Source organism: Eschscholzia californica, unplaced genomic scaffold, assembly GCF_041429995.1.
Source record: "Eschscholzia californica isolate CP2 unplaced genomic scaffold, dmEscCali1.0.p SCAF_5, whole genome shotgun sequence".
NCBI lineage: Eukaryota > Viridiplantae > Streptophyta > Magnoliopsida > Ranunculales > Papaveraceae > Eschscholzia > Eschscholzia californica.
Genome location: NW_028238472.1, coordinates 47,857,121 through 47,928,514, shown reverse-complemented (window position 1 = coordinate 47,928,514; position 71,394 = coordinate 47,857,121). Strand labels below are relative to the sequence as shown.

The following is a 71,394-nucleotide window of genomic DNA, read 5'->3' as shown; positions in this document are numbered from 1 at the left end:
CTCCATCATGCTCTCTTTCTTTTTTAATGTATGATATTGGTTATTGATGGTGTTGAGATGGTGGTGACAATGATGTTGATGATTATGTATTCATTTATAAAGTGATTCTAATGATGTTGGCAGTTGTTGAAAAATTGAACTTCATTAGTTGAGATTCATTTTGCTTGAAAAACGAGAGACCAAAACATAAAATAAGAATTAAAACAAGGAAAATAAAGAAACAAATAAGTATAAAACTAAAAATCATATAAACATATGATGGTTTATTTATTTTATTTTCGTAATATTATCTTTGTTTTATTTTCTTCCTTAATACGGGAGAATTCATATGTTAATATGTGTATCATTTGCTATCGTGAAGCAAATATGTAGCTCATATCTTAATGAAGTCCGCTTATGTTAATGTTTTAAACCAAAGTACGAAGATCTATCAGGTTCCAAGTTCTATTATAAGTCAGTTGGAGACAGATTGTTCCAACATGAAATTCAAATTCAAGTAGTTAATAAATTGAGGTATTAACTTCCTTCATTGGAACAATCTACTTACTACCAACTACTTCATATTTGGGGTCTAGAAATATTTCTCTTTTCTAAATTCGTAGCCAAGAGGAAAAAGTTTGTACTCCAGTACTCAAGTGCTTCAAAATGTCAATTAAAACTAGTACTGGATAGACCGACCGCAACAAAACTCCTCATCGGAAATTGTCATAAACGCACGTGCATACACACACATATGCATTAGTTTTTTTTTTTTTTTGTTAAGTTACATATGCATTAGTTGCTGATTTGCTTTGTTAGCTAAAATTCACAAGTATTATTCGTACGAAACCAAAATTAAAAAGATAAAGCAAACCCTAGAAACTAGTGTAAATAAAAGTAAGGGACAGAATCGTGTAGAGCACTTTGTCAATGTAATATTATTAAATCTTTGTTTACCTTAATATATTTATTTAATATTTTGTTGTTCAGAGGAAGAAAAGAAAAAAAAGACATGGAAGGAGGAGGTTCCGGATGAGCTTCCTTTATGTTATTTTAGTCATTAAAATATGTTAGAAGTTTGCACCACCAATTCATAACTAATTCTTTTTTATTGCTTTTATGAAACCCTAGATTATTATATAAGTTATTTATTGGAACCCATGTGAGGATTATCATGTTATTTGGTAATAAAGAGTGGAAAGTAAAACTGTCTCACTTAAGGGTTAGGGTTAGTATAGTTTTGATGGTTAAGTAGAAATTTTGAAATAATGGGGCTTCTTGAGTAAGGAACATTTTTTTCCCAAGGAAGAGGCGTAGGGAAATGTGGATGAAAACTCCTAACTCGTACCAAAGAAGCTTATCATGTCTGCTTGGGTTAGCTCGTCTTACTGGTAATTGTTATACGAAACTTTTGAGACAAAATTACGACTGAACTTGTTTGTGTCTTGGTTGATTCGACTAGCCTATGCTCTTATATTTTGAATGTGTATTAATTGATCTAGCCAAGTCAATCCATCTCCGTGATAACCTAGCTTTATAAAATATATCCTTCGAAATTCCTAGTTAGACAAATAAAGGAAAAAATGTTTTGTGGAGACAACGAACTTGTAGTTAACATATGTGACTTTAATTCATACAAACTTCACTTTTTGGGCCAAAACCCCTTAGTTGGAGTGGGCAAACACTTTGCCACTAACCTTCAGGTCCTAAGTTCAAATCACTAGATTCTATATTTCTTTAAAAACTCTAATGACTTCTACAAAAACACTTAAAAAATGTATAAAGAAACTACACAAAAAGAAAGAAGATATAATACCTCATTTTCCTTCAAATATTCTTTGTAGATTGATTTTGTAGTCATTACCCTAAGAGAGGATAAATCTAAGGCCCAAAAAAGGAGCCCAAATACCAAATCCAACCCAATAGGGAATATTATCTAAAAAAAAACCCAAAAAGTGATTTTACCTCTCTATCCCTACAAAAGAAATGGTTACCTCTCCTCTCCCTCACTCATTTCCCGCCCAAAAAAAGCTTGATTAGACACAACCCTCTCATCACTCATGTCAGCCTTACTCTCTTCTCTCTCGGACTCCGCGCGCTCTCTCTCCTCATTCAAACCGGTGAGACACAAAACTCTCCATCTCTCTCTCTCTTCATTCAACCGATTGCTCACTATCTCTCCTCTCTATCTCTCCTCTCTATCTCGATCAAAACCAGAAAACCGGTCCATCTCTATCTCTCTCTATCTCTTTTTCAAGCGAAAAAGCACCGCCATTAACGCCTCTTGCATTCCAAACGTTACAGCCGAATCTCTCTTTGCCCAAACCTATTTAAGCAACCGGATCTACTCTTTTTTCTCTCTATTTCGCTCTGTTTCAACGAATCTCAAGCTTCTCTCTCGATTTCTCTCTCTTTCAAAAACAGGTACATCTCTGTTCTTCCTCTAACTCTTGATCCTCTCTCTGTTGTTGGTAAATTAGTAGGATTGTTGGCACATTTTTGGGGTTTCTGGTTTCACATCTGTGGGTTTTGGTACACTTTTATGGGTGTTTGAAAATTTGGGGGAGTTTTCAAACAATTAGGGTTTATGATTTCAAAGTTTTGTAGTCTGATCTATAGTCTGTGATAAATCATTTTGGGTTGTTTTTCGAAAAAGTTTTAGGGTTAACTGCTGTAAAGTTTGTGATAAAACATTTTGGTTGTTGTTTTGTGATTTCGGAACCATTTGGTGTTTATGGTTCTTCATCCAGCTTCTATGTTACTTTTGTTTTAACATTTAGGGTTGTGATCCGAAAGTTAGGTTTCTGTGGAGACATTTAGTACTTTGTCTTTGTTTTTTGGGGGTCTGTCTTTGTTTTATGAAGGGCATGATTTGGTTTATCATTGTGGGTTGTGTTGAAGAAATGTTGGATTATGTTTAGACATTTTGATAGTTGTTAGTGATTTCGAAAGCATGCATCTACACATAAAGGTCATTTGGGTGTTTATGATACTACATCAAGTTTCTAGGTTAGGGTTGTTTTAACATTTATGATCATGTGGAGAAATTTTGTCATTTGATCAATATTTATGGGTTGTTGATTAACAGAATGTGTTTTTTTTAACATTCATGGTTGTGAAAAATAAAATTAGTATATGTTTATACATTTTGGTTGTGTGGATACATTCTGCAGTTGTTTGTCTTTGTGTTTGTTTGAAACATATGAACTTTTGCAGACAATCCCAAGATGGTTAAAACTAACGCAAAGAAAGGAGATGGTGCTGATAAGAAACAACAAACTCCTGTGAGGGCTAGCCCCAGGAAGAGACCTGCTGAAGAGCCATCAAATGCTGGGCCAAGCAAAAAAGGCAAGAAAGTTGCCAGCCCCCAACAAGCAAAGGTGTGTTATTGTATAAACATTTTTTACAATGTTCTGACAATAATGTTTGTGTTCTCACATTTCTTATAATTGTTATGCATATTTGTTAGTGTGTTAACATTCTGTAAAATGTTGCTTCAGTTATTGATCTGTCATTATTGTGTAGAGGCCTATGCTTATTGTGTAGACACATTAAACAATGATCTGCCATTACTTATTGTGATGAAGCATTAAGTTTACTGTTGAACATTTTGTTGAATGCCCTGACATTTCTGTTATTGTTTCTGTGAAGCACCGTGGGTTTACTTCAAAGGCGAGAGTGGCCAAGGTGGAGCCTCAACCAAAACCAACAGAGGCTAAAGAGCAGAAGAAGAAAGCTGCTTTCAATTACAAATGTAACTTCAAAGCAGTTTTCAAGGTGGCGCGGGAATTGCAGTTATATATTACTGAAGAGCAAAGGAAGATGTTGCTTTCTTCACCATTCGGGGCCTTATTTAAGGCAGTGACCAGTTTTAGTTTCCGAACAGAGAATGTGATGGAGAAGCCTAACAAAGCCATCTATGATCTTCTGTACTGCTACGACAAACAGAGCCAAGCCTTCAACATCGGAGGGAAGATGATTCAGTTCACTCCCGGAGATGTTGCTTTGCTGTTGGGAGTCCCAATGGAAGGACAAATATATGAAGCATTCCCAACAAATTTCACCCTCGATGCCACAAAAGACGAGTTTCTGAGCAAATACTTCAGAGACTGTATGGTAGAGGGAAAGGCTTTATCTTTTGGCGGCCCCAGCATCGAAAAGGCTTTGCATGTGGCTGCAAGAACAAAGGCTCCGGCCATTGAGTTCTTGAAACTATGGATTATGTACATGGCAGCCACATTCCTGTTTGCTTCAGCTGCCGGCTCCTCGGTTGTCGGGAGTTTTTATCACAATCTCCAAACGGAGAGAATGATGAAAAGAGTTTCATGGGCGAGAGCTATTCACTCCTACATGATGGAGAGAATAAACAAGCACTCGGAAGACCCGGCAAAAGCTTCAGGATGCCTGACTCTTCTCCCCGTAAGTATTCATAACCATGCACTTAAATGTTTCATAATTTCTTATAGTGATAAAAGTCAAATTAGTTTGCTCTGACATTCTTTTAAATGTTTCATCATTCTTTTGGGGCTTCTGTAATGCTGAAACATTTTGGAGAATGTTTGGGCATGTTATAAAATGTGTTTCCATTTCTTATGGTGATAAAGAAAAACAGTACTGACCTAAGAGTGTTTAATTTCTTTGCAGTACTGGTATTGCATGCACACCAGGATCCATGAGGACCTGGTTGGAGAAGTAGGGGTCAGTCCTAGAATAGCTCGATCGATGATCGAGCCATTCTTCCTTAAAGGACTGGAAGAAGAGCTGGAAAGCATTACAGAGGAGCAGGTAATTTGATTTTACATTTCTTATAATGTCTCTGTGATTTGAATTAATGTTCTAACATAACTGATGTCTGAGTGACATTTTATGAAATGTTGGAACATTTGCATGAATGTTTACACATTTAATGAAATGAATGTATTTTTTTAAGAGGTGTTGAGATAATAACCATATGTATCCCTCCTTGTAGGTGAAGGTGGAGTTGGTGGCGGAGTCTGTGGAAGAGGAAGAGTTGTTAAAGTTCACGGAGAGGGTGGTGGAGGAGATGAATGAGGAGGAAGTAGAAAAGTTGAAGGAGGAAGTGGAGAGGTTGAGAGAAGAGTGTGAGATGGTTAAGAGAGAGAGAGAAGTATTAAAAGAGGAGTTGGAGAGGATGAAGAGAGAGAGAGAGGAGAGAAAAATGATGTATTGGAATTTGATTTTGGTGTCGGAGGGGAGGTGGATGTTAGAGACGAGGTTGGTAGAGATTTGGTGACTGTTGGAGAGAAGGTGGAGGGTGGGGAGGTTAGACAAGAGGTGGAGAGAAGATAGTGGAGCAGGAAGTAGCCCCAAAAAATGCGGAACAAGTAAACGTAGAAGCCCGCAACGAAAAAGAAAGTGATGCCGAAGCACAAACTGAAGGAGCACAAATAAACAATAAGGGTAGGAAGGCAATTTCTGATGAGTTGGAAAAGGGTCAAACTTCAGGGGAGGGGCAAAACCAGGAGCAGAAAGAGAGCCAAGTTGCTGGGTCAAGTGAGTAAATGCTCACGCAATTCTTTACTTCTGTTGACATTCCTGTTTTTGCTTGATAAGAAGTTGGAAATGTTGGAGCAAATACCAGAATGCTTTAACATTTGAGATACTGTTATAAAAGTAATGAATATTGTCTTTTTTTAGATTTAAGTTGGTTTTATTTCTGGTTTATTTCTTTTAAGCAACGTATTAACTTGTGTGCAATCAATCTATCTTCTCTGAAATTCTTACTTACTTGTCAGATGATTGGTATGAACATAAATTGTTCGGCCATCGTTACAAGTTTTTTGATAAACGGTAAGTAAAAGAGTTCTATCGTACTCCCACGATGTCTTTTACCACGACAATTGAAGACTGTCTTTTACCACGAACGACAGTAGAGTGGTCGGCTAAGTAATAAATAAGAAACAAACAAGTAAGTGTTCTTCTCCGCATAAATACGTAAAATGTTGGAACATCCGTGATAACGTTTATATATATTGATCAAGAATTGGAGAATGCTTTTTGTTAAGATTTGGTTTTCTATCGAATGTTGACTAGTTAAACGTGTGGTGGTGGGGGACAGGTGAAAAGATATTTGTAAGTGTTTTGAATGTAGGTGAAAAAGAGACGGAAGAACTAGACTTTCAGCTGACTTGGCCTTCAGCTTTCTTTTCAGAGGTTTGTGAAGTGGCCAAAGAATATGAAAACTACGAGATCGTGGAGAATGAAAGTTCTTCGGAAGACGATTTTGTAAATAAGCCACAGGTTGAAATGGCTGAAGTTGTTCAAACGAAAGAGAAAAACAAACAAAACTCTCTGGTAAAGAGGGTAAAAACTCAGCCAAGAACCCGAACTTTGACCGAGAAAGGCAAGCAACTCGAGAAAAAGAAAACAATCAATGTAGAGGACATTATAGAGTTGGGAGCCGGAAAGTCAGAAGAGGAGAAAGTTAAGAAGCTTGGAAACTGGAAAAGAAGCCCAGTCTGGAAGAATGTCAAGGAAGATGAAAAGGGTCTGATGGAAGAATTCCTAAGGAAAAGTGACAAAAGGTACGAGTAGGTTTCTGTAATGTTCATGCACTGACAATAATGTTTGGACATTCTTGTCTGTGTTTTAACATTAATTTTAGCTTACTGTAATGTTCTAGCATTGGCTGATATGTTCTATCATTACAAAAGGTGACACTGTTTTTTCCACATTTTCCAGTACTAAAGTGTGGTTTAGTGACGGGATAAACGACATATGTGGAAAGCAGCTCGACATGTTGATGATGAATCTAGAATGCGATTCACAGATAATCAACTGGGCCAGTTCCTTCGTCACTAATCACAAGGAATTGAAAGAAAAGTGTGTGCTTTGCCTCCCATCAGAGATCTACGTAAGTGAAGAGATTAGAATGTTTTCCTATCGTCATCTTTTATATGAGTGAACATTTTGATAACTTTGTGTTTGTTCGACAGACAATGATAAAGTCGGAGGTCAACCAAGCTTCAATCGAACATATGCTCAATCGCACGTTGAGTAATAACGCTGGGAAACCGGAGATATTGTTTGTGTGTGCACCAATCTGCCAACCAACAACGGGGGACGCAGCAAGGGGGGGCACTGGACACTATTGATATACAATGTATTTCTCCATAGGTGGACCCATTATGACTCAATGTCATTTGACAAGAAGAAGGCCAAGGACTGTTACGAAAATGCCAGGGAGTACGCGGCATATGTCGAGGATGTAATGGAAGAAGTTGGGTTCACAATGTTTGGAACCCAACAAAAATATGCAGATGTCGTTGGGGAGCCAGAATTCCCTACTCAGGGAGAAAAGTAAGTGTTCTGACTCATTATCTGTTCCAAGATTATGATGCATGTTTTAATTAGTTTGAAATTGTTCCAACATTCCTGGAAATGTTGGAACAAAAACTTATATGTTTTTAGAAATTTGATAAAAAACACGTAGTTATTAATAATTTAGTCTCATTTAACATTATGTTTCAGAATTGTCTGTGACTGTAGAAACATTATTGATTATGCTTTAACATTTCGTTTGTGTCTTGAACAGCCCGGATTGCGGTCTGTTTGTCATTTTGAAAATTGAAGAGCTCGTGGCAGACTGCACGACAACAGGACCCAAACAGCGTACAGAAAACCCAGATTGGGTATCCCTGGCACAAAGGAAGAGGGCCAAGATAACCCACAACATTTTGAGAGAGAATACGATATCTTGGAGGATGGCCCGAGCTTGAAGTAGTTTCCCCTGTGTATGTTATTTTTGTAAAGGATCTTTTTTAATCAAAAATTAAGTAGTTGTTCAGGTAACGGGTTATGTTCATATCACTAAACCCGAAACGACTTCATTCTTGATTAGATTACAAACAAATATGGTTTGTAAATTATTTGGGGATGTTAACAACATACAATGATTTTGGATGGGATGTTTATGTTAAAACAATATGAAGTAAATTTGAATATATTATTATTTTTCTTCAACAACATGTGTGACATGCATTGTCCCCTTAGAGTTTGTTTCATGGAAGAACATACACAGATATGTTAGAACATTTCTTTCAATGCTGGGACAAATTGATAACTGTTTGAGAAATATGTAATAATGTTCCTTCATTAATACGAATGTATTCAAAAAAATCCATAATGTTGACACATTGTAAATAATAGTAAGACATGTAAGGATTCATTCACTGAACATTTTGTAGAATGTTATAACATTTTCACAAGAGAACAAAATATGTACTAAATACCAAAAGATTTTTCTAAAACATTCAACACAATGTACAGACAGTCTGTAACATGTTGAGACATATCATTGATGGTGAAGCATTTAGAAAAATGAGAACTACAGTTGGGCCCGACATGTTGCACTGTTGTGATAAGAGGGTTGGTTGCACCTGCGACATATTCTTTTCCTCCTGGTAACATCTCCGGAACTCTGCAACCGTGTTGTACGTGGTCTCCCTGGTGCCCTTTTAACTAGTGGAGGAAGAGTCTTGGTTAATGGATCAAAAGTATAGGGTTCGTCAAAATTTGGAACGGGGTAAACACAATGTTGGTATGTGTTTCTGTAAGCCTCCACCGTCCAGACCGGATCGTAAAAACATGTACTATCACCCCGAGTCTTGTTGATGCATAACATTGCATGTTGACACGGAAGCGAATCTACTTGCCAACGCCGACAAGAGCATGTGAGAGTACCAAGATTTACGGAATGGCGTGGAGTCGAATATACTTCATAAATAAGTGGGGCTGCCTCGACGTATCTCCAAGTCTCCGCAACTTTGTATTTCGCTTGTTGCTCCAAGTTAATGGATGGGCAAAGAAATGTATTCCATCCAATAGCGGCGTCTCTATGCTTTCTCATCTTGTTCATAATCTTCTGTCTTATGGCATCCAACAATGCTGTAATAGGGAGAACGCGGGCTTTCTTTACCATGTTGTTGAAGCTCTCAGACAGTTGGGAAGTGATGGCGCCATACCTGTAAGACAACATTATAACGTCTGTCACAACATTTTACGGGATGCTTATATTACATCATGTTGTGTTCCAACCGTACACTAAATGTATAAACATTAATTGGAATGACAAAACACTAGGAAGAATGTCCTTTCATAACAGAAGCTATGATTAAATGTGAAAAAATTACTGGGTAAACTTAAAGTGTGCCGGTAAAAGGTTCGTGGTGTTTCAACATTTCAACTGAAAATGAGTAAACAAAATACCTATCTCCGGGGAAAAAAGAATCTGCCCATGATTCCGGATTAAGGGATTGGAAAAACCTCTCCACATTGGTTCCACCCATCTCAACCATTTGTTCAATGGTTGCGTGATACTCGCTCTCGGGTAATGCACGTGCCGCCGTAAACATAAGACTCTGAAAATAACGTGACTGGCGCGCCCCGTTACGTATTCTCAAGTTTAGATTACATCGTAAGTGCCAAGCACAGAATGAGTGGTGAGCGGTGGGAAAAACATTCTTCACGCCTTTTAGAATTCCAGCATGTCTATCCGAAATAAATGTGTAACGTTTGATCGGATCCACCACTAATTTCAAATTTTGCAGAAACCAATCCCAATTATGATCATTCTCAATGTCCACAACTGCGTAAGCAATGGGGAAAAGACCTAACAAAAAAATAATAATACAAAATTAGTGTTGTTGATTCATAAACCAACAGTGCATTAACAAATGATCAAATGTCTAAACATACGTGGTAATGTTGAGTGACACCAATAAATGACGCATCATCTCGCTGGATGCAGCGACATTGTAGATCGTGTTCTTAAAATTTTGTCAAGTGTTGGCAGGAACATTAGAATGTTAACGTACGATGTGAAAATGAAAACATACCGTCGTTTCCGTCCTTGGTAACCGCAGCTAAAATGCAGCCATTAAAACGTGTTTTGGCGAATGTTCCATCAATATAGATCACGGGACGACAGTGTTGAAACCCAAGGATAGATGCGTGAAGCGCAATAAAAACTCGGACAAATCTATTGGTAGTGGGTTCGATTTGCAAATCAATTATGCTATTGGGATTAGTAGTCGCCAAAGAATCTACGTACCACTTCAACTTTGCATAGGAATCACCCTCTTGCCCAAATACTTTGTCCATGGCTACCTTCTTACCACCGTAAGAAAAGTAATAGCTCAACTCAACACCGTAATCGTCTTGAAACTTTTCTTTAACTTCAGCAGTACTCCAATTTGGGTGTTTTCTGATGTCGTCATCCATTAGGCTGCCAACAAGTTTACTAGAGAGTTTGGGATCCGCAGGTTTGAGAACAACATCGAGACAATCGTGTATCGGTTCGTATTCTTTCAAAAGAAACACGGATTTACATCCCAATGGTGCAACCCCGTGGACTCTCCAATTACATCCGGGTTTGGAACAAACGGCAGTCACACGACATGGTTCATTCTTGATATATTTGTAGTTGTTCTTGGTTGCAATGGTATAACGACCAAGAGCGTGTCGAAAAGCTTTGACACCACCAGGGAATATTTGCCCAATCTCCGTAAATACGTCGCCCCATGAGTCACATACTAACTTCTTGTCATTATTTTGAGATGTAGAAAGTGACCTTTTAGTTTCCATACTGCAAAATTGAATAAAATGTTATGAAAGTATCATTGATTGTCTTAACAGGTTAACAAATGTATGAACATTTAGTGTAATGTCGCGGCACCAGAGAGAATGTTCAGTTATCAATGAGAATGTCGTAAAATTTAATGAAATGTGTGAAATTATGTGAAAATGATGGATAACATTCTACTGAATGCTTCGAATATGTGGTATAATCAGGTGGTCCAAGAAGCAATGTCTGATCATTCTATCAAATGTTGGTCAAACTGCTAATTCAATAGCTATGAAACAAATGTGTTAACACATGATAAAGTACCTGTAACATGTAACCAGATGTGCCGACATTTGTTTAAATGTTAACACAAACGTTAAAGTTATACCAGAAACAAAAAAGATGTACGGACAGCGAAAGAACTGTACGGACACTTCAGAAACTAAGCTTTACACGAGAAGGATGAACAAAAGCATACAATCTCATAAAAAAGAGTTAATACCAACATAACTTACCTGGATTTATAGGAGAAGAAGATGGTGATTCGAAGAAGTTGATGGCTGGAGAAGATGAATAGATATGATGAATGAAGAAGAGGGTTTGTATCTCGGTTTGTGTCTGTAGGTGATGACTGAACGAAGATGATGAAAATATTAGAGAGAGAAAGGTGAAAACGAAGATGATGATTGAAGAGATGATGACTGTAGAGAGAAGAAGGTGGAAAATAGGGTTTGGAGTTCGGTTTAGGTAGAGAGATAAGAAGGTGGAAACAGATTTTGGAGAGAGAAAGTAAATCAGATTTTTGAGAGAGAAAGATATGATTTGTTAGAGTTGTTGGATATATATAGGAGGGCAAAAGAGGGTTTAGAAGAAAATAGGAAATCTTAGAGATACGAGTTGGGCCCGGATTGCACATTGGGATGTGTATTTGGGTTTGATATGAGTTATTATTGGATTATTGGGTTTTGGGTTAGATATTAAACCTTGTTGGGTTTTTTTTTGTATTTGGGCCCAAAATTTGGGCCTTTCATCAAAAAATTCTTACCCTAATCAACCTGGATCAATTTATTCATTATGGCTAAGCTATATAACTTAGCACCCTACATATATAAATTCATGATTTTGCCCCTAATCAATCTTTTAGTTTTGAAATCAACTCCCATATTTTGTGATAAATCTTTGTTAGAGTAAAGTTAACAGTTTTTCTCCTAAAATACTTCTATCTAATTATGTTTACAATGTTCTAGGTTATCAATTTTCTTGATCCAGTGAGGAGAGAGAAAAGTGATTCTCCAAGTAAAAATAAAAGAGATATAGAACATCTATTGTTTAGTTCATCTAACAACTAATTCAAAATCATTTTCTGCCATACTAAATTTCTGCTTAAAAACTAGTCAATGATAAAATTTTATGTATGGGAATCGTCATATATATGATCGTTTCCCTTTTAATTTTAGTATATGGTCCACTAAATTCAAAAAGACAAAAATAAAATAAAAATAAAAAACAGAAAAGGTGGTCAGTATGTCACATGGCATTTTCTATAATCCCTTTTCTATTTGAATAGGGTTTTAATGGCTTAAATGGTATATTAGTAGGTATAAAGTATGAATTTTTGTTCTCAAAAACAATAGAGGGAATCTTATGGTGGTTAGTCTGATGTATGTTGTCTTGTTTATTTCTATAAATCATTAACCCTTTATGTCTTATTTTTTTGAGAAATTGATTACGATTTACATTAGTCCTTACAAGACACTTACGATGTGATAAGCACGAATGTACAATAATCGTCTAAGTTAAATCGTAAATGAAGCTGACTTAAAGTCTAACAATATGAAAGAGGTCTAAAGTCTTGTTTATATCGGTAATAACCCGAGTTCAATAAACCATTGATTCCACCTCATCTGGAAATCGAATCTGAAATCTTCAGAATTTTGGAATTTATGTCAACACTTTCAACCACTTAGACAAACCTAACATGAGCAGGATTTTTTTACAAACAACCAAACTACAACTCCACCATCTATCACGCTAGAAAACATGCAAAAGGATTTCATAACAGAAACGATTTTCAGATCCAAAACCCAGATTCTTCGATATGGATACCACCTCAGGACCAATATTTAAAAGCCAACTTTGATGGTGCCTTCTCGGACAGAGGAGCATCCATGGCGGTGGTGGTTAGAGACAATAATGGACAAATCATTAAGCAGACAACAACAAGAATCGAATCAGACTCAAGCCTAGAAAGTGAAACTAGGGCTTTGCTATTAGCTCTGGATATTGGGGAAGAATTAGGCCGACCAAGTCTGATAATAGAAGGAGATTGCAAGGTTATTATAGATGAAATAACAAAAGGCCAGGATTCATTCCCTTGGAGATTGAAACCTTACATTCTAGAAGCCATGAAGAAATTCAATGACTATGGACACTCTCGTACTGCCCAAGAGAAGCAAACCAGGCTCCACACTTGCTGGCCCAATATGTACTGAATGTTACTTAGAGCACCTTTCTATCTTCTTTGTTTTCTACTTTTAACTTCTATGTAATTGACACTTGCCTATGGCTATATATGAATTCAAAAAAAAAAAACCCCAAACCCTAGACGTTCTTTCAAATGCTGCAAAACTATCATAGCAAATGGCAAGACAACTTATAACATAAGAAATTGATTTAAATCATTGATAGAAGATCAATTGAAAAGGTCAACCCTTAGCTTAATAGGCCATTTGGTTTCAAAATTTTGGAATTGGAAAAATTCAGAAGAATCTATCTCCTCCACTTGTGGGTTTGTACTTCAACTTGTAGAAGAATATCTATATTAATTCTAATTTAAATGACTATGTAGCACAGTTATCGTAATTAAACGAGTCAAATTCAATAAGAAAAATAAACGATTTGTAAGTATATAGAATTGCACCTGTCTTGGCAAAATGTCTCATTCTGTGTCCACCTGAATCGACAACCGTGAAATTTGATTTACTGTTTGACAATCCTAAATCTGATTTCAGGCTTAGAAATACTACACACTTTAGTGATTTCAAAACTAAATGAGAAATAATCGATGTCTGAATAAGTCAAGGTGACTGTCGTACCGTGAGTGAAACAAGTAAGATTCAAACAATAACGAAAGAAACAAACACCCCTAATCCCCTTAGAAAAAAACACCTAAAAATTGTTTTAAGACAGACTCATCCTGCAAATAGCATGATAACATAAAGCATTTGAATTTAACAGTTTCCTTTTTGTTTTCCTTCATTTAAGTGAAAAGTTATTTTTTACAAACACATACAATATTTTACAAATAAGCAATAATTCATCAGTATAGGGAAATAATCACAACTGAGATTGCGTACCACATTTGAATAATATGTGCTCCTCTTCTAGTCTGGTCTCATCTCCGATAACCGCTACCCAAGTCTCGGCAATCTTTTCAAACTTCCCATTGATAATCTCGACTAAAGTGAAAGCTCGAACTGTGCCATTGGATTCAGACGCGAGAGAAGAGGTTTTAGCTTCGTTAGAGCTTCCGCTACCGGATTCATGTTCATCGGTCAAGTTTTTCACCCTTGGGACAATTGCTCCATTCAGATAAATAGTATTATCTGCTCCAACTACGATCATCTTCCTTAAACCATTTCGATATGCAAGTTCTTTATGCATATGGCCGAAAACTACTAATGGTATTGGGAATTTGGTAGTTTCTTTCAAATGAGATATAGCTTGGGCAAGATCTGTAGTTGTTAAAGTAAGAAAGTAGAATTAACATCGAGTCGATATCCTTTTTAGCAGATTACCAATAGCAGAAATACAGTATTGCAAGGGTTTCTGAGTATTAATTAAGTTCGGAAATTGAACGAAAAAACATTACAACAGTAGCTGCCATAAGGGGGTTGCAGATTCAATAAAGAGGATGTTATAGAGAGAGAAACCTGGATCGCCATGGTCGCCGCCTCCATATATCCAATCTCTTCCACAAATGTCATTCATTTTAGATCCAAGACCTGCACATAAAAATCAAAGTTTTTGAGTTTTTTTTTTGCTTACTTTCCATCAAGCGAAAAAGATAAGAGTCGATGCTAGTTACACCTGTGGGTCCATTGTGGGCTAGAAGTACTATAGAATTCCCCTTCGGTGTCCCTAGAGCAGCTTCACAGATTTTCTTTGCACTTCCATTCATGTCATCAACTCCATATCTGAAAGGATTTGACAGTTTTTCAATGAAAACATTGATTTTAGCTTTTCACTTGATTACTCTCTTGTTCAATGGTATGGAGTCTATGGACATTCTAAGTACTAATCCAAATTAATAAGTTATCAAAGAAATGTTGGATTTCTTCCTGTCTTAGTTTATTTTGGGATTCCATTAAATTTAATTTGGCATAGAGTAATGTGAAGACTGCATATGAATATCACGATGCCAAAAGAACTAAAAAGAGCAAAGTGTGAGAAGAATACTTCACTGCCTCTGGAGGCTCTCTATTACTTTATAATTTATATGAAGTCCTATGAACGCAACCGTCGATGCCGTTTCTAACTGATGGAATGAATATGAAAGTCTGAAGTGATTAAGAACATGATGTGTATGTAAAGAGAGTGTGGTGACGCCGTGGTTGAGTCACCTGGTCTAGTTAAGCACTTAAGCAAACCCCTCTCTTGTTTCTCTGTTTGTCTGTGTATAAATTTAACTACATTATATGGGTGACTAGAAAGAAAGGAACTAATTCTAAATAGATTTCAGAGGTTCACTAATTACTTGACTTTTGGCGGGTCTCTTTGTATGTTTTGTACAGAAAGAGGAGGATTCAATGATTATTTGTTCGTTGGAACCAGAAGTGAAAATTTTGGTGGATAGGGATTCCATAAAAATTTCTCTTCAGAATTGAGAAATAAAAACGGAAACTTATCATTTAAGAATTACTGACGCTAGCTGCATGGGTAGGTGTCGAGATGGCGAAATAGATATGAGTTCAGATTTTGGACATTGATGATGACACAATATATCAGATATACTCAGGAGTCAGGATAAACGAAGATTAATGGCAGAAAGAGAACTCCGCCACTTCAAGGAAAGACCGATCTATCACCAATTGTTACTTATTTTCTGACCACGAAGGGAACAATACATTAGGCAATGTTTTCATGGTTATCAAAGTACCCCTAGATATTGTAAACATTTGAAGTAGCGGCTGCATGTCAGTTATTTTAAGTTGCAGTTGTGCCTATGAAAGAAAAAAAAGGAAAGGAAAATGAGATTATATACGGTATCTACATATAGATTTGCTGTAGTACAACATACGGACCTTGTAGATAGTAGATTTTTTCGAAACATTCTATCACCACCACAAGAAAATGGGCGTCCCCCAACCAAGCTCAGCTTTAACATAGAAAAATCTAAACGACGATAGCCCACATGCTCCTCGGCAAGACTGATCATGAAAGAAAACCATCATCAATTAGTCCTAAAGTCCGAATGAAAGAGGCACAAAAGCGCTAACAGAAAGCATACAATGGGAAATATAGTCTCCAAAAGTAATAAACCAAATATAGCATAGTCCGGAGATTTATTAGTGAACTCACCATTCCAATTGAAGTTGGACGCGATCTTTCTTCCTAACATTCAAATCAAGAGAAAGAAAAAGAATTAATCAATAGTAAGAATAATAGACATGCATCTGAAATCACTTAAAGATATGTTATACAGTAAGATCCCAGTTTCAGGAACACTTGTGGAGCCTACTTTTGTGAAAATTGCTGAGTTTTCCAAGTGTCATGGTTCCCCAAAATAACTGCTTTAGGAAGTTTAAGGCTCGCCACGCTCCTAACTAGTTCAAGATTCTCATTACCAAAATCACCTGAGCAGGCAGAGAAATAGTTTGATGAGAAAGCAAGCCAGTAAAATGGCTATGGAAAAAAGTAACGTAGGAAGCAAGCAACTGAAAAAGAAAACATGAGATGAGAAGAGATAACTGAAGCAAATCTGAATCTGTCCCGGCTACATTAGATGCATATATGGCAAAGTGAGAAGAAAAACCTGCCTGTAAACAGCACCAAATCTGGCTGCATTTTACACGAAATCATGTCAGATTTTTGTGGAATGTTATGTAAACTTCCAGTTGGCAGTGATAATAAATGAAACAGAAAGTGGCTAATAGATGGATTTACTCTAAGCTCATATAGCTTATATTCTAAACGGGTATATCATACAACTGGAGTATTATCGCTGGCATGGGAGCTTGAGAGTTTAGCTGTCTAATTTCCATTTTACTTAGTATTCTAGAGTCTAGAAGTGAAGTATTTATGCATCTTAGTTGGATTAATTCTAATTTAAGGAAATCACCAATAATTTATTTTAGGGGATTAAAAGCAAAGCTCATCAAGACGAGGAGTGAAAGAAATATGAAGGTACTTAAAGAGGTGCACTTAGCCTCTCTAGGGGTATTAAACACTCTAGTTTAGATGGAGTACTAAGACTTAATTAAGACGCTATTGCTTCGTTAAAATAAGTCCTCGGAAGGGGAGGACATAGATTTGGAATAAACTAAAATAGCTTATCCTTCTCTTCTTTGCTTCGGGTGTCAGAGAAAACATTGGAATCTTTCGATGTCAGATAGGGACTTCAGTCGTCATTGCACGTCTTGTAGAGAGTAGGGACTTCACCCTTAATTAGAATGCGTTAGGATTTTCACTCTTACTTGGGACTTATTACTTTCTACCTTGGGAGACTAGAATTAGAATTTTGCCTTCTTTTTGTTTTCTTTCAAATCGTGCTCGTCAAATTGTCATTAATTTTTTTTTTTCATTACTTGGTATAATTAACTAATCCCTTTTTGTTGAAAGAAAAACTCCAAAGAGATAGGAGAACAATGAAAATAGAACAACCATTTTCTGTTTCCTCAATAATACAACAAAAATTTCTAAATTCATCTATTCTAATGTCATTTTTTTTTAACCAAAAGAAGCATCAGTTTAATATTTCATTTTTATCATTTCTAAATTCAAACAAACAGATACCCTAGTATTAAAATTGATAAGAACCAAAATTTAAATGTTGAATAAGAAATGATTAAACAGAGTTAGGGGGAATTGAAATTGGAGAGAGTTTACCTGCAAAAACTGAAGAGCTTTGGAGTCTTCTTGGAGGTTCCAATCATCATGCTTCAAACAACAAACAAATATTATGTACATAGAGAGAGAGTTGAAACATAACATTGGTAGATTGAGGTAGCTAGGGTTTATGACAGAACAATTACTACGTGCATAACACAGAGAGATAGATAAGTGAGTAACTTACGACGTCACCGACGACAGCGATTCGGATAGAAGAAGCCATAGATAGACGATTGCGACTATTGTTGGAGGAAGAAGAAGAAGGTGATGAAGAGAAAGGGGAAGAAGAAGAAGAAGAACGGAAACAAGAACAACAGGTAGTTGACGCGTGCATTCTCAACCGATGCGCGCATCAGACCATTTCTCAACTTCACCCTTAAATGTCAAACTCTCTCTCCCTCTCTCTACCGTTGACACATACCTTATTACTTCTTACCAGACCTGGTTGACCAAATACTCATCCTATCCCTCTCTCCGTCTCTCTCGCTGTGACTCTCTCACTCTATTTCTCATTGTCTCTCCCTCCCTCTCTCTATCTCACTATGTTAGGGGTGGGATTTTGGCCCGAAAATCCGAAACTCGCCCACGACTGTCTGAGTCCGAAAAGTCCGTGACCGTCTGATGTCCGAATCGGTCCGTACCCGCTCGAAAGAGCTTAAGGGGACGGGCGTGGGCAATCCGATCGAGTCTGCTCGCTTATATAGTCTGGCCGACCGAACCCATCCATACCCGTCCGTTTATCTTACCTGTTACACCCGCCCCCTATATGATTGATTTTAAGCCTTTAGATCTGTAGTGTTAGCTATACCCATTAGATTTCAAGAGTAAAAATATAAGTATATAACCTTAGAAATCACTTTTCTTAATCTTGTCTTCGCCTCTCTACTTCTCTAGCATCTCTCCTCCAAAATCTCAATATCTCATCAGTAACCCTTGAATTCACAATCACCGATCGTAGTCCATGAGAAGAATAGAACCAATCGTAATCCATGAGAAATCTCAATTGTTATCTTTTAATTTTGTATTCATTTACGTCTTGGAATGGTAAAGTGGGTGTTTAGAATGTTGCATTTACCTACTAAACAGAATTAATTTCGAATAAAAATTTCTTTATTTGTTCATTAGTGACCGTCGCCCGACCGACCGATACCCAATTGCCCGACTATCAAAACGGTCACGGACGGGCACTTTGTTAGAGAAAAATCTGAAATGTCCGCCCGTTTTGTCTAGATGTCCGACTGGACACTTAGGACTTGTGCCCGTTCTGCCCTAACCGGTTGAGTTGGTGTCCGTTTCCCGCCCGTTCGGACCGATTTCCACCCCTACACTATGTGTGTCTTTCTTTCACCGTGTTCGGCCCAACACAAAACATTTTGTGATTGGCCAACTAGGAAAAACCTACCTCAAGGATTGGTTTCGGTGAAAGAAGTATTATCTTCAGCGGAATTGTGTGTCCATGAGAGAGGGAAATAGATATAGGAAGAGAGAAGGAGATAGAAAGAGGATATTAAGACTATTGGACACACAAATTTTTTTTACCAAAATAAACATGGCTCTAAGTCAAATGTACTTATAATTTAGGTACCAATATATGGACAACTAAATTTCTTATATGGACAAAAGAACTTATGGTCAGGGGCGGAGCTAGGATTTCAACTAACACACGACTAAGCTTTAACTCCTTGTTAGTTAAATTTTTTTTAATCCAAAAACCGGTAGAAATAAGTTTTTACCTATATACGTGTTATAAAAGTAATTTGTAGTGATAACAATGCATTCTTAATGATGCATTTCACATATATTTAGTTTCTGAAAAAAATAAAATAAACATGAATCAAACATCAACCAATATTAATCGACAATCAAATTAACTAAGTATGAATCAATAAACAATGTCAATTGATAATTAGACATCAACTAACTAACAAAACTGGAAACTATCTAAGATTCATAACTCATAATAAATTAAGAATTATAATTAATAAATGAGTAGAGAAAGACGAAAAAAGAGGAGAGAAAAATACATTATAGGTGAGAGAAAGATAAAGTGAAAGAGATAAAAACAAACTGTAAAAATAACAAAATTAAAATACAACACAAGAAACACAAAATTGAAAAAATAAAATGGACCAAAAAGAAATCCTATACACAAATGAGTGACAAAACGGAGTTGGTTTCAAGTTTCAAGTGGTTGCAAGACTAGGCTCAACCAACTGGGCCACATCAACTAGTTGTTATTGTTTTGGTCCAGAAAGTTGAAGAACTAACCAAGGTCGTTGTAGCCTGGGTTAGTCTTCACATGCCTCCGCCCCTGCTTATGGTGGAAAAATAATTAACCATTTTTAATGGAGACACCAAACACACTGTTTTTATCTCGTTCTATCTCCAACAGCACCTGCCCCTACACTATTCATGTTTGTGCTCCTAACTACCTAGTCCTCTCTCTAACTAAACCAATATCTCTTTATCAAAATCAAGTTAACCTAATTTGTCATTTTTTTACTTTCTCTCTGCAGTGTACACCCATCTCTTATTCCAAAAAGGTAGGCATTTGTTCTTCATCTACTTTCTCTCTCTAAAAAGAAGGGAAGATGTGTTATTGAAGTGAAATTTGAGAGTTTTCTTCACTAAGATCTGCAAGTTTGGTATTGTGTTTGGAATGATACAATTTTTTTTATTCATACGAAGCTTGAAATAACAGAAGAGAAAGGAAAAACGCAAAAAGAATTAACCCAGAATTAAGAGAGAGATCCTCACGATCTGTTCATGGTAGTCGCATGAAACCCTAAAACATGAAGTAACGTGATTAGGAATTGCACCAAAATTGCAAAACCGAATAATAGGATGAAAACCTGGAACTTCATCAAACCTCTCTACCCTAAATAAGATAAAAACTATAATCTCTACCTTTTGGTGTAGTGGTTGGACATCCCTCTTAAGCCCATGAGGTTGTGGGATCATGTCTCGCTGAAAGCAGTTTGTTATCAAGATTTATCTCGTGAAATTTAGGCAATATATCAAGTAAATAATATGTTGGGTTTTAGGCCTCTTTCATGTTGTCGAGCTTTAAGCGTCTTTCATTATAGTTTAAATTTGACGGTTATCGTGTTCATCACATCTTTCGTTATGTATCAATGTCTTGTAACGACTGACATAAATCGTAGTTGATTTCTTAAAAAAAAAGGTAGTACGTTCTCTTCTTCTTTATGTTTCTGAATTTTGAATGTTCGTATGTAGTAGTGGTTGGAGAAGAACATTGTTGAAGACAAGATGGCAGTGGTTGTTTGGAGGTGATAAAGATTAGGAGACGATGAAAACTCCTGACCCCCATTAAAAATATCTAATTATTTTTGCACTCAATATTTTTGTCCATATAAGATATTCAGTTGTCCATATATCGGGAACAATAATTTACCACAATCTTTAGGATGTCCCGTAAGAGCATCTCCAATGCAACACTCAACTTACAAAACTCAATTTGACACATAGGACTACTTGAGTTTTTGACAAAAAACACTCTCCAATGCAACACTCAACTAGAATCTTAATATGATGTGGCAACAATAAATTTTGAGATACTCAAAAGAAAACTCAATTGTTGAGTTTTCTTTTGAGTATCTCAACATTTATTGTTGTATCTCAATTGGTCCACATCAACATTTTATATATTAAAATAAGAACCAAAAGCAAATCTAAAGTAAATGTTGAGTTTTTTTAAGTGTTGCATTGGAGATGAATTTTGAATTGAGTATCTCAATAGTGCAACTTAGGAAAGAGAAACTCAACTCATACTTGACACATTGGATTAATTGAGTTTTTGTTGAGTTTTGCATTGGAGATGCTCTAAGGGAGGCCAAATAAATGAATGCCCGCCCTGGCGCCCACAGAGAAGATCCATCGCCACAACCATTTCTTTCATCCCCTCCAATCTCTCTCCACTCACCTCTCTCTCTCTCTCCCTATACTCAACTCGGGATTGACCGGTCAGAGAGTTTGGCGAGTGAGTTCAACGTGGGAGTGATTGCGTAGTACGCAAACGGCGTATTTTAAAGAGATTCAAGTAATTTTGCTTCCGTTTTCCTCTGTTAGCAGACAATACGTCTTCGTCACCGAACAAACCTCCATATTTCAATTTTCTCTCTCTATTCTCTGTTAATTCCTCTCTTTCTTTCTCTCTCTAGCCGAAAAATCGATTATCTAGAGAGAGAAACATCCGGACGAAGCTGATCATGGATTTGCCGAGCTCTTGGGATGCCCTACGGAAACAGGTTTTGCGAATTTTTTCCCGATAAAATCATGAAATTTCATTTTCGTATTAGATGTTTCTCTCTTTGATTCGGTAACATGTATATAATTGATTTGCACCAACTAGATTTGTCTCCAGTATAGACGATTTGGTATCTTGTTTTATGCAATTTAGGGCAAAATTTCAAGTTTTTCAGTCATATATCATGGATGACGACCAGTAAAGATACAGATTTCAATTTTCTACTTTGAAGTGAATAGTTAGATTGATTTCTAGAAAGGGGTTTTTGCTGTTTTGAGATCTTGAAGAAATTATATCAAACCACACAAGTCAGATCCTTCGAAAAATCGATTTTCAGAAATTTGGTACAAGTGGATCTACTGATGATTTTCAAAAATTTTGCATTTTGTTAGTCAATCAGTATTCATCAATTCCTCATACTATATGGGTTTTGGACTTAATTTTGTTATGTTTCTCCTTTTCAACCCTAGAATTTGATCAAATTAGAGTTGTAAAACTTATTCAAGTTCTCATCTTTGGTGCAGGCAAGAAAACTCGAAGCACAACTTGATGAGCATATGAACTCTTATCGTAGATTGGTATCCACAAAAGATGATGGTACACAGAGTGAGCTTGAATCCGGAATTGATCGCTTACTTAAACAACTTCAGCAAGTAAATTCTCAAATGCAAGCGTGGGTATCGTCTGGGGGATCACAAACGTTTTCTCATACCTTGACTCGGCATCAAGAAATTCTAGAAGACCTTACTCAAGTATAGTAATTTCCATGCTTGTTCTATCAGTTCATCAATACTTTATCTTAGCCTGGATTTTACATGCTTTTCGATACTTTTGTAAAGATGCTACATCGAAAGGTAACTAGTGTTTAAATTTTGTTGAAGTGCAGGAGTTTTATCGTCTCCGCTCTAGCATTAGGGCTAAGCAAGAGCATGCTTCTCTGCTCGAAGATTTTAGGGAATTTGATCGTACTAAGCTAGATTTGGAAGATGGTGGTGGTTCTGAAGAGCATGGCCTCCTTAAAGAACATGCCTCTATCAGCAGAAGCACAGGACAGGTATTTGAAACAGATGCTTCTATCCTTTTATTCAATAGTGGATGCTTAATACACTTAGTTTTTTTTTGTAGATTTGCAATGCACTTAGTTTGAGTGGATACCCGTTGTATTCGACTCTTAGGTCACCAAAGGATAGTTTAATCATGACTAAAACTTGTCAAGCTTATTGTCGGCGATGAATTGTATCTGAGGTTTCAAAAATAATTGATTTTCTGGTATTATGTTTGCTAACTAAAATTTTCCTGCGTGCGAACAAGAACACTTCAAAACCAACAATATAATAACGACATTTAGAATTAAGAATTTAGCTTTCTATGTTTTTATTCGAAATAAGAAACTATAAAACATGAGGTCACCTTGAAAAGATTTTGCTCACCTCAGTTCTTCTAATTCTATAAACCTTCAAACTTTTTGTTCTTATTAGAGTGAGCACACCTCACAATCTTACGTGTCTATGCAGCTTTCTAGGAAATAGTGTTAGAAGTATGTCAAGGAATGATGGAAGCCAAATATATTATTGAGAGTTCTGCGAAGCTACACTATAAACTAGATCTCAGTTGCCAACTTTAGCACTGATAGTGCATCTATTAATAATGTCATTCTTTGTTTTCACTCTTCTGCTTTTAGTATAGATGTAAATCTTTGATCTCGCAAGTCATCCACCTCACCGCAAGAGCTGTATCCAACTAGATTTTTTCTTTGAAGCTAGCTCTTGAGGGAAGCCCGGACTATGATATTAGAAGTTGGTTATTGTGAACTTGCTCTTAGTTGCCAACTTGAACACGAAAAATGCATCTATGTTATATAGCACTTGATTGTCGATCGTAGTTGAATTTCCTGTCAAATGAAGTTCTTAGTAAAACTTGTCTTTTATTGTAGATGGATACTGTGATTTCTCAAGCACAAGCAACTCTAGGATCGCTGGTCACCCAACGCTCAACATTTGGAGGCATAACTTCAAAGATAGGCAATGTTAGCAGCCGTTTGCCAACGGTATGAAAACCATAAAAAAATACCTCCTTGTTACCCCGAGAAAGAATTCACATACCTATACTCTCTGATGTTACTACCCTAATAAGTACCTCTATCGATGTTGAATTGAAGCAGGTAAATCATATTCTCTCAGCGATAAAAAGGAAGAAATCAATGGATACTATTATCCTTTCTCTCGTCGCATCCGTCTGTGTATTTCTTATCCTGATTTATTGGTTGACCAAGTAATAAGAGAAAAGGTAATGTGAATTTCTGCTAAACAATTTTGGCATCATTTTTTTTTTTCGTCATTTGTCTCATAACAAATATAATGTAATTTCTTGAGTTCTTTCTTATTGTCAAGAAAGATACTCTATGTTATAATTGTATACAATTTCATAGTTTAATGACGTGACGAGTGCAGTTATTTTGCCTGACATTGTAATCACATTTAAAAGAAAATACCGGAAACACCTTCCTGCTGTGACAGATTAATAACAACCAGACGCTATGTAAGGCATCAAATCAGTTTCTCGTAGTTTGATTTACTTTCTTTCTTTCGGTTAGAGCGATTTATCCGTTCGAAACAAGATACTGCTTGTTACGATCATTCACCATTCTTATGGACTTCTCTTGATTTGTAGTTGAGTAATGTGTTGATCTGATGTTGCAAGTGTTCTTTTAAAAGTGAGGTTGGGACCTTGGGTTTGATCAAGTAATGTTACTACATACTGTTTATCCTCCTTGTGAATTATTCTTAGTGCTTTCGGGTTCTCTAGAGATCTAACCTCTTAATTTGGCGTACCAAAATTTTCTACCAAGAACCAGACTACCTCGTTTGGAAAACCAAATGAGAGTTCCGGGGAAGGGGCCTTCCACTTCCCCAGAACATGAGAGAGGAAATGCAGGGAAGAGAGAAGAAGAGAGAGAGAGTCCTCAGAATTGATTGAGTTGTTGCCGGAGTTAGAGGTGAAAGTCGCTGGAGTTGATGATGGTGGTAGGAAGGAGAGATGGAGGAAGAAGAAATGAAAACCGAAAATAGGTGGGTGATGTTTGGAGGGAACAAAACAATACAATTTTTTTTTTCCACCCAAATATTTGTATTTTTTTTTTTCGTTGAACACCAAATATTTGTACTTGATGTTTTTCCCAAATACTGTCTTTCAACCCGAATAGCATCATGGACCCTTAAAAGTAAATATCATTATGGACGATACAAGAATTTGGTCATATCAACTTTTACCGAATGGACGGATATACCCTCAACTTAGTAAACAATACCAAACTTACATCTATGAAGAAGAAAGAATAACAATAAGTCCCAAGGGTAAAAAAGAAAAATACCGAAGCCCGAGCCCGAGAGGATTCGTGGGAGCAGCAAGTTTTCTAGGGTTAAAAGCTTGGGAAATGCCAATTTCCTCGTGAAGGGGGTTTTGGCTTTAAAAAGCTCAAGACTTTCCTCCATCATGGTGGGTTGTTAGTTCAGAACTTATTCTTGAAATCCAGGTTTCGTATGAGGCTCCGTCGGGGATTTCCCCGGCGGTAGATCAACCGGAGAGATGTGGGTGTTTTTTCAAAGGGTTGTTTGCCCCTCTCCGGTGATCTGCATGATCTTTTACTAGATCAGAGCCTATGATTATTCTCTTTCTTTCAAACCAAAACAATCCTTATCTGTTTCAACAAAAAAAAAAAAAAAAAACTCATCTCTCTCTCTCTCTCTCTCTCTGAACTCAAACACACACACAAACATATATATATATATACATATTTGTCAGCAAGTTCTATTTTGACCTAGCTCTATTGAGCTTGTGTTGAATGAGCTTCTGCATCTGCTTCTGTTTCTTCTTCTTCTTTTTTGTTTAATGAGGCAGTGATGATATCCCAAGAATTTCTAGGGTTTTAGACAAAAATGATGGAAGGATTACTTTCTCTTCATTAGTGATGGCGAGGTGACTCAGAAGGTCTGTGAGAAAGGGTTACAATTTGTACCCATCTTCAAACAGGCAACTGTTGTTGCAGCCACACATGAAGAGGGTGTTTTTCTAGTGAGAGAAGAAGAAGATCTGAGCCTCCGACTTACCCTCTCTCTCTACTGAAGAGATTTGAGGTACATTTGTTTTTGGGTTATTTCCATTTTGCCCCCTAAAAGATGACCAGCTTCCAGACAACATACACACACTCTCTCTTTCTCTCTCTCTCTCTCTATCTATCTATTGGTGCTTTTTCTTCTTCTTCCTTTTCTTTGCTGAGGCAGTGATGATCTTTCAAGAATTTCTAGGGTTTCAGACAAAATGATGCAGGATGAATCTCACATTAGTGATGGCGTGGCAACTCGGAGGGTCTGTGAAGAAGAGTTACATTTTGTACTCATCTTCAAACAGGCAACTGTTGTTGCAGCCATTACATGAAGAGGATGATTTGCTAGTGAGAGAATGAAGAAGAACTGAGCCTCCAATTTACCCCTCAGCCGTAAAGGTCTGTTTGTTACGTGTGAAAATATAGTTGAGAAAGTCGTTTTCGCTCACTCAACTCTGTCGAGCTTTTGGCTGTGGGAGGCGCCTATGTGTATATAAAATTTCCCAAAGCAGCGGCCTCATTTAATGGGAAATTTTGAACTCACTCACCATTTTTGTTATATACACTCACATCTGAAGTCTTTTTTGATCAGGTCGAAGGAGATGTCAATGTGACAGGTAAAAAATGTTAGTGTATATAAAACTTCTCTTATAATTACTGAGGCAGTGATGATTTCTTTAGGATTTATAGGGGTTCATACAATGATGAATGTCTTTCCATTAGTCATGGCGAGGTGACTCGGAGGGTCAGTGAGATAGGGTTTGTGTACTCATCTTTCACTTGGCAACTGCTGTTGCAGCCATTCATGAGGAACTTGTTTCTTGTATGAGAAAATGAAATCTGAGACCTCATTTTCTATACTCTTACAATTTGATTTCTTTTTGAGAATGCGATTGCGATCTACGTTAGTCGTTACAAGGCATTTGATACATCATGAAGATGTGATGAGCATGATAACAACCTCACTTAAACCATAATGAAAGAAGCCTAAAGCCCGAGAACATGAAAGAGGCCTACAATCCGACAAATTTATTATATTATTTACTTTATATATTCGATCCCACGACCTCATGGGCTTAGGAGGAGTGTCCAACTGCTGCACCAAATGGTGGTGGACACTTTCAACAAAAAAAAAAAAAAAAATGGTGGTGGACAAGATTTGACTATTTGAAGTTAGGTGTATATATATTTTATTTAGGGTATATGATCAAGTTTACAATATTGGCAAGATGATTTTCTTGGAAGATTTTATAGGCAATGTCCTAAGTTGTAGAATGCAAAAATCCTGGTTTGGTTAAAGGCAATGATGATCTCTGAAGTTAGTGTTTCAGACAATAGGATGAAGGATTACTTTCTCTTCATTAGTAATGGCGGGGTGACTCGGAAGGTGTGTGAGGAAAATGTTACAATTTGTATCCATCTTCAAACAGGCAATTGGTGTTGCAGCCATTACATGAAGAGGTAGATTTTCTAGTGAGAGAAAGAAGATTTGAGCCTCCAATTTACCTTTTTCCTCTCTACTGTAGAGATTGAGGTAAATTTGTTTTTGGGTTAAATCCATTTTGGCCCCTAAAGATACCAACTCGCGAGAACGACCCCTAGAGATGACCAGCTTCCACACACACACACACACGCACACACACACACTCTCTCTATATATATCTATCTATCTATCTATTTATTGGTGCCTTTTCAGTTTCTTCCTTTTGTTTACTGAGGCAGTGATGATCTCTGAAGAATTTCTAAGGTTTCAGAAAAAATGTTGAAGAATGAATCTCTCTAATAGTGATGGCGTGGCGACCCGGAGGGTGTTATTACATTGTGTAATCATCTTCTAACAGGCAACTGTTGTTGCAGCCGTTACATGACGAGGATTCTTTTGTAGTGAGAGTAAAGAGACCTGAGCTTCCAGTTTGACCTCTCTGTCTCTCTACGATTGAGGTTTCTTTCCTAGATTTCGGCCATTTTAGCATTTTCTTTAGCCTTTGGTAAGCGGAGCTGCGTGTTGTTGTTGGCTACTGGAGGCGCCTATAAAACTTCCCTAACAAAGATGGTATGTGTATATAAAATTTCCCATACAGTGATATCTCGTCCGAAACCTCTCGGACTGATCTGAAGCCTTGCTTTAAGGGTTTCGGACAGGTCGATCCGTGCCTGGGTGTCAATAGATGTTGGTCAAATCTCTTCCCCCGGTGCTGCAGCAATTTTCGGGTGCTTTTAGCCGCTCCCTAACAAAAATGGTATGTGCATATAAAATTTCCCAAAGCAGCGGTCTTTTTTAATTACTGGGGCAGTGATGATTTCATTAGGATTTAGGATTTCAGACAATGATGATAGTCTCTCCATTAGTCATGGCGAGGTGACTCGGTTTGTGTACTCATCTTTTTCCCTAGCAACCGTTGTCGCAGCCATGCATGAGGAGCTTGTTTCTTGCATGAGAAAAATGAAATCTGAGCCTCCATTGATTTACCTTCTTTTTCTCTTTAGAGTTCTTAAGATCACATATATTTACCCTCATTGTCACTATTGTTTAGATTTGATTATTTGAAGTTGGTGTACAAGCAGATTGTCAGACTGGAAGTTGATTATGCTTCTTCATTATATAAGCACGCTTTAAGAATATGGATCTTTTGGGCCAGCGTTGTTTTTCTTTTTGTTGACAGGGCAGAGTTGTTGTATCTTGTGTTATGGTATTTCGAAATCTTGGTTTCATTTTCTTTCAATTTTCCTCTGGTTTGGGTTGTTTTATTTCAAAAACTTAAAGAAGATTTTCCCATCACAGTATTTGATCCCATGATTATTTTGTGCATAGAGATTTAGAGCACTTGTATAGTTGCAACTTTTCTACATCTAGAGCATCTCTAAGGGAGAGCTTTCATGTCTCCGAACCAGGCCCTAGTTGAAGGAGTGGGGTTACAACCTTAATCTAGTTCCCCTGAGATTTAGAGCAAGATGAACATTGCCTCTTCATATAAAGCTTTTGTAAGTCCAGATCTGTTATTTGTTATGGTATGAACTTTATGTCCTTAATTTTATTTTGTAAATAGATAATTTGTATTGATTTAATTTATATATTCATATTGTTATTAATATTAATATGTAATGCAATAGTATAAATTTAACTAATGTTTCTTTGTTTTAATTTAGTATTTTTGATACAGTAACTAATTAGACTTGCTAAGACAAAATTTTGATGCAGTCCTGGAATAATGTTCCTTGTGATTTAGTTAATCTATATTGTAATAATAGGCTTAGGTATTAATGAAAGCAATAGCTCAACAAAAAAAAACAATCTTTTTTTTTTTTGCATTAGTAAGCCGGATTAACGGGCCTGAACCCTACAAAGAGAACAACAAAAAGGCAAAAAAGAAAACTACAAAGGACCTTTCTTTCTTAATCTAACACAACCTTCTTTATCCTGCCTAATAATAGAAGCAAATCGCATGGTAACCGAGTGGGATCAAACTCAAGAATGTCAGGACCCAGCTTCAATTTAGACAACCAGGTTAACTTTACGAACCATATGAATAATTTCACATTCTTCAAAACTGCTCCAAAGAGGTTTGATCCTGTTGAAAAGCCACCAAGTGATCCAAGGGGGATCTTTACTTCCAGCCGAAAACAACCCCACAAGTGTATAGAGAATCAGTAGCTATGGTGACTTTATGAAGATGTAATTTAGCTGCTAACTGAAGTCCCAATTCGACTCCTTGAAGCTTGTGAACAATGACTGAGTCTTTAGTAGCAGAGTCAGCAGCTGCTGTTAAGACCTGCCCTCACAATTCCTTATCACTGCTCAAAAAAAAAAAAGCAATCTTGTTAACAGAAGTCATTTTTCTAATATATTTTGGTCAGAAGCAATGCGAGCAAAAGAAGGGAATGCCAATTTGAGTTTGTCCTAACTGGTCAATTGACATCGTTGGGTCAATGGTTAACTCAAATTTGACTTAACCAACCTTCCTTGTTCTTCACGTCCACCCAATCTGTGTTTTGCCATTTTATCATTTTCTTCATTAAAAGGTCGTCGTCGCAACCTTTGTCCGACGACTTTCAACCCAAATTTTCTTTTTTGTGTTTTCTATTACTTCCTTTTCTTTATCTTTTCTTCTTCTTTTTTGTTTCACTTCTTACCTCTTATTATAAATGGGTAGAATGTGAAGGGGAGTTAAAAGTAATGAGTGCACCGTTAATTAAGAGATGGTTAGAACTATGAGCGAACGTGGCTGAAAAATTACAAGGTTAGTTTAGAACCGATTTATCTCAACAGGAAGATTTATGCTAATGAACTATGAAGATTAATGGCCAAATGATACTGTTTGAGTGTAATACCTGAAGTTATTCAGTTGCAAAGTAATATAGAAGTTCTCCGACTGCTATGGAGGTGGACTCTCAATTTGGACAGGGTTCGTGAAATCCACTTAGATTTCGTCTGATTGAGCTAGAAGATACAACACAAATGAAGAGAAAGCACGGGTATACGCTCTCATCAATGTTTTTGACCTTCGACCTACAGCGAAGGAGAGGCGCTGGTTAGAGTCGTACGTTGAGGTAAGAGAAGAAAAACAAAAAGGAAATATAAGAATAAGAGAGAGAAAAAAGAAGTAGAAATAAACAAAAATGAGTTGAAGTTGTTGGCCTAATGATTTTTGAAAAAGAAGAAGTGGGTGATAAACACCCTAACAAAGAGTGGATAAGAGACTTGCCTCTAACCATACTTGGTTAACTGTTCTATTCAAACCTTGATTGAAAATTACACTGCCTCTGACAAGTATGATCATTGCGTATAAACCTTTCGTTATCAATTTTCTCGGTTAAACAAAACTTTATTTTTCTCTCTCATCTCGACCGTCAACTTTGGGCACCACCAACACTTCCTTTCACCACAATCATTCATCTCCTTTGTTTTTTTTCTTTATCTCAATTTATTCGGCCAAAATGAGATCCCTTTATGCCAGATACCAATTTGATTTGAGGGATTCCCTCTTCCTCTAGACCAATGCGTACTGGTTTGAGATGATTTTCCTCCGTAATCAATACGAACTGGTTTGGGGAAATGATGTTCCGTTGCGTGAGACCCTTCCAACAATCCTCTTCCCTAAATGATGCAGGGGCACCCGGCGTGGACACTTTTATCGTGGACCTAACGGCCACGTAGGCCAACCGGCCATATTGATTAGTTTAGGAAGTCCCAAATTTAGTATGATTCATAAAGAATTTAGGTTTAGGAAATTATACTGTTTTAGTATTTCCAATAATTGGAATGGTCCAGATTTGAGTCTATCTATTTAGGAAGTTGCAGTCTTTTAATTATTTAGGAAAGTCTAGTTCTAGTCTATCTAGGAAAGTATGTTATCCTATAAAAGGAAGTCCAGTCTGTCTTTTAATTTCAGGTTGAAGAGAAAATCCCCTTGAGTTTAATAAAGTTTATCAGTTTTAGAGTTATTTTAATCTTTCTTTTAATTGTTCTTCGTTTATTTTATCGTTTTCTTTATTTCCGCTGCGTTCTACATCATGTGGTATTCAGAGCCACCAAAGTTTTGGGTGAATGATTTTAGAAATTTTTTTCTAGACGAGGTAAATCAGTATCAATCATATTCTGTTCCTCAATCAGATTATACTCATCAAGGAATAACGGATGGATGCTTATGCGCATCATGTTTGTATGAGAATAGAGATTCGTACGATTATCATTGGAATCCGGGAGAAACTGTACGAGAAAATCCATCTGCTTATTATCTGACAACAACCACTCCACCTCAACCACCACCACCTCCGTACTCTAATTATACACCACAACCGTCTACTTGTCAATACCAACCGTCAACACCACCACCAGTGTGTTATATACCATCACCTCCATCTTATTACTTTCCAACACCATCATCCACACCACCACCACCACCACCACCACCACCAACTCTGTACTCTTATTATTCACAACCGTGTTCACCACCTCTACCATCTTCGGCACCGCCACTATCAACACAATCATCTTTTCTTTACTACTCACCACTGCCACCACAACCATCTTTTTCAGAAACGGTTTTATCGCTAAAGTCAGATTTGGATAAGATACTACATATGGGTAACGACGTCAAAACAATAATACGTCAACCATCTTCCTCGCCGATTATATCTTTTCTTCAGGAAAAAGAAAAAAAAGAATATGAAGAAGTTGAAGAAGATGCTCACGAAGAAGTTGAAGTTAAAGAAGAAGAAGAACATGAAGAAAAAGAAGATGATTATCAAGCTGAAGAAGGTCCACACGTTGAACTCGAGCAAGGGCGGAACTATGTGGAGACCAGGCTGGGCAACTGCCCGGCCTGATCTCCACATATTCAGGCCAAGCTGCAAATTTTTAACATAGATTACCTTAGCTCTTGTGGGTAGTCCGTATGTGTTCCAAGGGAGAGACTGGGGTTCAAATCCCATTACCAACCATATCCTCCCATTTAATTTTATTTTGGTTTCAAGTGACATTTTACTAGAGACCAATTGCTAAACAAAGATCATGTTTTTACTTGGGTCTACTTTAATTTTCATTTTGGTTTCAAGTGACTTTTCTTAGAGACCAATTACTACACAAGATCATATTATTATTTGGGTACATTTTCGGCTACTTAGTGTGTTATTGCTTAATTATAATATGACGACTTTGGATTAATGAGTAATAAAATTGGGTGACTTTTTTTTTCTGTAAAATGTAGAATAATTGATAAAAAAATCTGTCAAAATTTTGATACTCAGTTGAGTTATCCTGAGTTATCCAATCTTACGTTAATTTGTAAGTCATTTTAGTTAGATCATTTAGATAAATGTAAAATGTCATGATACGATAGGATGTTTGTAAAAAATTGTTTTGTGTTGTATCTTATAAGGTCATACACATTATATAGAGAGTTTAGGCTTGCCCTCTCTAGGATGAAATTCTGGTTCCGCCCCTGAACTCGAGGATACTAAAGCCCAACCACCTCCTCATATAACCATCTCTGAACCAACCTCACCGCTGTCTTCCTTCCAACCGTCAACCAAAAACCTAGATCCAATACAAAACCTAGAAGATGGTCATCAAACTGTTAAACAACTTCAGTCCGACATTGAACGCTCATCTTCCATCCCTTTAACAATGGTGAATCGTTATCTTTTTCCATCAATGGAGAAGGAACCCGAGGACAAGGATATGACATTGGAAGAGTACGAGAAAGTAGCCGAGGAGATTCGTCAAGCCTTAGTTGTAATGAAGTCAGAGGAGAGGAAAGTTGATCTTGATAAGGAGTTGAAATCAATGCAGCAACTTCTAATAAAGAAAGAAAACAATGAAAGTTTCATTAAGCTGGGTTCTAACAAGGATTCCTTTAGTCGTTTGCGTCTTTCGTCGCCAACTCAATTCCAATTTCGTTCTTTCTACCCAAATCAGCATAATCAAGTGTTACCATCTACTCATCCTCAATTACCTGTTGCTATTGATTTTTTTGATCAAGGGTATCTTGAAACCCAATCACCAAAGGTGGTCAATCAAGAATTTATTCCTACACCCAGTAATGATCAATGCCCATTGCTTAATCCACATTGCTATCACCATCTCCACAAACAATGCTTACCTAGGCGAATCATCGAAGTGACTACTAATCATCAATTGCGACCGGAGAATCGATTCAGAAGATCACTTGAGAGGAGTTCTTTTAAAACCTCAACTCCCGATCGACATTTTCATCGTTTGTACTCAAAAACAATGTTGCAGATGAGAGGTCAATTGTATACCCTAGCAAAAGATCAACAGGGGTGTAAAATATTACAAAATAAACTTAAAGAAGGAACAGAGGAAGAAATCAATTTGATTATCTTCAAATTGAAAGTTCATGTAGCTCAACTAATGGCATATCAATCCGAGAATTATCTTGTTCAAGAACTTTTAGCTGTTTGTGATGAAGAAAAGATTACTGCAATTCTTCACTTTGTTACTAGAGATCAATCTGAAATTATTGGTAATTTTTGTGACACTCATGGACCAAGATGTGTACAACAATTGTTGACTTATTTGAAGACACCAAAACAGATTAATCAATTTATTTCGGCTTTGAGGGTTGGTGTTATGATGAATGATGAGCGTGTGGGTTTGAGGTCAGAGACGAAGGAATTTGTCTCCATTAAATTAAAGAACGAAGGAAGGGAGGTCGAAACGGAACACCTCAGAAAGATCATTGAGATATGTATTTTTGCTACGATACCTTCTACAAAAATAACTACATCGGCCAACAATATTATTTATGGGGCTATGTTAGTTCAGAAAGTAACTAAATTTCTACGTAATTACCGAGTTACGGTATATAAGCTTCACGAAGATGAACGTGGGAAGACGGTTTTTGAGTGTCATATCGACGCTACGTGTTTCAATATCGATAACTTTTTGGGAGTTCGTTATGCTTCTACTTTCGCTCTTGACGAGGAATCTTGGGAATTAGCTACAATTATTCTGACTTCACACTTGTTCAAATTCCTCCACATGTTCTTGAAACTTATAAAGTGGTTGAGTCTACCGTGGGAAGATGGCGAGATCAATGTTGTTAATTCACTTAAGTTAGTTTGGAGAGTCTCATTGCAATATGAGAATCAGGTTGGTGATTTCTTGCATATTGGTGTCTTTCACACTCAATGTAACAGTCGTTCGAAAAGGGAATTATGGATCACCATGGCATATCTCATCGTATGCGGGAGCATCAAATTGTTTTATTCGTCGAAACGGTTCGGGACGAACCTCGTGGGAGAAGGGGAAGCTGATGCAGGGGCACCCCGCGTGGACACTTTTATCGTGGACCTAACGGCCACGTAGGCCAACCGGCCATATTGATTAGTTTAGGAAGTCCCAAATTTAGTATGATTCATAAAGAATTTAGGTTTAGGAAATTATACTGTTTTAGTATTTCCAATAATTGGAATGGTCCAGATTTGAGTCTATCTATTTAGGAAGTTGCCTTTTAATTATTTAGGAAAGTCTAGTTCTAGTCTATCTAGGAAAGTATGCTATCCTATAAAAGGAAGTCTAGTCTGTCTTTTAATTTCAGGTTGAAGAGAAAATTCCCTTGAGTTTAATAAAGTTTATCAGTTTTAGAGTTATTTTAATCTTTCTTTTAATTGTTCTTCGTTTATTTTATCGTTTTTTTTATTTCCGCTGCGTTTTACATCACTAAAAGAGTCAGAGAAGAGAAGGAAAAAGAAAAGAGAGGAAAAATAAATAGAGGTGGCCATGGTGGGAGGAGGAGGAAGAAGAGATGGAGAAAAAAAAAAAAAAAAAGTAGAGAAAGGAGAGAACTTATGAGTAATGGAACATAGTCACGTGAGAATCTTTACTCTATGACACTACACCCCAAAAATCAACTTTGGTCAAAGTGACGAATATATCCTCAGTCTAATTGAAAATACCAATTTTTAGTTTGAAACGGGAGGACAGAAACGTAAAAATGTTCAAAAGGGCAAAGATGAGAAAAGTACGACTTCTCTGTGATTTAGATAGATAGTCCATAGATTTCCTGAACCACTACCCCTGTCACTGCTACTGAATATATTGGGAAAGATGAAGACGGAGAGATTGTGGGTGTTTTCCCAAAGGGTTGTTTGCCCCTCTCCGTCAATATCTTCAACACCCATAATCTAAAGGAACAACCCTCTCTCTCTCTCTCTCTCTCTCAAAGTTTATCTGTCTATCAATCAATCTATGCCTTTTCTTCTTTCAACAAAAAAAAAAAAAAATGATCTCTCAAGAATGAGGGCAATGATGATCTCTCAAGAATTTCTAGGGTTTCAGACAAAATGATGAAGGATGAACCATTCTTCATTAATGATGGCGGGGTGACTCTGAGGGTCTGCGAGAAAGGGTTACATTTTTGTACCCACTTCACACAGGCAACTGTTGTTGCAGCCATTACATGAAGAGGTTCATTCATGTTATAGAAAGAAGATCTGAGCCTCCTCCTATTTACCCTCTCTCTCTCTCTCTCTCTCTCTCTCTCTCTCTCTCCTGTAGAGATTTGAGGTTCAGGTATGTGTTTGGTAATTAGGGTTATTTCCTATTTGGCCCCCAACTTGTCACAAGCTGGAAAATTTAGTCCTTTTAACGATTCTGTGGGTGGATCTACCGGAGAGACGTGGGTGTTTTTATGATGGGTTGTTGCCCCTCTCCGGCATGATCATTTACTAAACCAGAGACGGCCATGATTCTTCTCCTCATCAAAACCAAAACAACCCATCCCTCTCTCTCTCCCTTTATTTGTGTGTGTATATCTACAAAAAATGGTTTTTTGTAGGGAGGGGCTAAAAGCACCCGCTCAAAGTGCTGTTGATTCCTTTAGAATATTGTTGAATGAACATCTTGTCTTCTTTTTTAAGTAGTGGGGCAGTGATGATTCTTTTAGAAGTTCTGCGGTTTCTGATGAAAGTCTCTCCATTAGTCATGGCGAGGTGACTCGGAGGGTCAGCGAGATAGGGTTACATTATGTAACCATCTTCAAACAGGCAACCGTTGTTGCAGCCATGCATGGAGAGCTTGTTTCTTGTGTGACAAAAATGAAATCTGAGCCTCATTATTTTTGAGTTTTAAACAAATAGGTCAAAATATATATATATTTTTGGAAATTGACTACGATCTACTATAGTCGTTACAATGGCATTGATACGTCATAATAATATTGAGCAGCAAATATATCGTCGTTGGATTAATTCTAGGGAGTTCTATAGGCGCCCCACATTACTGCTAAATCTTTAATTTTGCTTGCACCCACATCTATCGGAGAGATGTGGGTGTTTTATCGAGAGGTTGTTGCTCCTCTTGGCTCCGGTGATCTGAATGATATTTTTACGAAACTGTATGTGTGTGTATATATATATATGTATATATATTCTTGAGCAATTCTATTCAGCCTATCGAGCTTGTTTAGAATGTGCTTCTGCTTCTTGTTCTTCGTTTTGATTAATGAGGCATTGATGATTTCTTAAAAAGTTTACCGTTTCGGCTATAAGAATGAATGTTTCTTCATAGTCATGGCGGGGTAATCCGGAGGGTCAGTGAGATAGGGTTACGCAAATGTATTCATTTTCCACTGACAACCGTTGTTGCAGCCATGCACGAAGAGGTTATTTCTTGCTGAGAAAATGAAATCTGAGCCTAGTGACCCATCTCTACTTATCAGATTTAAGATAAAACCTAGTTGCTCGGCAGCTCGGCTCCTTCGGTTGTCAATTTTTATTTTTGAGAAAGTTTTGAGAGGTTCAACTTGAAGCCCTCAACAAAAATCCTTGAGATAGAAAGTGGAGATTAGAGATAAACCCTTTTACCAGTTGCTCACTTCACTTGCTTTGCTCGGCTCCTCCTTGTGTTGTTGATCTGATAAGTTGAAACTCTCCTTTTCTTGCCCGTCTTGAAATCCCATTTTTTTTTTGAAGCAGGCTCCTCGCTTCTTGTTATTAATTATGGCCGGCCTTAGGTATTGAGGCAGTTACGATCTCTCAAAAATTCCTATGTTTCAGACAAAAAGGTAAAAGGTAGATTATCTCCATTAGTCATGGCGAGGTGACTCTGTGGGTTAGTGGGATAGGATTACATTTTGTACCCATCTTCCATTGTCATATGTTGTTGCAGCCTAGCATGAAGGGAAAAAAATGAAATCTGAGCCTCTTATGATCTACCCCCCTTTGCTTTGAAAATTGCACTATCCGCTCCGTGGGATCTACCAGAGAGATGTGGGTGATTTTTTGAAGGGTTGTTGCCCCTCTCCGCCGATCTAAATGATGTTTTGTGAATGCAGAGGCTTTGGTTTTTCTCCTCATAAAAAACAAACAACCCTTCTCTATGCGTGTATATATGAATATACATTTGCGAGCCTAAGCACGACAGCTTGTTCTTCTCTTTAATTAGTGAGGCACTTTTGATTTCTGAAAAAGTTTGTAAGGTTTGAGTAAAATGGATGAATGTCTTTCCATTAGTCATGGCGGGGTGACTCCGAAGGTCAAAGAGATAGGGTTACGTTAATGTACTCATCTTCCACGAGCAACCGTCGCCGCACATGCAGGAAGAGCTTGATTCTTTTATGAGAAAATGAAATCCAAGTTCCCTCCAGTTTACGCCTCTTGCTTAGGGGTGTGCAAAAATAGACGCGAACCAATCAAACCACACCAATCCAGTCGGTTTTCAAACCAAACCAAACAACGAGTGGTTTGGTACGGTTGTAGATTTCCAAAAACCAACTAGTTTGGTTCGGTAAATGGATTTAATTTTTAATTAAAACCAAACCGAACCAGTCAAGTTCAATTAAATATATACATAATTTTTAAAAAATATATCTATCATGTCTCTAAATTTCATACAAATACATATCTTTCATCAAGTTCTTGCCAGAAACAAGAATAACTTCTACCCATACAAAACAACAACACTATTAAAATATAATGTTGCAAGCTAGTATTAGATTAAAACGATTCATGTATCATTAATTTTACTAGCTACTATATAATATTTGGGTCGGTGGCTTGCACATGTCTTAAATGTTTAAAATGTTTTTCGACGTACTATGTTAGTTTGATTGTTTCTTCAGGTTTTTACGTAGTGTTGTCTTGATCTTATACGTCAATTTATGAAGAAAGTAACTCGATTCATCGATTTTCATGTAGAACAAACTGTTTCTATGGATGGTTTGGTATCCAGTAGTATCTAAATCGCTCGTTGACGGTTTGGTTGGTAACCGAACCAAAACAAACCATGAGCGGTTTGAGAAATCACTAACCAAACCATTAGCGGTTTGGTAACGGATGACACCAAAATACCGGATACCGAACCAACGAACACCCCTACTCTTGCTCTCCCAACGTACTTGAGGTTACTCAGGTTTATGATAATGATTGGTATACCTATCCCCACTAACGCCCAATTTTAAGATACCCTCTTTTATTGTCCAATTCGGTTACCATAAATCAACAGAATCCATGAGTTTGCTACTGAGTTTCTGTACGAGTAAATGAAAAGCACAAAATCTTGTTCTTTTCTACCTGTTGATTTTGGAGGCAGTGACAATCTTTCAAGAATTTCTAGGGTTTTGACCCAAAGGATGAATATTTCACCATTAAGCTTAGCGAGGTGATGTTAGGAAAACCTAATTAAATTGTTCAGGAATATGAAGATAAACGATGTGAAAGTAAAATCAGAGACACCAAGACTTTTTTTTTTGAGTTCTTGAATTTTTTTCCAAGCATGACGGCTTGTTCTTCTCTTTAATTAGTGAGGCACTTTTGATTTCTTAAAAAGTTTTAAGGTTTGAGTAAAATGGATGAATGTCTTTCCATTAGTCATGGCAGGGTGACTCGGAAGGTCAATGAGATAGGGTTACATTAATGTACTCATCTTCCACGGGCAACCGTCGTTGCACGTGCATGAAGAGCTTGATTCTTTTATGGGAAAATGAAATCCAAGTTCCCTCAAGTTTACGCCTCTCGCTCTCCCAACTTACTTGAGGTTACTCAGGTTTATCATAATAATTGGTATACCTATCCCCACTGATGTCCAATTTTAGGACACCCTCTTTTGTTGTCCAATTCAGTTACCATAAATCAATAGAATCCATGAGTTTGCAACTGAGTTTCTGTACAAGTAATTGAAAAGCACAAAATCTTGTTCTTTTCTACCTTTTGATTTTGGAGGTAACCTTTCAAGAATTTCTAGGGTTTTGACCCAACGGATGAATATTTCACCATTAAGCTTAGCGAGGTGACTCGCCTCTTCTAATAGGCAGCCGTTGTTGCAATCATACATGAATAATTTGTTTTTATGTGAAGAAAAGGAAATCTGAGCTTCTTATTTGCCCTCTTTCTCTCTACGATAACAATGGAGATATGGTTAATATGTGTTTGTTGGTAAGGGTTCGTCTTTAGACTTTTTACTTACTCATGGAAGTAATGGGGTTAATTGAAGATGCGGCTAACTGATCAAAGTAATTTCTCATTTTCTGAGCCAGCAATGATGATCTTTTGAGAATTTATTGGATTTCCGATGGAAGAATAAATGCTTCTTTGCTAGTCATGGCGGGGTGACTCGGAGGGTCAGTGAGATATGGTTATATAATTTCTTACTGGCAACTGTTGTTGCAGCCATGCATGAAGAGTTTTGAGAGTACTCGGATTCACCCACCTCTCTACTTCACGTTGATTGGTCGGGACATTTTGATATTGACCCCCACTTTATGGCGATATTTGGACTACACTCTGTTTTTTTAAAACAACTGATGTAAATCCCGTCTCTCTCTGCTCTGAATATTTGTGTTTGGTATGTGTATATGTTTGCCTGACCTTATTCGAGGCCGTGATGATCTTTCAAGAATTGGTTTCTGACAGAAGGATGAATGCTTCTCTGCTAGTCATGGCGGGGTGACTCGGACGGTCAGTGCGATTGTCGCAGCCATGCATGGAGAGCTTGTTCCTTGGATGAGAATATAAAATCTGAGCCTACGTATGGCTAGTTTTAAAGGCGCCTCCCATAAGTGTAAAAAGACACCTCATTACTTCACAAACTCCCCTCTAATTTGCCTTGAGGGAGCTGTGCATCTGTGCCTTTTCTTTTTTTTTTTTTTTTGAACTATGGAGGCAGTGATGATCTCTCAGGAATTTCTAGAGTTCCAGACTATGTTGAAGGATGAATCTCTCTTCATTTATGATGGCGAGGTGACTCTGAGGGCCCTGTTAGATATGGTTACATTATGTACCCATCTTCAAACAGGCAACTGTTGTTGCAGCCATACATGAAGGGGTCGTTTTCTTGTGAAAAGTAAAGTCTGAGCCTCATATTTACCCAATCTTTCTCTTACTACTGTTGAGATTTGAGGGCGAGCGAGCTTATTGAGCCCTAATGAGCATGTGTTGAATTTTAGTTTCCTTCTTCCAAAAGTTCACCGAGTCCAATTGGTTATGCTTCTTTGCATTGATCCTTCATTTTTAATTACTAACGCAGTGACGATCTCTTCAAATTTTTAGTGTTTCAGACCAAATGATGAATGCCTCTCCATTATGTTTCTATCTTCAAACATACACCCGTTGTGGCAGGCGTACATGAAGAGCTTGGCAATGAACACACAGAGCCTCCTATTCTTGCTCTCTTTCTACTGTAAGGGTTTCAGGTTAAGGTTTGTTTTTGGTAGTTAGAGTTTATTGTTATGGGTTCATTCTGTTTTTCCCCCAATTTGTGTGACCAACCATAGAAGGATAGAGTATAGACAATACCACTCAAAAGAGATACACGTGTTTTTCAAAACCCTTAGTGGAAGTATAATAAATGAAGGAGAAGATGAAATCTGAATTTTCTCACAACCATACTGAAGACTAACATTTGAATATCCAATGCAGAAAAATTGGCTTTCTTTCCCATGTGAAAAAATGGTTTTCACATCCAAATATTTTCACACGTACCAAACGGACCCTTAATTACCGAGGCAATGATGATCTCTTGAGAATTTATAGGTTTCAAGACAAAAGGATGAACTTTTAATCTCTATTAGTCATGGCGAGGTGACTCGGAGGGTCAGTGAGATAGGGTTACATTATGTAACCATCTTCAAACAGGCAACCGATGTTGCAGCCATGCATAGAGAGCTTGTTTCTTGTCTGAGAAAATAAAATCTGAGCCTCCTTATATTTGTTTGAAGTCTACATTTATCTATCTATCCGTCAGTCTATGCGTTTTCTTGTTCTTTTCTTTACTGAGGCAATGATGATCTCTCAAGAATTTATAGGGTTTCACTTGGAATGATGAACTTCTCTCTATTAATGACCGCGGTGAGACTCGGACGGTCTGTGAGAAAGGGTTAGATTATGTACACCATCTTCTATCGGGCAACCATTGCTGCAGCCATGCCGAGCATGTTTTCTTGTGAGTGGAAAAACCTGAGCCTCCTATGTACCCTCTCTCTGTAGTTCAGATATGTGTTTGTTAAGTAGGTAAATTCCTATTTGGCCTCAACTTTGTTACTAGTTTGCAAACTACTCTGAGCAGATCGACCAGAGAGATGTGGGTGTTTTTAAGGGTTTGTGTGTGTGTGTGTGTGTATGTGTGTATGTATTTGTGAGCAAGTTCTACTTAACCAGAGCTCTTCGAGTTTATGCTGAATGAGCTTCTGATTCTCTCTTGTTCTTCTTTCATATCAGTGAGGCAGTGATGGTCTGTAAAGAATTTCTAGCGTTTCAGAAAAAAGGATGAACATCTCTGCATTAGTCATGGCGGGGCTACTCGGAGGGTCATGAGATAGGGTTCCTTTATGTAATCATCTTCCACTGGCAACCGTTGTTGCAGCCATGCATGAAGAGCTCGTTCTTTGTCTGAAAAAAATGAAATCTGAGCCTCCTGTGGTTTACTCCTTCGCTCTCCCAACTGAGTTAAATCGGCTTTACAGTAACTTTTAGTTTATCCCATCACCACTAATGTGCAATTGAGGATACCCTCCTTTTAATGCCCATGAGTTTGCTCATGAGATTTTGCATGTGTGGTTCCCACGCGAAACTTCTTGTTTTTCGTCTTCTTTATGGTTACTGAGGCAGTGATGATCTTTCAAGAATTTCTAAGGTGTTCTATCAAAATCTCACGATTTTCTCATGGCGAGGTGACTCGGGAGGTCTCTGAGATGGGGCACGTCTTGTTCTCATCTTATAGGCAACTGTTGTTGCAGCCATACATGAGTTTGTTTATTGCGAGAGAATGAAAAAAATAAAATCTGAGCCTCCTATTTACACTCACTTTACTATATAGATATGGGTTTGGTAATTAGGATTTAACTATTGGAATTGCCCCAAATATTTGGACGCAACGGCCATGGGCCCATATCATTTTGGAGTTGGTGGCTATATTGATAGTTGTCGTGAGTTTTTATGCCATCAGACCAAATTATTTTGGACCAAACAACCATTTGTTATTTTCGTAGCTTACTCCGGGCTGAAATGGTGCAGTTGAAAATATTTCTGAGGCAGCGATGATCTCTCAGGAATCTCTGAGGACTTGTATATAAGGATGAGCATTTCTCGGTTTCTCCATTTAGTCATGGCAGGGTGACTCGGAGGGTTGGCGAGACTTGATTACATCATGTAATCAGTCGTCCACAGTCCACTGGCACTTGGTGGTGCAGGTATGTCAGAGCTATTTTCTTGTCCGAGAAAGTAAAATACTAGCATTCGTCCTTCTTTCTTTCACAGACTTGAGAATACTCAAATTCACCCTCCTTTCTCTCTCTGTATATACAGGCATTTTGATATTGACCCCTTCATGTGTATATTTGGGACGATTCCCCTTTTTAGTGGAAAGATGGATAGATTTTTCATTTGATGGAAACCGATTCAGAAACATCAAGGGTTTCAAACCAGATGATGAACATCTCATCGTTAGTTATGGCTGAGTAACATGGACAGTCAATGAGATAGGGTTACATTTTGTGCCCATCTCGGAAGGCAGCCATGGTTGCAGCCTTGCATGAAGAGAGTGTCTTTTCTGGAAAATGTAATCTGAATCTCCTTATATATGCCCATCTCTCTCTCCCTTGCGAGGGGGAGAATGGTATTTCTTTCGTACTTGCAATTGAACTTATTCCTTCCAATGGAGGGATTGCCGAACTATTTTGAGAAATCTAGATAAGAGAGTTATCAAATTGAGTTTTTGGGTTTTGAAGAATTGAGACAGGGATGATCTCTTCATAATATCTAGGGTTTCAGACGAAGGATGAACCTCTTCATTAGTGATGGCGGGGATGTGGGCTGACTTGAGTGTCCAAGATAGGTCAAGTATCCATCCTCAAACGGGCAACAGTTGTTGCAACCATAGCTGAACTTGTTTTTGTTAGAAAGGGAAAATCTGAGATGGTAAAATAGGGTGTGGCTATAACAGTTATCTTGAAACTTTGGTCCCCCAAAATGCATTACAGTGCAACCGATTGAACATGGTTTTTGTATCGGCTTAACAATTAAATTGGAGTAACTCACCGGACCTAGCCGAAACTGATGTAATTCATAAATTCTATTACTCTTTTCACTATCAATGGAATGACCTCTGAAGAATTTTTCGGGGTTTAGATGAAAAGATGAATCCCTCTTCATTAGTGATGGCGAGGTAACTCGTAGAGTCGATGAGTTAGGGTTGCAATTTGGTGCCATCTTCCATCGCCAACAGTTGTTGCAACTATGCGTGAAGAGCTTGTTTTTTTTTTCCTTTCTCTTTTTATGTTGGGTTAATTTCTATCTGGCTTCCAATTTGTTACCAAATAGTAACCGGTCCTGTGGACAGATCGGACAGGAGAGATGTACATGTTATTTCAAAGGGTTGTTTGGCCCTATCCGGTGATCTGTCACTTGATCTATGATTCTTGATGACATCAAAACCAAAACAGACCCCTTCTATGTTTATCAGCAAGTTCTGTTTTGCCCAAGCTTTATCGAGCTTATGCTTCTTGTTTTTTCTTATTATGGAGTCTGAATAGTTCCGTTTAGATGAACCAAAGATTACATATCATGAATTAGGTGAACCAGACATTTTGAAATCCAACTTAGTTATCAGTCTGATATCAAATATAATTCAGAAAAACAGTATTTAAATAATCGAGCAATTTTTTAGCATTAGAGAGGCTATGAGAAGTGAGAATAGTTTTGTATCGACAAAGAGAAACTTCAAGACCAAGGTTATAATATCTACTGCTTCTGTGCTTATTACCCCACTTAAGAGTACGCGACTGTACAAATTAACGAAACACCACACGACCTGAGGAAGCATTTTAGGATGATCTCACCTTGGCGAGGTTCACTTCATTAACAAGAAAGACTTCTTCAGATACTAATATGAATTGTTTTGACTTAGAAAAAAATCTAGTTATTATTACAAGTTTAACTTAATAAGTAAGATTAGAAAACTAACAAAAGTTACATGTAAAGAACTACTTAATCAAGAAGATGATCATGAATGGTTTTACAACTAACCCTAAATCCAATAAACCAACAAACAGAATGTTAGTATAGAAATTCAAGTAAGTTCTTCATTTTCATTTACCTTTAGCAAGAGAAGCAAATTTACCCAATGGCTCGCCTGATCTTTATTACCTTCACTTAAGTTACCAAATTATTAATCTGAAAGATGGATTAAGAACTGAAAACTCCCAAGCTGATAATATTCAATCAAGGGTAATAAAAATCACTGGAGATTCAGAGTAATCCCAAGTTAATTTCCATTTACCTTGATCTTGAGATGCAAATTCACCCAGAATCCTTTTAGAATCTCCTCTCATTTTCATTACCTTTAATTGAAGATCATCAACTTGAGATTTTTGAGTTCTTAATCCATCTTTCAACTTAATTATCTTTTGAATCAGCTAAAAACTCAAACGGATCAACCAAATTGTGGATTTTCTGAACAAGTTTAACGAAAATGACATCTAACCCTAGTTTCAGTCCTGCTCTAACATTACTACAGTATTTTTGAAGTGGAGAGAAATGTGAGGGTTTTGAGGTAATGAAATGAAGATTTCTGCTCCAGATTTTGAAGTTCAGGGGAGAGACATTCTGAACGTTCAAAGTACCCAGGTGACATTTTGATTGAAATTGGACTTGTTAGTTCATTTGAAAAAGCTGAAGTAGTAGAAGAAGAAGAAGCTTTTCTCTTAGAATTTGGGTTGAAGATTTCAATTTGATTTGATGGTTCAGACATTGCTCTGTTTTGTAGAGTAATATTCTAATGGTGGTGGTGGTGGAATTTGTTTCTTGTGTTTTAGCTTTTTAGGGTTTTTAAAGAAAACTTGGTCTGAATCTTTTCTGAGACACCATTAATGTGGAATAAATACCAATATGTTTGATGGGATTCAAGTTTAATAGGGTTTAATGAAAGAAAAGAAGGTAATCTCTTCTTATATTGATTTAGTATGATTTTCAAAGTGAGATGTCTGAGTCTTTGAAAGTTATGTTTACTTGATAATACTTGATAGTATGAAATAAAGCCAACCCCATGTGAGTTCATTAATTGCTTTGATTCCACTTCAGTCTTTGGAACAAAAGCATATAAACAGATTTAGGGTAGTAGTGATCATGGAATCTCACAGTCATAGGTTCCATTTTGAGTTATTTTTCAGTTTCAACAGATAACCCACTTGCATAGTTAAATAAATGTTTGCTAGGGTGTCTCAATTGTGGCGCCTCACTTTTTTGACTGCTTGAGTCATTGACTCCACTTGATCCAATTTGATGACTACAATGTCTCATGGTTCACTTCCATCGGATTGTTCAGTCCAAGGAGAGTAAAACATACTTTCGGACTGGATCCCGTCCGAAGGCCTGGCTTTAGCTCTCAGACTGGTGCGACTATTAGTCAATTTAAATAACCTAGAACAACTTAAATTAGTCATTTTGTGTGAGATAAAACAAGTTAGGCAAACCGAACATTCTAAAATCTGACTCGGGTCAATTTAGTTATCTAGCCAGATAAGATTCAGGTCAGATCTCATATAATTCAAAAATCGATGTTTAACAATATGTATCATCAACAAGAAGAAAATTTAACAAAATGGGTGAACCTCTTAATCCTGGGGCTTAAGATCATAGCAAAAAATGTCTATAGATTTGAACTTAATGAAGATAGTAAGATCAGAAAACTAACAAAAGTTACATGTAGAGAACTAATTATTTGTGAAGATGAAGATAATCATAAACATTTTATCTAAATAAACCCTAACTCCAACAAACCAACATACAGGATATGTTAGACCGAAAATCAAGTAAATTCTTCATTTCCATTTGCTTTGAGCAAGAGATGCAAATTCACCTAAAATCTTTTCTGAATCTCCCCTGTTCTTCACTACCCTTGATTGAAGATTATCAACTTGGAATTTTTGAGTTTTTAATCCATCTCTCAGCTTAATAATCTCTAATTCTAACTCTAAAATCCTAGATTCAGTATCTTCAACTTCCAATTTCTTATCTTTAAGTTCTATTTCTTGATCTTCAATTTTTCCTCTAAGAATTTTTTCTTGTTCTGCCATCCTCCTTAATTCATCAAATCTATCCCAAATTTTAGATACCTTATAACCCATTTCTTCAAGTTGAGTTAACTGTGAAACATATTCTTTTGAATCATCTAAAAGCTCAGAAGGATCAACCAAATTGTGGATTTTCTGAACAAGTTTAACGAAAACGACATCTAACCCTAGTTTCAGACCTGATCTAACACTAGTACAGTATTTTTGAAGTGGAGATAAATGAGGGGTTTGAGGTAATGAATCGAAGATTTCTGCTCCAAGATTTTGAAATTCAGGGGAGAGACATTCTGAATGTTTCAACCCAGGTGACATTTTGATTGATAATGGAGTTGTTAGTTCATTTGAAATCCTACAAGATGAAGAAGAAGAAGCTTTTCTCCCAGAATTTGGGTTGAAGATTTCAATTTGATTTGATGGTTCAGACATTGCTCTGTTTTTTGAGTAATACTCTAATGGTGGTGGTGGAAATTTGTTTCTTGTGTTTTAGCTCTTTAGGGTTTTTAAAACATTTGAAATCCTAAGGGCATCTCCAACCCATCACCGAAACGCCAAGGATTTGGTGCTACATGAATAGTAACCCTCCAACCCCTACCAGAGTGGGGTCGACCACTTTTACCATATTTTAAGTTGGCGGGTGATTCGGAGAAATAAGAAAACTATCTGGGGACATCTACCATTAAAGTCGTTCACCACCAACTTCGTCGTTTCTTCTTCTCTCCCTCTGTATTTCTATCTTTTCTTCCCTCTTCCTTTTCTCCTCTCTCTCTCTCTCTTGTTCGTTATTTATAAGTTTCGGCGAAGGGGATCATCGAAAACTCGTCTGGTTTTTTGGACGAGCTCGCTTCGTCTGGTATTCCGGACGAAGGAACTCTTTCTTCGTCTGAAAATTAGTCGAAGGGTTCCGGCGAAGGGGGGAGCCCCTTTGTCGAAACTTATAGAGGGATGGAGAGAGAGAATATAGGTATAAAAAATGTGAGTTCTCAGTAGATATAGAAATATGCAAGATTTCTATTCTTAAATTTTCCATATTTGAATTATTTTATATCTATAATACGGTTAATAACTACTTCATGATTACAAATCATGAATACAGATATAAAAAAAAGATCTGTAGGGAAAAAGGAATTATCTGGAACTTCTTATTCTTTTTACAAAGTGATCTTATGCTCGTAAGGAAAGCAACGTTCTTTTTATTCTTACTTTACTTGCGGGTTCTGATAAACTAAATATAATCTAAATATTTGTTCGCCACAAATAAAGTAACTGAATTGAATGCTCTACTTGATTGGAATTGAATTTTGATTCAAGGGGAAGAAATCGCGAAGTCTCCGACTAAGAGTCGGCCGACAACTCTCTGCTGGCTACAAGGGAAGGTGTGTTCGACTAAATTTTTTTTTTTCACCTTTTAATATTTTGCACCCTGGATAGTTTACTTCTTTCCCTAACTCACCCACCTTTAAGCTTTGGTTTGTATTACGACAAATTGTTTGTGTTTTATTAATTTAATTGTGAAATTAATTAGTTTTTGTAATTACTTAATAACTCAGATTACAAAATTAACCTAATTAAATTTTGATTAAGACGAAAAGTTAACAATAAAATTTATTAGATTAATATTAATATACATAATGACTACATAAGATTTGCAACTATCGTTTACAATCTAGTTCATCTTACTATTGCGAGGCATTACCTTGTCTTGTCCATAAACGGTCAGCCAAAACTTCTCGTAGTGCCAAGTGAACTGCTTTATCTTTAATTTTCTAATGTTAGGATAAAAATAGTTGAAAACTTTCTTTTGCATCTTGTGTGATTCCAACATCGGATACACCAGAATCTTCAAAGAAAATGTCCACAGTTATATTAATATATTTTCAAACTCATTCTCTATAATCATATATCATATTGTGCATTATTATTACTTGAAAGCATAGAACTAATTGAATGCTTAATGAAAAACAAATACTAATTAGTTCCCTGTTTTGTTGAAAGTTGGAAAGACCCTGTTTTTGTGGACAAATTGTGATTGCCAGCACAGGTATTGTTGCCGAGGGGAACCAAGTAGGAAAACAAAGGGTTATTTCTCAAATAGCCCACAACTTTATGACCAGCTTCCTGTCTAGCCCTCTATTTTATCAAAAATATTTAGATAACCCCCTTTTTCAGTTACCGTTATAACTCCGTTAACTAGTCATCACCTCTCTCTCCTTCATCTCATAACCTCTCTCTGGCACCTCATCTTCTTCTCTGGCGAAGGTCGCCGGCCAACCAATTTTGCGACCAGCGACTTTCAAACATTTAAAAAAAAAATTTGCTTATTATCTCTTTCTCTAAACATACCTCTCTCTCTCTCTCTCTAAACATACCTCTCTCTAAACAGACCTCTCTCTAAACAGACTTCTCTCTCTATCCCTCTATACAAATCTAAATGATTCAACAAAAAGATGAAAAATCGACCAAACAACAATGAATCAATCTCATAATACACCAGAATGCAAACAAACCCCAATTACCAGTTGATTAAATAAAAAACTTAAGTTTCAGGTGTCAACAGGTAGCAGAAGAAATCGATGGAACTTCAAATCAAAGAGGAAGAGATTGGAAGTGGGTTCCTGATTTAAGTGAATTACAGAGAGAAGTAGATTGAGTGAGTTCAATAGTACAAGCGGGGAAAGCCTTATATGGTGATGATGAGAGAGAATTTAGTAGGAAGGTGGAGAGAGAGAAGATATTTCAGGTTGATTAAGGACGAAGATGGAGGTGTAGAGAGACCGGGATCTGGTTGTTTAAACCAGATCTCGGTCTGGTTTGAAACCAAACCGAATCTGGTTTCTCCAGCTAAGGGGCTCCTTCCCCTCGCCGAAGTTGTATAGAGAGGATAGAGAGAGAGATTAGATTTTTTTAGAGAGAGAGGAGAAAGGATTTTTTTGAATGTTTGAAGGTCGATGGCCGGAAAGTTGGTCGGCCAGCGACCATATCCGGAGAAGACGATGAGGTGGCGAGAAGATGAGGTGACAGAGAGAGGTGATGAGATGGAGGAGAGAGAGGTGATGACTAGTTTACGGAGTTATAACAGTAACTAAAAAATGGGACCATCTGGCTATTTTTGATAAAGTAAGGGGTTACGCAGAAAGCTGGTCATAAAGTTGGGGGCTATTTGGAAAATAACCCGAAAAATAAACTACTCGTGTGGGGCTTGAACTCTTTTGTTTTTGTTGAAAGGGGTCTTGAACTCTAGATCTCAAGTGTGGGAGGCAAGTGAACCACTAATCTATATGTTTCTTGATGCCAACAACATGTGAAAAAGGTTACAAAACTCTTCGTGGTTAGCAGCCAGGGATTACCTCCAAGTAGCTCCGCCCACGAGCGTTTGAGACAAGAGTATATCTGTTATTGGGTCTGGATTATGGGACTAACTTTTGATCCAGTTGACTACAAATGGTAGTTAACCACCGTCTGTATAAAAAAACGTTAACGATGCTTTGCCGGCTGAGTAACGATTGGTTGCTAACGTTATAAGTGAGATATGAAAAATGTAGTTTATTTGAATGGTTGGCAGATGCAATATCCAAACATGAAGCAACATCTAAGCTAGAATCCTTGTAAAGGGGAAAAGACAGACACACTAGGTTTACCTATGGACAAATTGTATTGGGAATTTACTAACAAGTCAAAGATGCCTAGGTGCTACCATCGTAACTCATCTGAATATCATAGAAGTAACTGTCATATCTTGTTTACCGGATGTGTTAGAAACGTGTGTAATGCGGAAACAAAATTAAGAACAAGTGGCAGAGATCATAACTATGAAAAAAAAGTATGCACTAGACCGCATAAATCATAGAAAATCAAAAGAAATAAATATGAATATGTTATGTATGGACTGGTAATTTCAAAGGATATGTTATTAACAATGAAGTACATAATTTTCATCAACCATGCTGTAGACGGTAAAATGTCTACGGGTCGGAAAGTCTGACAGTCAACGGGTAAACGGTCAAAAGTCTTATCAGGTCGGATGCTTCGGGGACCAGCTACGTGTCGAAAAAGGACCTGTACACAAAAAGAGAGAAAATATCGTGAAGCCTCTGGGACACCGGGATGGTGTCGGCCTAAGAGGGCTCCGACGGTCAAGTCAAATACTCGATCAAATAGAAATAAGAAAGTCAAAGTGGGCGATAGGAAGGTAACCGTCGTCGGAGTGCTTAGGTGTCGCAACTCGTGGAGTTGTCGGGACGGATCTCCATGGTAGTAGTATACTTACTACAATGAAGAGGGTGATGGTAGAGATATTGTCACGATAACCTGCTAGTTGTAAACGAGTCTTGCAATAAGGCTCTGGTCGTAAGTGGATCGAACGGTGAGGATGATGCGGTAAGAGGGTGGTCGTATAAGGATGGTGTTACGGCCAGCTAGTTACTGCTGGATGGGTGTTACGGTCAGCTCGTTACCGCTGGCTGAGTGTTACGGTCAGCTAGTTACCGTTGGATGAGAGATATATTAGACCATAGAGCTCTCTTATGCAATAAGGTGGTGGTCGTATGGTGTTGATACGGTTAGCTAGTTGTCGTTTGATTTGTGGCTACTAGACTCTTATGTCCCAACTTCTAAGACGATGAGTCAGAGACTTTGAGAGAATCAGAAGATCTTTGAGATGCTTATGAGAGAGTAAGTGAGTGAAGAGAATGGATTATACTACTCAGGTACTGTTGTCGAATATTGGATGGATTTGTCTGAGTGTCGCCTCTTGTATTTATAGTGGTGGAGAGGGGTTACCTTGATGACGACCAGCAAGTTAATGGCGTATTCATTCCGGACGTTACTCATGTGAGGTACGTTAAGGGATAGAGTATCTGAAGTATCGACCGTCAGATGAGTATTTGAATTTCCTGAGAGACGGTTTGGATGTTACCGCGTGTGCGATAAGCTACTGGCTGGTAACGTCCGTCTTTAAGTGGAAGATACGAGATATTCAACATCGAAGTGGTTACGGATTGCGCAATAATCCTCTGACCGTAAGATAGCGTAGTACTGACAGGTAGCTATCGCGTGACACGTGTCAGATATGCTTAGTGTCAAGCGGGTATGGATTCGGTGACCAGAGTAGCGACTTGGACCGTTATTGGACCTTGTTATCGAGCCTCGCGGATTTTACCCTTACGAAGCGGTTGTTGTTTTTTTTACGGGCACCTTGTTGGACGAATATTGGCCCATACACATGCTTAAACTATAGCAAGTCTCATAAACCAAAACAAATTGCATAACTCATAACAAGTTTCATGTACTAATAACCCATTTAAAAGAAACATCAAGTACACAATTTCTTTTGTCAAATTTTAGAAAACATATCACTTTAGTCAGAATCAATGACAATTGTCTTCCCATCCAGACTAGGATTACTTTTGAAACCAATCCTACCACTTCTGCGCACAGGAGTCAACTTTTGCTTTTTGTTTGAACTACCTTCTGATCTCTCAGATTGTTGACTGATCTGAGTCAAGGGTTGAGATTGTTGAATTGTGTGAGAAAGTCGGTTGCTACTTCCTCTGCATCTTCCGCCCCTACCCACACCAACAGTACCACTAACAACGTCACCCCTATCCACACCCACTATACCCCTACCAACGTCGCTCCTGCCTACACCAACAGTACCACTGACACTAGATACCCTACCTCCACCTCTGCCATTTCCTCTGCCACTTCCATTACCTGAGCCTCCACCAACACCACAAAAATCAATTAATGATTACCCTAATTCTAACTTAATAATCGAAAAAATGGCAATAATTCATAGGAAAATAGAATAAATAGAAAGGTTTACAAGTTTGAAGTGCAAGAACGTATAGTCAGCACTCTAAATAAAAATTAGGTCAAATAATTAAGATGAAATGATGTCTACTTACGTTTTGTCTTTTAAACCTTACCAATATAACTTCGAAACCAACCTTCAATCTCTCTTAAGCCTGCCACGAACTCAAAATCCCCAAATCACACAAGGATCCTGGTCGAAAATTCCCCAAATGAAATTGGGGCCAAATAGAGGGTAATTGCCCATAATTTTTTTCCATCATTAAATCTTGTCATATCTATGACTCGCTCTCTGCGTCGTTGATTTCTTTCCATCATCGTAACGGAAAGTCTTCGATGGAACGTTGGGGTAAACATGTAAATTTACATTATTTTAAGTCGGTGGTTAACTATCATTTGTAGTCAAAAGTTAGTTCGTCCCCGAGACTGAATAACTGACAAACCCTTGATTAATGTTGGTCACTTTCCCTTCACCCTTAACACTAAATATCCCACTTTTTTTAATTTGGTGAAGTTCATTTTAGTGAAATCCTAATGTGCATGTTTTTCTAGTAGAATTGTATTTTACTAAGTATTTCCAAAGAATCAAAGAACAGATCAAATCTTGATTTAAGAAATGCTAATGAATGATTAACACGGCCTATCATCAACGAGAAGAAAATGATGTAACTTAACAAAAAAAAAACAAGAAGAAAATGAAAATGAAGCAAAATGGATAAACCTATTAAGCCTGTGGGGTTTAAGACCATTGCAAAAATGTTGATATATTAAAATTAAACTTCTCAGATATTGATATGAGTTGTTTCTTCTTGAACATAAATCTAGTCATAGTTACAAGTTTAACTTAATTAAGAACTACTTAATCAAGATGATGATCATAAACATATGAATTAACTACTAACCCTAAATCCGATAAACCAACAGACAAAATGTGAGTATAGAAAATCAAGTAAGTTCTTCATTACCATTTACCTTGAGCAACAGATGCAAATTCGCCCAAAACCCTTTCTGAATCTCCTCTGGTCTTCATTATCCTTGATTGAAGATTATCAACTTGTGATTTTTGAGTTTTTAATCCATCTTTCAGCTTAAGAATCTCTGTTTCTAACTCTAAAATCCTAGATTCAGTATCTTCAACTTTCAATTTCTTATCTTCCAGTTCTATTTCTTGATCTTCAATTTTACCTCTAAGAGTTTTTTCTTGTTCTGCAATTTTCCTTAATTTATCAAATCTACCCCATATTTTAGAAACATCATAACCCATTTCTTTAAGTTGAGTTAACACTGAAACATATTCTTTTGAATCAGCTAAAAACTCAGAAGGATCAACCAAATTGTGGATTTTCTGAACAAGTTTAATGAAAACAACATCTAACCCTAGTTTCAGTCCTGCTCTAACACTAGTACAGTATATTTGAAGTGGAGAGAAATGAGGGTTTTGAGGTAATGAATTGAAGATTTCTGCTCGAAGATTTTGAAGTTCAGGGGAGAGACATTCTGAACGTTTCAACCCAGGAGAAGAAGAAGCTTTTCTTTTAGAATTTGGTTTGAAGATTTCAATTTGATTTGATGGTTCAGACATTGCTCTGTTTTTTGAGTAATACTCTAAGGGTGGTGGTGGTGGAATTTGTTTCTTGTGTTTTAACTCTTTAGGGTTTAGTTTATAAAAAAAAAACTTCTCTTTCTTTGATGGGTTTTAGGTTTAATAGGGTTTAATGAAAGTAAAGAAGATAATCTCTTATCTTGTTTTGGTATGATTTTCAAATTAGATGTCTGAGTCTTTAAAAGTTCTGTTTACTTGATATGAAATAGAGACAACCCATTTGAATAAATGAGTCCATCAATTTTGCTTTGACTAGAGTTCAAAATACAAGCATATACACAGATTAGGGCAGTGATCATGGAATCTCACAGTTACAGGTTCCATTTTGGGTTAGTTTTCAGTTTCGTCAGAAGAACAGAGTAACCCACTTGCATAAAGGCCAGCGCTTTGGGGAAAGCTAAATAGTTTCCGGGGTGTGAAATTTTAAAGGGAATATACAAAATTTTGAAAAGTTTCCGAGGAAACATATTTTATGGGGAAAATGTTTCAAAAGAAATAAAAATAAAACTAAAAATAAAAATTAAAAACCCTCCACCTCATCTCACTCTCTCTCCACCTCACCTCTCTCTCCACCTCAACTCTCTCTTCTCCGACTAGGTCGCCGGCCAGAAAATTTTCCGGCCGACGATCATGAAAAAAATAAAATAAAGATTTCACTCACTCTCTCTCTCTCTGGAAACTCCGGCGAAGGGGTTCTGGTATGTTCTTCAACAGACCGGAACTCCGGCGAAGTGAAAGCCCTTCGCCGGAGTTTCTAGAGAGATGGTTATTGTATCGGCTTAACAATTAAATTGTACACTCACTGGACCTAGCCAAAACTGGTGTGTCTCATAAATTACATTATTCTTTTCACTACCACGGCAATGACCTCTGAAGAATTTCTCGGGGTAACTCGAAGGATCGATGAGTTAGGGTTGCAATTTGGTACCATCACCATCTTCCATCGCCAACAGTTGTTGCAACTATGCGTGAAGAGCTTTTTTTTTTTTCCTTTTTCTCTTTTTATGTTAGGTTAATTTCTATCTGGCCACCAATTTGTTACCAAATAGCAACCGATCGTGTGGACACTGACAAGAGAGATGTACATGTAATTTAAAAGGGTTGTTTGGCCCTCTCCGGTGATCTGTTACTTGATCTGTGATCATGATGACATCAAAACCAAACAAACCCCGGCTCCGTTTGTGTTGGGATGTTTATATGTATATATGTTTATGAGCAAGTTCTGTTTAGCCCAAGCTTTATCAAGCTTATGGTGAATGAGCTTCTGCTTCTTGTTCTTTTCTTATTATGCGAGTCTGAATAGTTTCGTTTAGATGAACCAAAGATTACATGTCATGAATTAGGTGAACTAAACATTTTGAAACCTAACTCGATCAATTTAGTTATCAGTCTATTACCAAATATAATTCAGAAAAACAGTATTCAAATAATCGAGCAATTTAGCATTAGAGGCTATGAGAATAGTTCCGCATCGTCAAAGAGAAACTTCAAGACCGAGATTATAATATCTACTATTTCTCTGCTTACTACCCCGATTTAGAGCACGCAACTGTACAAATTTACGATAATGCTACCCATGAAATCGTTGTTGGTTGTCGGAAAAGGACAGAAGCCCAATGATTACATGAAATTCAAGTGACGTAAAAAATGATAAGGTTTCAGATACTAATATGAATTGTTTTGACTTAGAACACAATCTAGTTATAATTACAAGTTTACATGTAAGTTAAACTTGTAATTATAACTAGATTTTGTTCTAACACAAGTTACATGTAAAGAACTACTTAATCAAGAAGATGATCATAAATGGTTTTACAACTAACCCTAAATCCAATAAACCAACTAACAAAATGTTAGTATAGAAATTCAAGTAAGTTATTCATTTCCATTTACCTTTAGCAAGAGATGCAAATTTACCGAAAATCCTTTCCGAATCTCACCTGATCTTTATTACCTTGATTGAAGTTACCTAATCTTGGATTTTAAAGCTAGAAACACGAATTATTAAGTTGAAAGATGAAGAACTCAAAAGTCCCAAGTTGATTATCTTCAACTTCAAGCAAGGGTAATAATAATAAGGGGTATTAGAGTATTTTTTTTTTTTTGAATTGTCAATGTGCCTCGAACTCTTAACTTCTAAAGTGGTATACTAAACCTCTAACCACTCCAACCAAGGGTTGTTGGCAGGGTATTCAAAGTTCATTAAAATCCAAGCTTCAGTAGCTTCAGTAAAATCTTGGAGCAAAAATCTTTAATTCATTACCTCAGGTGACATTTTGACTTGAAGATTGAAGATTTATTCAAGAGAAATGAGGGTTTTGAGGTAATGAATTGAAGATTTCTGCTCGAAGATCTTCGAGAAAAATGAGGGGTTTGAGGTAATGAGTTGAAGATATCTGCTCGAAGATTTTGAAGTTCAGGGGAGAGACATTCTGAACGTTTCAACCCAGGTGACATTTTGATTGATAATGGAGTTGTTAGTTCATTTGAAATCCTAGAAGATGATGAAGAAGAAGCTTTTCTCTTAGAATTTGGGTTGAAGATTTCAATTTGATTTGATGTGTTTTTTGAGTAATACTCTAATGGTGGTGGTGGTGGAATTTGTTAGTTTCTTGTGTTTTAGCTCTTTAGAGTTTTTAAAGAAAACTTGGTCTGAATCTTTTCTGAGACACCATTAATGTGGAATAAATACCAATTAATTTTAAAGAAAAATTAGGGTAGTGATCATGAAATTTCACAGTTACAGGTTCCATTTTGAGTTAATTTTCAGTTTCATCAAAAGAACAGATAACCCACTTGCATAGTTTTGTTTGCTAGGGTATCCCTATTGGCGCCTCACTTTTTTTGCTGGCTTGAGACTTGAGTCATTGACTCCACTAAATCCAATTTGACTACAGTGTCTCATGGTCCACTTCCATCAGATTGTGTGAGATAAAACGAGTTAGGCGAACCAAACATTCTAAAATCCGACTCGAGTCAGTTTAGTTATCTAGCCATATAAGATATATTTCAACAAAAAGAAAGTCTGATCACATATAATTCAAAAAGAAGAGTATTTGAACAAGGATTTTTGAGTTTAAGGTCCAAAAATAGGGGGAGTAATGAGCCATATATCCACTCCTAAATTAATAAATAAAATAAAACCAAAATAAACCGAAAATGTAAAATAAGTCCAAAAATTAACTATTTGGTGGGCCCCATGCATCAATCCTTTAATTATCTCTCATTTTTGCCCTTCCATAAATATTTTTTAACCATTGGTAAACCAAAGGTTTATACTGGTTAAGTTAATAACTCTTTCCATATATTTTATGAAAGAATATTTATGTTGGATATTTAATACCAATCTTTATTTCCATAAACTCCATAAATATTTAACCAAATCAGTGGATATTTAACAAAAATGAGTTGCACTCTCAAAAAAACGAGTTTCTATCTATGTAACTCTGTATTCTTTGAATTCAAGAAAGTATATTATTTCTAAATCCGTTGTATTTGATTAAAGTAACCTACCAAATCAATGGATATTTACCTAAAACGAGATGCTCAATCTCAAAAACGAATTTCTCTCTCTGTAACTCTTTGTTCTTTGAACTTCAAGAAAGTATGAAGTTGTGATTTGCGTTTTATCTCTACCTCGATCTAATTAGACATCTACAAATTCGTTTGTGTGGTATGTCTAACTTAAATTGATCGTCAGAATCTATAAATCTCTATTACTACAATCTTCTTAAAAAAATTATTTATTCTAACAAAAAACTTATATGTAACATTTTTTATCACTTTTTGGTAAAAAGTGAATGTTGAAATCTCTATTAATTCAATATTTTTTTCATAAAAAAGTTTTATAAAGTGAAATTGTGTTTGCTACATTTTCGGTATTCTACTACCATTTTCTACATTTTATTAGCATCTGTTATGAATTTGTTACAATAGGTTAAAAAGCAAATACTATTTTGTTAGCATCTTATTGATTCTAATAACATTTTTTACATTCCATTAGCATCTGTTGAATGTATTTATTGCAGTAGGTTAAAATACAAATACTATTTTTCTAGCATCCTATTGATTCTACTAGCATATTCTACATTCTATCAGTATCTGTTGAATGAATTTGTTATAGTAGGTTAACAAATACTTTTTAGTAATTAAAATGTATAAGGTGAAATTGTTTTTGTTACATTTTCCGTATTCTACTAGCATTTTATCGATTCTAGTGACATCTACTAGCATTTTCTACATTCGTATTCTACTCTGTCAATCTCATTGATCTCACATGTAGTTGCGGTAGGTGGTCGATAGATGGTATCCCTTGTCAATATGTCATGTTTTGCATCAAGAATTATGATGGTGATACGACAAGTTTTTTTGATCATTTTCACCAAACAAGCGTTCGTCAACACTTATCAATGTTATGTTTACCCAATACCAAATTATGATGAGCCAATGGAGTACATCGATGAAACAAGAACACTATCTCCGTTAACAACGAGAAAACCGGAAAGACCAAGGACAGTAAGAAGAGAGAGCTCAGGAAACATACCCAAAAAAATGAGGGTTTGCGGTCGGTGTAAAAAACCGGCTTATCACAATAGTGCCTCATGCACCGCAGCTATATAATAACTAACTTAAATTTTGATTATGTAGGTTTACTTATTCTGCTAGAAACATAAATATTCTACTTATGTCTTTTATATTTTTAGAGAATTTGATCAATTTTACCAGATTATCGTATTTAAACAAGAGGATTTTCCTATTTCCTATTAAATTTTATCAATGGTTACGATATTATCATAGTTATACTCATATGTATTTGGCTAGAGTAAGTTACAAAATGTCGAAAAACTGAAAAATGCTGGTAGTGTTGGAGAAATTTTGTCAACATCTTACTGGTATCTTTATACCCATTGGACCATGCTAGAAAAATTTGTTTGATGTTTCTAGCAATTCAGCAATTTTCAATACAATCAAAGCAGGTTGGTTTTAGCCTTTGTTATATTTTAATTAAAATGTCCATATTTTTTATATATTTTGTACGAAGTATTTGTTTCCTTAGTTATATATGTTATCAATGGATTCAACATTAAGTGTTTGAGTTCATCATGCCTTTGCCCTACCACGTATTATAATTGTATAGTTTCAATAGTGTCCAAGAAATTTGAGTAACATCTTTATCGTATCTATGAACCTGTTGAACAACATCTAAAATATAATATAATTGTGGTATTATAGATCATTGATAAATAATCCCATAACTGCTCAAGATGTTATTCAAACTTAAAACATAAACATGTTTGCTACGTTTTATCACATAGTCCGTTACAAAATAAAAGTTAAAGTACTTAAACATTTTTTCTCCATATATCCTTCGATTCATTCAGCAACAACCAAGTTAGTTCACCCCTCTTCCTTTGCGCTAGCTTTGTTCAATCATCTTTTGGCATCTCGTTAGGAAAATATTTATAGTTCGATTCGATATAAAGTTCTTCCATGTGCAAAATCACATACAACCTACAATCAGGCCAGTCAAAGTTCAAACAACAAACCAATTCAACATCTTTGGATTGTAACCATTTATGCGTTTCTATAAGAAACTAAAAAATGCTAATCAAACAAGTCATTTTTCTTATGAAACCAGTTTTGAACAGTAACCATTTCAAGGTTCTATGATAAACTAAAAAAATGACATTGTTTTTACAATCCAATTTATTCTCACATTTTTTTTTCCATATTACACCATGTAATGTTCTATGGTTGTCAAAAAATCAGGTTTGACAGGTAACCATTGATAAAATTTTATAAGAAACTTAATAATGCTAGATAAAATATTAAGTTTTATTGAAAGTAACTATATTCTGGATCTAACACTATGCTTGAAAGTCTACAATACAAAATCCTAAATTAGATAGAACCCTAAATTGTCGGTCTAAAATAAAAAGAAACATACTCTTCACTTTGAACTAATTTAGGGTTTTGAAAATAACTTCCATTAAACCACTTCGAAACAACTAAACCCTAGAAATTTCTTATTAACTAATCAATTTCAGAAAAATAAATCATAGTTAAAGTTGTAAAAATCAAAACCTAATTCGTTTTGTGTTGTAGAAATCAATCTAAATCATAAACAAAGTTGAAGGAACAACAAAAATGATGAAACCAAAATAACTTACTCTTTACTGTTGATGATGATGAACGAAACTAACAATGGATTCTTCCTCTCTCCTACTCGATGCTCTCTCTCTCTGTTAGGTTTATTTTAGGCGTGTTTAAGATAAGAGTTTCCCTCTCTCTCTCTCTTTGGTTTGATATTTGAGAAAAATGCAACTTTTTTTTGGTTATTTTTTTGAAACAGAAAAGACTACTTTTTTTGTTATGCTAAACGAAAAAGGCAAATTTTTTCGGGGAAAGAAAGTTTGTTTTTAAAGAAATAAATGTAATGAATCTATATATTATGGTATCTTTTATTTTGGGTTGTTTTTTTTTAACTTAGGATAGGTTAGGCAGTAAAAGAGAATAAGAGGATAGACATGTAATTTACTTTGAGTGGATTTATTTTCTATTTCAGATTATCTTTGGTCTCTAGACTCGTTGATCATGCGATTTTGGACTTAAATCTCATCCCCCGTTTGAACAATTTAGTCGTAGAAGCTATGAGAAGTGAGGAAAGTCAGATCACATATAATCTTTTTTTTTTTGTCTCTAAACATCGTATTATTTATAACACAACGTTTACATCAAGAGAAGCAAAGTTGCAACATCGGAGTGAGTAACAAAAAAATAAAACTATAAGCTTATTCTCCATCTTGTAACTTTCACCGTTGTAGTGAAAACCGTGATATAAAACTTCTCAGTCTCCCAACCAACTTGAGACCAAATCCACAATCGCTCAAAGGAAACATCACATACCATTCAAACTCGATTTTTAACAAGATGTATCATCAACAAGAAGAAAATGGAACAAAATGGGTGAACCTCTTAATCCTAGGGTTTAAGACCATAGCAAAAATGTCTATAGATTTTAACTTAATTAAGATATAAGATCAGAAAAGTAACAAAAGTTACATGTGGAGAACTACTTAATTATGGAGATGATCATAAACATTCTATCAAACTAACCCTAACTCCAACAAACTAACCAACATACAGAATGTTAGTATAGAAAATGAAGTAAATTCTTCATTTCCATTTGGCTTGAGCAAGAGATGCAAATTCACCTAAAACACTTTCGGAATCTCCTCTGGTCTTCATTATCCTTGATTGAAGATAATCAACTTGAGATTTTTGAGTTTTTAATCCATCTTTCAGCTTAATAATCTCTGTTTCTAACTCTAAAATCCTAGATTCAGTAGCTTCAACTTTCAATTTCTTATCTTCCAGTTCTACTTCTTGATCTACAATTTTTCTTCCAAGAATTTTTTCTTGTTCTGCAATTCTCCTTAATTCATCAAATCTATTCCAAATTTTAGATACCTTATAACCCATTTCTTCAAGTTCAGTTAACTGTGAAACATATTCTTTTGAATCATCTAAAAGCTCAGAAGGATGAACCAAATTGTGGATTTTCTGAACAAGTTTAATGAAAACAACATCAAACCCTAGTTTCAGTCCTGATCTAACACTATTACAATATTTTTGAAGTGGAGAGAGATGAGGGTCTTGAGGTAATGAATTGAAGATTTCTGCTCGAAGATTTTGAAATTCAGGGGAGAGACATTCTGAATGTTTCAACCCAGGTGACATTTTGATTGATAATGGAGTTGTTAGTTCATTTGAAATCCTAGAAGATGATGAAGAAGAAGCTTTTCTCCCAGAATTTGGGTTGAAGATTTCAATTTGATTGGATGGTTCAGACATTGCTCTGTTTTTTGAGTATTACTCTAATGGTGGTGGTGGATATTTGTTTCTTGTGTTTTAGCTCTTTAGGGTTTTTAAAACATTTGAAATCCTAAGGGCTTCTCCAACCCAACACCAAATCCCCAAGGGTTTGGTGCTACATGAATAGTAACCCTCCAACCCCTACAAGAGTGGGGTCTACCACTTTACCATATTTTAAGTTGGTGGCTGATGTGGAGAAATAAGAAAATTATCTGGGGTGGAAACAAAAATTTCGACGACTCCCACCATATTTCGGTGATATCCACCATTAATGTCGGTCACCGCCAACTTCGTCTTTTCTTCTTCTCTCTCTTTGTATTTCTATCTTTTCTTCCCTCGTCCTTTTCTTTTTTCTCTCTCTTGTTCGTTATTTATAAGTCTCGGCGAAGTGGCTCCCCTTCATCGGAAACTCGTCTGATTTTTCAGACGAGCTTGTTTCGTCTGGTTTTCAGACGAATGATCCCTTTCTTCGTCTGAAAATCAGACGAAGGGTTCCGGCGAAGGGACTTTTGTGACGAAGAAAAGGTTTCAGTGAAGGGGAGAGCCCCTTCGCCGGAACTCTCTCTCTTGTTCGTTATTTATAAGTTCCGGCGAAGGAGAGAGAGAATATAAGTATAAAAAAAATGTGAGTTCTCAGTAGATATAGATATTAATTTTTGAGTTTATAGGCAAAAAAACGGGTCCTAATAGGAGATATAGTCCTCTATAATCCTATAAAGGGTTTCAAAACCAAAATAATAATATAAATGGATATCTAGTCCATTTGGTCTCATCTAGAGAGAAAACACAAATCCCTAGAATACTAAATAAATCATAATTCCTAATCTAACCTTCCTCATATATTATAACTGATTTATCTTCAAAATTCATAAAGATCTTCTTCCATTTTTATCTCCCACATTCTCTCTCCAATCACGTTTCTAAACAAAGAAATATATATTATAACTGATTTATCTGCAAAATCCATAAAGATCTTCTTCCATTTTTATCTCCCACATTCTCTCTCCAATCACGTTTCTAAACAAAGAAATATATATTATAACTGATTTATCTTCAAAATCTATAAAGATCTTCCATTTTTATCTCCCACATTCTCTCTCTAATCACGTTTCTAAACAAAGAAATATATATTATAACTGATTTATCTTCAAAATCCATAAAGATCTTCTTCCATTTTTATCTCCCACATTCTCTCTCCAATCACGTTTCTAAACAAAGAAACGTGATTCATTATTTTCAGTAACTGAAACCTCTTTATTCTCTCTCTCTCTCTCAATCCGATTCACATAATAAAACCTCCATTAAACTCAGAAATCTTGTTTCATCTTCATTAGATTGTTTTTCAAACATTCGTCTTCTAATCCAATACACAAGCTCAAAACTCCATTTCCATTTATATCTCTTCATATCAAGTTTATTTTCAAGATCTATAGTTTCATCTTATTATAAGGTAAGAAACCATCTTTCAAATTTATGTTTTCGCTTAACATCTTCTAACATTTATATGATTTTGTTTATAAATGGTTGTAATCACTTTATCATTGAATCATCATATCATATTTCATTAGGTTTAGTTTTCCTATTGATAATAAATTATTTTAATTATTTTGTTTACAAACCAGATTTTGATCTCTTTCTAAAACCGAAACATCTTTCATTCTCTTTTTCATACAGAAGATTTCAGATTTGTAATTTAGATTTTTGATTTTCTGACATTTCTTCACATCAGAACTTTGCATCCGTACAATTTTTGATCAAGATATTATTCCGTACGGTTTCTCTTACAGAATGTACATTATAAGTAATTCGTATTAAAATTTTCATACTTTAAAGTACATTATGCCAATTTCGGCCGTACTGCAACTGTATAACAGAATGTAAAATATATGTAATCTGTTAACAATTATACATACTTTAGCAGCCTTATTTAAAAAGAATGTTTAATTATTCATAAAGTACGCATAATTGCGTAATATCTGAAACAGTACATGTAATTTATAGCAAATTACACATATTTGTGTTATATTACAGTGTCAATGTGATTCAAACTAAAATACTATTTATCTCCAACACATGTTGAAGTTTATCAAATATTATGGATAATTTATTCATTGTTTAATGTCGTTTATGATAAATTATAAGTTTTTCTAACTAATGTACATGTTTTTTTTCTTGTTGTAAACCAGCACTGATGGAATTTCCTACAGAATCATCACATAAACTATAGAAGTATAAATTACGATGAAGAAGGTTGTTTCTATGATCCTGTTTGGATAACGGAGTCTTATGTGAAGACTTACAAGGAACATATAAGTCCTACCGCTAACTTTGATGAACCACGTACATTTAATGAAGAGTCAAAAATACTACCATGTTTGATTCGCCGTAAAGGAAGACCAAAGACAGTAAGGATCGAGAGCTCGGGTAACATTCCAACGGAGTTTGTTTTTAAGTTACCTAGTCTACTATGTTATTTTCATTTACAATAAAACACAGATTATTGTTCAATAAAATTTCATTTCAGTTGTACAAAGGTTGTGTTATTTACTATACGGTATACATAATTTATGATAAATCACATACTTTATAACAAAAAACATGATTTCAGATTTACATTTCCTAACATGTTACCATAATTTATGGTACATAATGGACATGTACGCGTAAAAAACAAGTAATTTATGTCAGAAAATAATCTAACTGTTCAATGGTACATAATGTACATGACACACATACATATGATAAATTACGTTGTATACATGACAAATGATGGTTTCCTCGTCATAAATAACACATAATTTACGAACTTGTTTCATAATTTGTATTCGATGTGTGTTTATGTATGAGTAAAAACGAAAGTTAAGTGAGAGAAAGTTGATATATATGTTTTGAATATTAACCCCCAAATCACGCTAATTGATCTCAGAAAATATACTCTTTCCAAATCTGAAAGTTAAGTGAGAGAAAGTAATATATAGATTTGGTTTCCAAATTTGAAAGGATGAGAGAGAAAATCTGTTTTGGAAAATATCCGTTGTATAAATCTGTTTTGGAAAATCTGTTTTTGAAAATATCCTTGATCCGTTACTTCCTATAAAAACCCCCAAATCACGTCCAAATCTTGCCTTTCCAGATTCTTTCTGCCCCCAAATTAAAAGGCCAGCGCTTTGGGGAAAGCAAAATAATTTTCGGGGTGTGAAGACTTGGTCAAAAGTTGGTCAATTTTGTTTGACAATTTTATTTTGTAAGTTGTTAGAGGGAAAAATAAAAAACCCCCACCTCACCTCTCTCTCTCACCACCTCATCTTCTCTCTCTACCTCATCTTCTCTCTCCCTACCATTTTCCGGCCGGCGACCATGAAAAAAAAAACACAACACAGAAGAATTAAGAAACCCTAAATTTCATTAAACTTGTTACCCATTTCAACTTCAGAACAACCTAACAGAAAGATACTTAAAAACTATTACAGAGATTAAACCCAAGAGATTGTACAGAAACCCTAATCTACTCATAGAAAGATATATCAAACAAAAGATAACCCATTTCAAGAAATGATCTAAGCTCTCTCACCACGGATTCTTCTCGCAAGTTGAATATCTTTAGGCATAATAGTAACCCTCTTAGCATGAATATCACAGAGATTGGTATCTTCAAACAGACCAACCAAGTAAGCTTCAGCAGCTTCTTGGAGAGCAGCAACCGCACTACTTTGGAATCTCATATCTGTTTTGAAATCTTGAGCGATTTCACGAACCAAACGTTGAAATGGAAGCTTTCGGATCAACAACTCAGTACTCTTCTGGTACTTTCTGATCTCACGAAGTGCGACGATTCCTGGCCTGAATCTATGGGGCTTCTTCACTCCTCCGGTTGCTGGTGCTGATTTACGAGCAACTTTTGTTGCTAGTTGTTTTCTTGGTGCTTTTCCTCTGGTTGATTTCCTTGTTGTTTGCTTGGTACGAGCCGTTACTTTCTCTCTCTAGAATTGATGGGGAAGATGAAGAGGAATCGAAAAGAAGGGTTTTGGTTTTGTGTTTGTTGCTAGTTGTTCTTCAACAGACCGGAACTCCGGCGAAGGGAAACCCCTTCGCCGGAGTTTCTAGAGAGAGAGAATGAGTGAATTTTTTTTTTTTCATGGTCACCGGCCGGAAAAAATTTCGGCCGGCGACCTAATCGGAGAAAAGGGAGAGAGAATGGTAGGGAGAGAGAAGATGAGGTGAGGTGAGGTGGAGAGTTTTTTATTTTGAACCATATTCCCCATAAAATATGTTTCCCCGTAAACTTTTCAAAATTTTGCATATTCCCTTTAAAATTTCACACCCCGGAAACTATTTAGCTTTCCCCAAAGCGTTGGCCAATTAAAAACCCGTGAAATATATGAAGGTGGGAATTTGACGGGACTATGTTTTAGAAAGTGAGGGTTTTTATGTCTATATGGTAAAAGGACTAAAAATCCATTTTTTGGGAAGATTGGATCCTAAACCCTTTTTGAACATTATTTTGGACTATATACCCATGAACTCTATAGAAATATACAAGATTTCTATTCTAAAGTTTTCTATATTTGAATTATTCTATATCTATAATACGGTTGATAGCTGCTTCCTGTTTACGAATCATGAGTATCGATATTAAAAAAAAAATCTGTAGCAAAAAAGGAATTATTCGAAACTTCTTATTCTTTCTACAAAGAGATCTTATGCCCGTAAGGAAAACAACATTCTTCTTATTCTTACTTTATTTGGGGGTTCCGATAAACTAAATACTTTTTCGCCACAAATAAAATAATTGAATTGAATGCTCTACTTGATTGAAATTGAATTTTAATTCACGGGAAAGAAACCGTGAAGTCTCCGGCTAAGAGCCGGTCGACGACTTTCTGTCAGTAACAAGGGAGGGTGTGTTTGGCTAATTCTTTTTTGTTTTTCACCCTTTATAATTTTGCACCCCAGATAGTTTACTTCTTTCCCCAAATCACCCACCTTTAAGTTTTGATTTGTATTACAACAAGTTGTTTGTGTTTTATTAATTTAATTGTGAAATTAATTAGTTTTTGTAATTACTTAATAACTAAGATTACAAAATTAACATAATTAAATTTCAATTAAGACGAAAAATTAACAATAAAATTTATTAGATTAATATCGATATACTTAACGACTACATAAGATTTGCAACTATAGTTTACAATCTAGTTCATCTTACTAATGCGAGGCATTAACTTGTCTAGCCCATAAATGGTCAAACAAAACTTCTTATAGTGCAAAGTGAGCCTCTTTATCTTTAACTTTCTTATGTCGGGATAAATTTTTTTGAAAACGTTCTTTTTCATCTTGTGTGATTCTAACGCCGGAATCTTCAAAGAAGATGTCCACAATTATATTATTATTTTCAAACTCATTCTCGATAATCATATTGTGCATTATTATTACTTGAAAGCATAAAATTAATTGATGGAAAAACAAATAATTAATTCCCTTTTTTTTGAAAGTTGAAAAGACCCTGTCTTTGTGAAGAAATTGTGATTGCCAGCACGGATATTATTGCAGAGGGACACCAACAGAACTAATCACTGTACTATTGAGGAGGGAAACCAAAGAAAGTAGCAAAATAAACTACTCTTGGGGGACTTGAACTCATTCTTTTTTTTTTTGGTTGAAAGGGGGACTTAAAACTCCAGATCTCAAGTGTGGGAGGCAAGTCTCAACAAAAAAAAAAAAAAAAAGTGTGGGAGGCAAGTGCTTAACCACTAATGATGCCAACAACATGTGAAAAAGGTCACAAAATATTTGTGGTTAGGAGCCAGGGATTACCTCCAAGTAGCTAAGCCCATGAGCGTTTGAGACAAGAGTTTATCTATTATTTGGTCTCGGTCATGAACTAATTTTTGATCCAGTTGACTACAGATGATAGTTAACCACAGTCTATATAAAAAAACGTTAACGATGTCTTGCCCGTGGAGTAACGGTTGTTTGCTAACGTTACTTGACCGTTTTTTTAATAAATCTGGACCATCCATATGACTAAGTCCAAATTATATTTGTCTTCCTGCTCTTGCTCCATATCTTAATTTCATTTTACGATTTCAACAACTAATTTTTTTTTTTCAATTCAGAAGACTTCGAACATTAAAGTAAACTTTAAGGCCAGAGCTTTGGGGAAAGCAAAATAATTTTCGGGGTGTGAAGACTTGGTCAATTTTGTTTGACAATTTTATTTTATAAGTTGTTAGAGGGAAAAATAAAAAACCCCCACCTCACCTCTCTCTCTCCCTCCACCTCACCTCTCTCTCTCTCCCTCCACCTCACCTCTCTCTCTCTCCCTCCACCTCACCTCTCTCTCTCTCCACCTCATCTTCTCTCTCTCTCTTCTCCGATTAGGTCGCCGGCCGGAAAATTTTCCGGCCGGCGACCATGAAATTTTTATTTTTATTTTCACTCTCTCTCTCTCTCTAGAAACTCCGACGAAGGGGTTTCCTTTCGCCGGAGTTTCTAGAGAGAGAGAGTGAGTGACTGAATTTTTTTTTTTTTTTCATGGTCGCCGGCCGGAAAAATTTTCGACCGGCGACCTAATCGAAGAAGAGAGAGAGAGAATGGTAGGGAGAGAGAAGATGAGGTGGAGGGAGGTGAGGTGAGGTGGAGGGAGGTGAGGTGGAGAGTTTTTTATTTATGAACCATATTCCCCATAAAATAAACTTTTCAAAATTTTGCATATTCCTTTTAATATTTCACACCCCGGAAACTATTTAGCTTTCCCCAAAGCGCTGGCCAACTTTAATCAGTAGCTACGAGATAAAGAAGCAAAATGGAATCAAACTTGGTAAGCTTTTCTGCCATTGTTGACCCAAACATAAACAACATGCATAAAAAAATGTACGTATTGCTAATTTATTTCTAATGTTTTAAATTTGTCATTTGTGTGATCAAACCTCACATTCTGGAAGTTGTTTGACGTGCTATAAATGTCCAGAAAGAAGATGCCTCATGGTATCAGAATTCTACTTAATTCGAAGGAACACTTATGATAGATTCCTATGGTTAGATGAAGCTATTGGAACTGCAAGTGGGTCATCTTCATCCTCAAAATACTACTATTGGCTGATGATGATCATAAAGCAAGAGATTGCCCATGAGATGAATGCCCATGTACTAAGCAAGGATGCAAAGGTTGAACACGTTTAGGGGATTCACATATACAAGAAAATGGAGGTAAAAAATATGTGAGATGTGAAAATGTAGTTTCTTTAAATGGTTAGCAGATGTAGTATCCGAACATGAAGCAACATCTGAGCAAGAATCCTTGTTGAGGGGAAAAGACAGACACACAGAAACACATAAATACACTAGCTTTACCTATAGACAAATTGTATCTGGAACTTACCAACAAGTCAAAGATGCTTAGGCGCTACCATTGGAACTCATCTGAAAACCTTCGAAGTAACTGTGATATCTTGTTTACTAGATGTGTTAGAAATGTGTGTGTAATGCGGAAACGAAATTAGGAACTAGCAGCAGAGATCCTAACTATGGAAAGAAAAAAAATTATGCACTAAACCATCATGCTCGGGATACGGCCAGAAGATGTATTAAAAAAAACAAAAGAAATGAATATGAGTATGTTATGAACTAGTATTTTCAAAGGATATGTTATTAACAATGAAGTTCATAATTTTGTCAACCATGCTTAAACTATAACAAGTCTCATACACCAAAACAAATTGCATAAATCATAACAAGTTTCATAAACCAAACAACAAGTTTCATGTACTAATAACCCATTCAAAACAAACATCAAGTAGACAAACTTTTTTTTTGTCAATTTTTGGAACACATGCCACTTTAGTCAGAGTCAATGTCAAATGTCTTTCCGTTCAGACTAGGATTACTTCTGAAACCAATCCTACCACTTCTGCGCACAGGAGTAAACTTTTGTTTTTTGTTTGAACTACCTTCTGATCTCTCCGATTGTTGAGTAATCTGAGTAATTTGGGGTTGAGATTGTTGAGTTGTCTGAGTCAAGGGTTGAGATTGTTGAATTGTGTGAGAAAGTGGGTTGCTACTTCTCCTTCCTCTTCCATTGCCCCTACCTACGCCAACACCACTAACAACGTCAGCCCTACCCACACCAACATTACCACCAACTACGTCGCCCTTGCCTACACCAGCAATACCACTAACACCAGATACCCTACCTCCACCTCCGCCATTGCCTTTGCCTCTTCCACTACCTATGCCTCCACCAACGCCACAAAAATCAATTAATGATTACCCTAACTCTAACTTAATACTGAAAAAATAGTAATAATTCATATGGAAATGGAATAAATAGAAAGGTTTACAAGTTGGAAATGCAAGAACATATAATCATCACTCTAAATAAAAATTAGGTCATATAATTAAGAAGAAATGATGAATACTTACGTTTTGCCTTGAAAACCCTACCAGTATAACTTCCAAACCAACCTTCAATCTCTCTTAAGCCTCCCACGAACTCAAATTCCCCAAATCACACAAGAACCCTGGTCGAAGAATCCCCAAATGAAATTGGGGCCAAATTTATGGTAATTACCTATAATTTACTTTTTCATCATTAAAATTTGTTGTCCACGTGTCACACTCTGCGTCGTTGATTTCTTTCTGTCATCCTAACAGAAAGTCTTCGATGGAACGTTTGGGGTAAACATGTAAATTTACATTATTTTGACCCGGTGGTTGAAAATCGTCTATATTCAATTGAGTCAAAGGCTAGTTCGCTCTCGAGACTGAATAACTGACAAACCCTTGATTAGTGTTGGTTACTTTTTCTTGACCCTAACACTAAATATCTCACTCTTTTAATTTGGTGAAAGTTCATTTTATAGAAATCCCAATGTGCATGTTTTACTAGTGGGATTGTATTTTCCTATTTCCAAGGAATCGAAGAATAGATCAAATTTTGATGTAAGAAATGCTAATGAATGATTAACAAGGCGTATTATCAACAAGATGAAAATGAAAATGAAACAAAAAGGATAAACCTATTAAACCTGGGGTTTAAAA

At 36.3% G+C, this 71,394-nt stretch overlaps 5 protein-coding genes and 2 long non-coding RNA genes across 10 annotated transcripts in view; 3 read left to right on the top strand and 4 right to left on the bottom strand.

Annotated features, from left to right (window-relative positions):
* Positions 1 to 13,787: 13,787 nt before the first annotated feature.
* On the bottom strand, positions 13,788 to 18,201 carry LOC147539953 (uncharacterized). 2 transcript variants are annotated; one of them, XM_086642652.1, is made up of 9 exons: positions 17,859 to 18,201; positions 17,672 to 17,722; positions 16,603 to 16,624; positions 16,305 to 16,419; positions 16,145 to 16,177; positions 15,868 to 15,993; positions 14,654 to 14,760; positions 14,497 to 14,568; positions 13,788 to 14,298 (listed from the first exon to the last, which is right to left on the bottom strand). In XM_086642652.1, the coding sequence occupies exons 1-9, from the start codon at positions 18,006 to 18,008 to the stop codon at positions 13,901 to 13,903; spliced, it is 1,074 nt and encodes a 357-aa protein (XP_086498778.1). In that variant the 5' UTR covers positions 18,009 to 18,201; the 3' UTR covers positions 13,788 to 13,900. The 2 variants fall into 2 exon arrangements, with proteins under 2 accessions (XP_086498778.1, XP_086498779.1); XM_086642653.1 differs by having other exon boundaries at positions 16,599 to 16,624; positions 17,859 to 18,197.
* A 3,358-nt stretch (positions 18,202 to 21,559) lies between these two features.
* On the top strand, positions 21,560 to 24,492 carry GOS11 (golgi snare 11). The gene is made up of 5 exons (XM_086640151.1): positions 21,560 to 21,942; positions 22,466 to 22,693; positions 22,828 to 22,995; positions 23,875 to 23,988; positions 24,103 to 24,492. The coding sequence occupies exons 1-5, from the start codon at positions 21,904 to 21,906 to the stop codon at positions 24,214 to 24,216; spliced, it is 663 nt and encodes a 220-aa protein (XP_086496277.1). The 5' UTR covers positions 21,560 to 21,903; the 3' UTR covers positions 24,217 to 24,492.
* Positions 24,493 to 25,390: 898 nt separating this feature from the next.
* Positions 25,391 to 29,160, top strand: LOC147539951 (uncharacterized). Its single transcript, XR_015225151.1, has 2 exons — positions 25,391 to 26,635; positions 26,777 to 29,160. It is a non-coding gene; the product is annotated as an uncharacterized LOC147539951 (long non-coding RNA).
* A 6,462-nt stretch (positions 29,161 to 35,622) lies between these two features.
* On the top strand, positions 35,623 to 44,134 carry LOC147539950 (uncharacterized). Of its 2 annotated transcripts, XR_015225149.1 has the most exons (6): positions 35,626 to 36,079; positions 41,053 to 41,182; positions 41,422 to 42,008; positions 42,220 to 42,926; positions 43,015 to 43,190; positions 43,306 to 44,134. It is a non-coding gene; the product is annotated as an uncharacterized LOC147539950 (long non-coding RNA). The 2 variants fall into 2 exon arrangements; XR_015225150.1 differs by lacking the exon at positions 42,220 to 42,926 and having other exon boundaries at positions 35,623 to 36,079.
* Positions 44,135 to 52,311: 8,177 nt separating this feature from the next.
* Positions 52,312 to 54,589, bottom strand: LOC147539949 (uncharacterized). Its single transcript, XM_086642300.1, has 2 exons — positions 53,850 to 54,589; positions 52,312 to 52,784 (listed from the first exon to the last, which is right to left on the bottom strand). Exons 1-2 carry the CDS (start codon positions 54,457 to 54,459, stop codon positions 52,423 to 52,425), a joined length of 972 nt encoding a protein of 323 aa, XP_086498426.1. The 5' UTR covers positions 54,460 to 54,589; the 3' UTR covers positions 52,312 to 52,422.
* Positions 54,590 to 65,740: 11,151 nt separating this feature from the next.
* On the bottom strand, positions 65,741 to 69,192 carry LOC147539948 (histone H3.2-like). Its single transcript, XM_086643186.1, has 2 exons — positions 69,145 to 69,192; positions 65,741 to 66,335 (listed from the first exon to the last, which is right to left on the bottom strand). The coding sequence occupies exons 1-2, from the start codon at positions 69,190 to 69,192 to the stop codon at positions 65,913 to 65,915; spliced, it is 471 nt and encodes a 156-aa protein (XP_086499312.1). The 3' UTR covers positions 65,741 to 65,912.
* A 774-nt stretch (positions 69,193 to 69,966) lies between these two features.
* LOC147539947 (uncharacterized) overlaps positions 69,967 to 71,394 on the bottom strand; it is a 2,547-nt gene continuing 1,119 nt past the window's right edge. The window contains exon 2 of one of the 2 annotated variants that reach the window (XM_086642007.1): positions 69,967 to 70,589. In XM_086642007.1, coding sequence (XP_086498133.1) covers positions 70,195 to 70,589 — 395 coding nt within the window. In that variant the 3' untranslated portion in view covers positions 69,967 to 70,194. The remainder of the gene's footprint in view (positions 70,590 to 71,394) is intronic. The other variant, XM_086642009.1, reaches the window with a different exon arrangement.

Excerpts from the sequence above, each read along its gene's own strand:
- LOC147539953 (XM_086642652.1), bottom strand. The coding sequence starts at position 18,008 with ATGCACGCGTCAACTACCTGTTGTTCTTGTTTCCGTTCTTCTTCTTCT. Across the intron at positions 17,723-17,858 it reads TCGCTGTCGTCGGTGACGTC|CATGATGATTGGAACCTCCA; the intron begins GTAAGTTACTCA and ends TGTTGTTTGAAG. Across the intron at positions 14,299-14,496 it reads CGGCGACCATGGCGATCCAG|ATCTTGCCCAAGCTATATCT; the intron begins GTTTCTCTCTCT and ends TAACAACTACAG.
- GOS11 (XM_086640151.1), top strand. The coding sequence starts at position 21,904 with ATGGATTTGCCGAGCTCTTGGGATGCCCTACGGAAACAG. Across the intron at positions 21,943-22,465 it reads GGGATGCCCTACGGAAACAG|GCAAGAAAACTCGAAGCACA; the intron begins GTTTTGCGAATT and ends TCTTTGGTGCAG. Across the intron at positions 22,694-22,827 it reads TTCTAGAAGACCTTACTCAA|GAGTTTTATCGTCTCCGCTC; the intron begins GTATAGTAATTT and ends GTTGAAGTGCAG.
- LOC147539949 (XM_086642300.1), bottom strand. The coding sequence starts at position 54,459 with ATGTCTGAACCATCAAATCAAATTGAAATCTTCAAACCAAATTCTAAA. Across the intron at positions 52,785-53,849 it reads ATTTGCATCTGTTGCTCAAG|GCTCAGGTAATGGAAGTGGC; the intron begins GTAAATGGTAAT and ends GTGTTGGTGGAG.
- LOC147539948 (XM_086643186.1), bottom strand. The coding sequence starts at position 69,192 with ATGGCAGAAAAGCTTACCAAGTTTGATTCCATTTTGCTTCTTTATCTC. Across the intron at positions 66,336-69,144 it reads CCATTTTGCTTCTTTATCTC|AGAGAGAAAGTAACGGCTCG; the intron begins GTAGCTACTGAT and ends CATCAATTCTAG.